This window comes from Cyanistes caeruleus, chromosome 14 (assembly GCF_971803275.1).
Source record: "Cyanistes caeruleus chromosome 14, bCyaCae1.hap1.1, whole genome shotgun sequence".
In the NCBI taxonomy this organism is placed as follows: Eukaryota; Metazoa; Chordata; class Aves; order Passeriformes; family Paridae; genus Cyanistes; species Cyanistes caeruleus.
Window position 1 is genome coordinate 6,666,741 of NC_141714.1, and position 72,089 is coordinate 6,738,829.

General features: G+C 36.8%; 2 long non-coding RNA genes across 5 annotated transcripts; one reads left to right on the plus strand and one right to left on the minus strand.

Annotated features, from left to right (window-relative positions):
* Positions 1-489: 489 nt before the first annotated feature.
* Positions 490-30,311, minus strand: LOC111928514 (uncharacterized). 3 transcript variants are annotated; one of them, XR_015276325.1, is made up of 10 exons: positions 30,213-30,291; positions 29,287-29,469; positions 28,260-28,287; positions 19,013-19,247; positions 17,482-17,580; positions 15,996-16,084; positions 11,086-11,184; positions 8,084-8,187; positions 6,618-6,769; positions 490-2,250 (listed from the first exon to the last, which is right to left on the minus strand). It is a non-coding gene; the product is annotated as an uncharacterized LOC111928514 (long non-coding RNA). The 3 variants fall into 3 exon arrangements; XR_015276326.1 differs by lacking the exons at positions 490-2,250; positions 6,618-6,769; positions 28,260-28,287 and having other exon boundaries at positions 7,958-8,187; XR_002864140.2 differs by lacking the exons at positions 490-2,250; positions 6,618-6,769; positions 8,084-8,187; positions 11,086-11,184; positions 28,260-28,287 and having other exon boundaries at positions 15,015-16,084; positions 30,213-30,311.
* A 93-nt stretch (positions 30,312-30,404) lies between these two features.
* LOC147650533 (uncharacterized) lies at positions 30,405-33,655 on the plus strand. 2 transcript variants are annotated; one of them, XR_015276328.1, is made up of 4 exons: positions 30,405-30,453; positions 30,817-30,897; positions 31,326-31,409; positions 31,794-33,655. It is a non-coding gene; the product is annotated as an uncharacterized LOC147650533 (long non-coding RNA). The 2 variants fall into 2 exon arrangements; XR_015276327.1 differs by lacking the exon at positions 30,405-30,453 and adding an exon at positions 30,672-30,744.
* The last annotated feature ends 38,434 nt before the right edge of the window (positions 33,656-72,089 follow it).

Here is a 72,089-nt window from a genome sequence, read left to right on the forward strand (position 1 = left end):
CACATAATTTAGTAAATTTTCATACAGTTTTATATCTCTGCCAGGTAATTAGCTTTGAAGTTAAACTGGGTTTTTTATTGCAAATCTTCCCACCTGGATAAGTGAACAGATGCAGAAAGCACTTGCTTTTCTGACCAGGTTCAGTCAGGGGGAGCATCTGGACCTCAACTTTTCTCTCTGAAAATGATTTATATCAATTTTTCTCCACAGTGCACAAGAATATCCTCTAAAACCCCACTGCAAACAATTGAATCTAATGATAGTCATTCTAGTCATAAAGAGACAATATTTTTCTTTCTGGAAAAACCTGGTAATAAAATCATTACAAGCCAAATAGTGCAGACTTCATTGTGGGAGCTTCACTTCATCACAGCAAAATCCACAGTCACAACAACACAACACAGCTGAAGCCCTACCAAATATAAACTCAGCTATCACAAATGGATATAAAGTTCAGTACAAAAATAACAGGGACAAAACTGCACAGAAAGGAACACTGACAACACAGGCTTTTTTTATTCCTTTTTACATGTCCAAAATATTGAGCAGAATAAAAAAGAGATGCTTCAAATTATACACTAAAAAACCTTCAATTAGAGAGTAGATTAATGGAAGTGTGTACCTCAGGGAAACAGTGAGAGAGACATAAAAACTGAAATAACACATTCATGACTTATGACATGTAAATACAATTAATCAATTTTGAAATGGAGAATAAGGCAAAGTATAGAACAAAACTTGTGATGCCTTGGCAACAGCAGTCAGGAAAGGATTATAGAAGAGTGTCTAAGAAAGGCCATGAAGGACATCCCTGATGCCTCACAGGGGAACACAGTAGGAATTAATACTTAGATTAAACTCCAGCTGCCTTGTGCTGACAGGCTGGAGTGCAGGGATGGGAGGGAGGGGAAGGGTGCAGACCATAAATCAATATGGGGTGAATGTTTTATTAAAGCTAAAATTTTTTAATTAATACCATGGAACTAGCATTCAAAATGCTGAGGGATGTGGATAATTTTTTTTTTTCATTAGATGACTGTTTTATTCTGAATCAAGCATTTCACTTTGTTAAAGTAGCCATAAAAGAATGATATTTTCTTTGTTTTATAGCCCCATAAAAAAAAAAAAAATACATATGCTGCTTAACAAGATAACATCTCTAATAATCTCTCACTGGGACTGACAAAAAGATGAGAACTTTACAATGGATACAAACTGAAGATGAAAAAAGGATTAAAAATAAAACGTAGAACAAGATTTATTTTTAATTAATTCACATGCCAGCTACATTCGGTTGATGTACGTGGGAGAGCTGCATTAAGCCTACAATGTTCTTACCCAGAAAAGAGTCAGATCTTAAAGTGTCTCTCTTAAGTAGGTAGGTAGGACAGTGTATCACTGAAAGTCGAGAGGACCTGCTCTATTTTACACATTCACACTAAGCTCCTCTTTTAGACAAAAATAAGAATGCACAAATATATCACTGCCTGCTAATTTTGTTAAAGCATAAAAAACAAACATGGGCAACAGTGGATGTGGAAAATTACATGGGCATACTCACCTAAAACAGGCTCAGACAAACTATTCAAAACAATTTGAAAAGTTTCACTGCAAACTTGCTCATAAGCTCCTAATGTTAGTCTTTCAAAGACTGAGTATGAACAAAAGACAAGATAATGCCTCAGAGACCCTGCATAAAAAAGTTACAATTTACTTAAAACTTCACTTTCTTAAATAAATGTTTTCAAGCAAAAAAAAACTAAAACAAAACATGCATTATAGCATAGGTTCTATTAATTTACAATATGGAAGGACATTGTCAAGGAGAGTGTCTTGTTCTGGATGTGTACAGATGAAAATTCAATTGCATTCTTTAATTTTGGGGACTTCTCATCTATGACCTCTTGCAGCCTACCTTCAATATATGCAATTTTTTTTACTCAGAGGCTGGATAATACATTAACAACTGTTTTTCCACATCTTTACAAGATCAGTCAGGACTATGCCAAATGACACAGACTACCCCAAATCCTCAGTGAAGCTGTTGCTTCTGTGGACCAGATGGACACACATGACTCGTGGAGATCAGATCACAGACATGGGGCCTAGAGCTCACAGGATCTGTCTTGCTTTCTTGAATCCATCTTGTAAGGATGGGCAAAGTCTTACTAAATTTAGTTGAAGAACTGACCCATCAGCTAAAATGGGACCTGTGTTAGAGGTCTGATGAGCAAGATCCACAGGGATAATCTGTAAAACATAGGGATGTGTTAGAAACTGAGGAAAATTAAGGAGATACATCTTGTGCTTTGAGATCCCATTGTTATTACAGCAGGTCAAGCACTGAGACAAATCCTAACAGCTCTACATCTGAGTCTGGCAGCATCACATCAAACAAATTGTGTGAGGAGAGCATGCTTTTGTAAAATTGCAGACCAAAATCAAAAACCCTTGCAAAAGGACAAGCAGAGGCAAATGCATGAGGAGTTGGAGGAGCCAGAGCAGAAACTGGGCCCAAGCCACAGTGAAGTTTTTTTTCCATTTCAAAGCAGAGGAAAGCAGTGGGATGATCGAAGCACGATCTGTGGCTGGCAGCAGCATCTGTGCAGGCTGTGGGTTACACTGGCCTGCCTGGCTACCACAGCTGAGCTCATGAATCACCAGCTCTCTCTCACGAGTAAAGAACTTCCAGTAACAAATTCTGTTTTCTAATTTTCAAACAGCGTGGCACCAGATCTTGGGCCAACAAACCATCAATCACAGTGTGGCCTTTGCTGTAGAAAGCAACAGAGGTGACACAAATGACACTGTGTGCAGCATTAGGAGCACAGGTTTATTTTGGGGAACTGGTCAGCTACTATCAACTCTTCTAGGATGTCAGTGGACTTGAGATCCACAGTGTAAATGGAAAGAAGTCACCCACAGGGGTGGAATTTGACTGTTTACCAGAGTGCACATTAATGGATAGTAACAATTAGGTGTTAACAAAAAAATTGTGAGAGAGTAAGAAGCCATCCACAGATTCCCTGTATCCACAAATATCTTTGTACAAATTCCTTAAAGTGTAATATTTTTGTTTAATTTTCTGTAATTTTATGGGAACATAGTATTTTCTCTCCCTCTGCTTTGTTTTTCCATTAGTATTGTAGGTGTCTTCTGTTATATTAGAGATCACTGAATGAGAAACCCAGTTGGATTTGGAGACTCCATGATTCCTCCTAGTCCTGCCATACATGAGTTGAATACTTCTTAATAATCCACACAGTCATTCTGATGACAAATTTGGGAGAATTTTGGGCCAGATTTTTCACTTAGTTTTGCATGCCAAACATTTTACAGACTTTTTTTTGGGGGGGTGAGGGGGTGTGTACAAATTGGCATTTTACATTGGAAAATGCCTCCCACAAATCCTAAAATAAGGGGAAAAAGATGGTTAGAAGCATTGCCTGCATTTGTCAGTTCCTTCAATCTCAGGAATTTGGTTTACAGTTAAAAAAAGGCTTATGTCTTATAAGTTCTAGTGTTTGATATTGATAGGTTTGCTGGTTGACTAGAGGATATCTTCTAGCAGATGTCATTTACAGTGCTTCATATTGCTGGATTCTTACCCTTTGGTAGCAAAGCAACATTTACTAAGAAATCAAAATCTTTTCATCAGTCACAGAAGCACTGCAGGGGCAGAATCCAGCAGATAATGGTTAGGAAAAATATGATCAGGTCTGTCAGTGCACAGACTGGGAGAGATGAGCTCCAAGTCACCCACCCACAAGCATAACTTCACCTCTTTCAAAGACATTTCAGCCTCAAGATATCAAAATGCAGAGCTTGCAACAGACTGAAACTGAAACTCCAGGCTTCCAGAGAACAATTCCCATTTTTACAAGTAAATTATATACATTTCCCCTCAAGTTTTGCTGCTCAGTAACTCAACTTGAAAAACAATATTATTGTTGCCACATGGTATCTAGGAGGAAAGGTAGACAATTTGCACGAGAACATGGTTATTTCCTTCTAAAAATAATAATTTAAATTTCTCATTTTTATTTGCAGATTTGTATTACACTGGAGAACATTTTGCAAAAAGAAAATTACATGACAAAGTCCTATGGTCTATTTTGGGATCAAAAGCATTTTCATAGAATGGTTTGGCTTTGATGTGACCTTGCAGATCATATGATTCCAACCCCCCTGCCATAATCAGAGACATAAAAGGACAAAGTTTCTCTGTATATATATTGGAAAGTGATAACTAATACTGCTGTTGGACTCCCTTGTTGTATATTAATGTGTTGATGTTAAACTACTTCAGCTAAACCCCTTCACTATGAGACATCAGGAATTCTGAGTTTCAAGGCAGAAATTTTTGCTCCATTTATATAAAAGGAAGCATTTGGCTTTGTCAGCCAAAATGAACCAGAACACTAAGCTGTGAAAAAATGCCAAGACTCTGCTATTAAAAGTTACCATGTAATACCAGCTTCTGTTACCACAGGGTTTGCTGACATTTACACACCACTCAGGATGTACAGAAGATGTGCAAAGTAAGCAGTGGAAGTGGGAGCCCTTTTCCTTGCTTTACCAGAACCTATAAAACAATTCCTTTTTCTCTCTGGAAAACTGGAGGTCATGACCCTACTATGGGGCAGTAAGTGCCAGAGAGAGTAATGAATTTCAGGTGTAGTGTGCAAGAGCACATTTCATCTAGCTCCGTTCTTAACTGGTCACAGTTTGTAGTTTCAGCCAGGTGATAAATTCACAATATGAAATATGGTTTTGCTCAAGAATATGTTCCTATTTTTGCCTCCCTTCTAAGCATTTTGAAGGGAAATCAAATGAGTCATAGGCTCAGATCCAGGTAGGTATCCATAGTATACATTTACCACTGTATGGCGAGAAGAAAACATCACAAGATAAAGACAGAATGTAATCTTTGTTGCTAACATAAACAAACAGAAAGCACTCTGAGACACTTCAGTTCTTTTGATAATAGCCACCACCAAGAGAACTGTGTGCTTCATTGGTTTATTCCAGAATAAAGCCCTGTCATTTCATACAGGTTTGATTAAGCAAGGTGACAGATCAGCTTTGGGCTATGTATTTAGCTATGAAGTTGGTGGATGTCTCTTCTACATGCATGACTGTAATAGACACATGAGAATAAAAATAGCTGTCTTACATGTATTCATATCTATTGTCTGGTCTTGAAACCCTGGAGGACAAATGGGAGTTGTCATCTCCTTTCTCTCCCCCAAGTCAAATGGCTTTGAAGCAGTAATGACTACCAGAATTAACAGCTCTGGATTAGCCCAAAGATATGAATAAACTCAGTGCAATGTTACAAGCCACAGCTTACAAAATAGATATAGAAGACACCAGGAAACTGTGCCTTAAAAACACAAAATTATTATGAGGGATTTTACTTAAGAATAGTTCCTACAGATTCTACAGAAAGGAAAAAAAAAAAGCAGGATGTCAAAAGGGCTGACTGTGTAACCTCCTAAAGAAATACAACTTCCTATCTCTGCCACATTGCTTACACACAAGAATGTAATTTTAACTTGATTTTAACTTGAGCTTATTGTATTTCAAGGAAATTTACCTGACAAGTAAGATTTTTTAAGGGGAACCTTTGAGTTCCTCAAGTAAATTTTCCACTAATGCCTAAATAGACAACATTTACCTCCTTCTATCTTTATTTATTTATTTAAGATAAAAATACATTAAGCCTCTTGTAGCCAGCATTATGTAAACTGCATGATACAGCTGACTGCAGCACAAACCTGGGTATTTTCTCCAAGAGTGACTGATAAAAAATTTGTCTTGTTTTAACAAATGCTGTCCTGTGGTTGATTCACTGTGCACAAAGTTGGGATATTTGCAAGTACACAGCTATTTAACATTCCTGTACAGTCATGTCACCATAGAAGCAGCAATAAATAATGTCATCCATCCAGCTCAACAGACCAGTGCTAGCAAGGTTATTTATTTCTGACCAGTCAATCCTGAGGCTTTTTAATGCATTGTGACTCTTAAACTCATCAGCAGATTACCCTCTAGGCAGAGCAAATTAGAGAATCTGTTTTCTCTCTGTCATTGAAAGACCTAACCATTTACAGCAAAACAAATTCATAACAAATTTAACAAACTGGGAATCTGCAGTAAAAGAAATTCTGGTTTCACAACAAGAAAGCATATTTATGCTTCACAAAGTAGTATATACTTAGTTAATTGTCAGTACAATTGTCAATACTTAATTCCAATAGTGTACTAAAGTTATTGGAGTTAAATTAGTATTACTTTTTTCTTTTGTAAATAAATAAGAATTTCTCCTCATCTATATTATTTAACAGCTCTTTAAAGAATTTATTTATCCAGTGGTAGATGGCAATTTGAGACAGAGTGTGCAAACATTATGTAAAAGTGTAAAGTGATAGTGTTAATATGAGGGGAAAAAAAAACCTGAACTCTTCTGCAGAAGACTTTTACTATGAATCTTTAGCATCCTAATTCACAGCTATCACTAAACACACTCTTAAACTGCTAATTAATTTTGAAAGATAGCATTCGATATTAATTAGACCCAGCACAACCAGGAAATTACTTCAGTGCATACTTACAGTGGCATAATTAAGGCAAACAAGTTTCACAAGCAGTAGAATTAGAGGAATCTGGTTTCTCATAGGCTCCTATTTCACAGATTCTTCTGGGTTTAACACAGACCAAGACTGAGCTCCCGCTTTCTTGAACTGGTTCTCTTTCTTTTGATGTTCTAGAATATGATATAATGTGAGCCCATGAGTCAAACACTCTTCTAGCCTACCAGAGCACTTAGATGCACTTAATTTGTAGGATAGATTTGAAACTCTTGTCAAATTTGGCTGAAAATTTTTTGACTTGTAAATAAAAGGTAAAGTTGAGACAGTGGAAAACCACCAACAAGACTTCTTGCTTCCTGATGGAGTTTGTGTCAAATCAGTCATTTGAGCCCAGGCTCTCCAAGGAATCCAGCTGTTCAGTGACAGCTCAGATTTCGGATTCCCAGGCCGCCAGCACATCAGATGTACTGTCTGTGTAATGATACCAGATACATGGGAGGAACAGCCAATTATTACAGCAGTGAATCTATCACTTCAGCACTCCAGAGGCTATTTACAGCAATTTAGTGACAGTGAGACCTCTCAGCTACTGGATCAGCTACACCAGTGGCACGAGATCTGGCCACCTGTTGAAGCAGGATTTCCCCTCCCTCGAGCCCCAGAAAGTTCAGTTCCATGGGCTTTAGGCAGGTGATTTTCAGATGTGGATGTGTGTCAGGGAGATGGGACAGATGAAATGAATTCTTTTCTTCAGACCCACACTGAAAAGCTTCCTTTCCTTAGGGACTAATATTAAAGAAAATTTTGATCCCTTGGTCTAAAGAGGCAGAAAAGACATTCTTGAACTTCAAAAACCTCTGGAAGTTTGCTGTAGATTTCTATAAATATTTTAACAAAGAAGTGTTTCTTGTTCTTTTCCTTTTTAACCTAAAGACTTGCTCAGATTAAACACCTTATAGAGGCCTATTTTGTTCATAGGTAGTCATTTTTGCATGGTGTTAAATAAAGCCTTTTTCATTTAACTCTGCTTGTTAAGATTGCAGTCTTGCATTTTCCTATACAACAGATAACAGAAGTGTCAGTCACCTCAACACAACCTCATTTACCATTAAATAAAGGCAAACCATGCACTTATATCAGTTAGTCTTAGTCTTGCTACTCTTCAGCCAAAACCCTATCACCTTCTCAAAATCAGGGAAATTATTTCATAGCTGTTTCTTGGTGTTTCAAGCTGATCTTCATGATCAAAATGATCCAAAGATTCACAGACATACATTCATTTTCAAAAATTAATCATCCCAGCACAAAAAAAATACACTCAGGTGGAGGAACAAGAATCTGAACAGGATTCTACATGAAAATAGATCTGGATACTTCATTTATTGACATGACTTCATATTTAAAAAATTCTCTTTGAATTCAAAGCCAAAAAATTCTAGTGCTTTCAGTGCTGTCTTTGCAAGAAAGGGAGAAGAAACTGGTCATGCCTTGTACAGATGCTTCCCTAGTAACTTTGCAGGAACTATTGCTTCTAAAGTGCAATCTCATGCTGAGGTGCCCAAAACAGTCCAATTTCATGTTTGCTACAGATCTGCAAAGAGAAGAAATTTCTCAATCAATTCTATTGATTTCTGAGCTCACAACACCTGTGTAAAGTTCTGCTAGTCTGGCATTCAGCCCTGTTATTTTATTGCTGTTTTAGATGAATTTTCACTGGTGCCAGTCATGTTTCATCAGGAAGTAGCTGTAGCAGGACTGTGACCCTGCCAATCAAGTGCTACCTACACAAGAAGTTGGCTGTGGACACTCCCCCTTTCCTATTTTACTCTTCCTTTTCTGTTAAATTTTACCACTACTTTGCCTATATTAAGCATAATCAAGCCCAAACGTTTGATAAGGAAGGAGAATAAAGGCTCTCCTTATTGGCAACATTTTCCAGCCCCATGGTTTATTATATATTTTACTTAATTCAGGTTCAAAAGGAAAGCTTCACTCACCACATCCCATACATGGTTTGAGGCAAGGACAATTTAAAAAAAAAAAAAAAACCTGAACATTTTATTCTAAACGTAGGTGGGTTCATATATTTTTCCCAAAATATGTCTTCTTAGTATTTTAAAATCTTTATGGAACACCTTTCTTTCATCTTTTTGGTTTCACGGTTGTTTTTTTTTTCTTAGAATAATAAAATGGAATTCTTTGAAAACCAGTTTTTATAATCTATTTTAGCACCTCAAAGAAATTAAAGAGGATGAAATTTCAAGAGTGTATATTCTTCCACCAAGAGATTTAAAAAAATATTTGGGAAAATGATAAATTAAGGTTTATTTTTCAAGCATTTCAAAAAGGAATAACAACAGAGAGCCCCATGGATACTTGTCTTACAAGATATTACTTACCAACTAAACCAAATTCCCATTAAAGCTTTTCATCCTGTACTTCTGAGAAGTCCAAGTCACAATCTGCTGTCACTGAACATGTCTGGCACACAGAGATTTAATCTGCTTGCTAATGCCAGTCCCATGGGGAACTGTGAGCATATGGCCAGAGATCTTAAACTGAATCTGTCTTCAACCAAAGCCACAGTGTGGAGGGGAGGGCACAGAGGGCTGAGATCATAAAGATCTGTGTTTGCTGAGCAGCTGAGCTGATGACTAACACTGGGCTGAGGCAGCTTTCAATTGTCAGACACAACTGCCAAAATCCCAACTTGATCAGAGGCAACTCTGATTCACTATTGACTGCAGCCACAGGACCTGGCTGCTCCCAGAGACTCCTTCCCTACCGTGCACTGCTTTGAAGCCCAGGGCAGGAGAGCTACATGTCAGCAGAACCACAGAGATCTGTGGGAGATACTAAGAACTATTATTTCAATTATTTTCTGATAGTATTTTAAGTCCAAATTCTATATTGTGACTGCTTCAAACATCAGGCCTACAACCATAAGCTTAATTTAAAAAAAGCAAACTATTTACAGTTTTCCCCCATTCAATTCCATGTACTGCTAAAAGTAGCAGAATTTCTGTCCTAGTTTGAACATATATTGGATGTCTAAGCCTTGAATAGACCACAATAATCCAGAAATAAGCATTAAAGAATATAGTAAGTGGCACAGGGAAAACAAAAAAACCCAAAAACAAAACAAAAACAAAAGCAAACAAACAAACAACCTATCAATTATAATCTTTGCTACTCCTTATTTACTTTGATACCCTTGGTTGTTTTTATTTCAGCTGCATGATTCCAGATAATAAAGCTAACACACCAAAATTCTATCCTGTCAGTACAAGCTTTAAGAGTGTCAGTGATTTGACTAGTTAAGAAAAACGTCTTTGCTACAGAGTGCCCACTGGCAGACTTATTGTATGCCAGAGCAGTTTAGGACTCCATTTGCTTGGTCAAATTATTAATCATCCTCTTCATACTTTAACTGAAAGATGTCCCCTCATACCTAATAGTCACACTGGCATACATTGTTATATGATATTTAATAGATTAAGTAGGTGGCATATATATACTTTATAAAAAACAGCTTATATTTTATATTTATATATTCCAAAATACACTTTAAATTAGTCATCAGAGAGAGTTCTAAAACTCACTTCAAACTCCAGTGAAGTCAACAGAAAGACTGTCCCCAGAAGAGATATTGACTGTACTTCTAAAAAGTACAGAAGCCTCTCTTCTAAAAAACCCAAGTTGTGTCCTTGGCTACCTACAAAAAAGTTCTCCATGTAGGTCCTGTTGCATTAAAGACAACTCTTAGACAAAGACCTTCACAACAATTGTCACTGTGAAGAAGATAACCACCGTGGCCTCAAGATTTGCATTCAGTGTTTGACAATTGATTTATAGAACTGGAAATAGATTACCCTGACATAGAACTGTTCCATGCAATGATCTATAAAACTAACACTGAAATATAACCTGGCAGCTGTCAATCAGATAAGGACTGGAAGAAATGTCCTTTGACATAATTTAGTTTCAGATATCCCTGGCTATTGTGGGGGTCAGTGAGGTCACTCTGTTTAAATAATAACTATCTTACAAAATTCTCATGAAAATGTGTTCTCATATGATTTTAACACTGAACTCTCTATCTTAATTTTAAAAAACATATAGAATCAAGGTGAAAATCCTTTATTCTTCTAGAATTGAAAAATTAAAAGAATTTTTTTTATTTATTCCACTTTTGTACAGATTATCATATTTAGTCATCTCTTTAGTCCTCCCTTAGCAAGCATGGAATTTCAATGTTACAAATCCTTATTAATGACAAAAGAAAAGTAAGATTTTTAAAATGTTTACCAAAATAAAATATGAGAGAGAGGACACATTTGATAGCCCCAGCCAGGGGAACTTCCAGGAGCATCCCACTGAACCTTTAATTGATTTCCATAGAGTCACCTCAGTTTGCTGCAGACACCAGCTGCCTGTAGAGACACAGGACCCAAGGTGAGAGCAAAGAGCCTCAGCTCTGGGGCCTTACATTTGTCATGTCTCTGGGAATGCCTCTGCAGCTCCCTCCAGCATAACCATCACTTCTGCAGCAGAAACACAAATCCAGATCTCAGACCATTTGTCGTGCCTGGGGAAAAGAAAGGAGAGTCAAAAATATTAGTAGGAAATAGATTATATACTTTCAAGTCAAAGCTGAGTATTTATGTTCCACCCAGCACTGGTGGAACATAACATGGAAGCCAAGTGCATTTCAAATTGGGAAAGTGAACCCTCACAAACATTTAGGGTTAAATCTGTATATTTCAAGTCAATGGTTTGCAATGGATTTCTCTGCTACTGCTAAATAAGATCTTAAGGTACTGTGGCAGTCTAGCAGAGAATTGGAGTATTAATCAAAATATTTTGCACTTTTCTTCTCATTAAAATTTCTGTGTGTTTTCATATGGTTGTATTGGATTTGCTATTCCAAGAAGGCAGCATGATGCCTTCTCAAAGATGTACAAATCATCATGCTTGTATGTCACTGGGAGGTAAAAGGAAGTGAAAATATTAAGAATATAATCTGAATTTTTCCTATAAAATAGGAGTATATAAAATTTATCATGTTCTAGTTACTAAGAATCAATAAAGATTTCTGCAAGAATAGTAATATATCCTTTCTACCAAGGTATTCTTTCTAAACCTAATAAAAGTATAAGTGTGCAGGTTTATTTCTGATTATTTTTTCCTTTTCCCCTGTAAGGAAACCTGCAGGATAAATGGTTTGAAAGACTGTAGTTAGTCTACAAAAGGGTATAGCTGATATTTTATAATATTTAGCACAAATAAGTTAGCACATATCACTGCAAGAGATGTTTCAGAGAGTATTTAATTAGGACAATTGTGGACTTCTCATTTTACCTTTGAAAATTTATAATTTATGCAAAAGGACATTTTTTTTTTATCCTTTGGGGTTCATGTTGCAATGTAAAAGGTTTAATTTTTGCTTAGCTTACATTTCCAGCATTATTAATACCTAGATGTACTAAAATTCTCTTCATTAGGAGCTTTGAAACTATTTAAAAGAGTGAAAATGTCTGGGGCCATTAAAGTTATATAAAAATAGACCAAACTACAGACACCAGCTAGCACAAATTTCTTTTAAAACAGCACTAAAGAGATATATTGCAAAAAATGTGAATTTCTCTAGATTCTTTCATGCACTCCCACAGTTACTATCATTTTCATAAAATTAACTTGCAGAAGACTCTCCTAGTAAAATTAGTGTTCTTTTTTTCCATGGCAGAAAAGTCTGTTAGGGATATATATAAAATGAAAGGCACTTCTGAGCTATTATTCAGCAGTGCTAATAGCTTTCCATGTCTCAAGATTAGCTACAATGAAGTATCCATGAGCATTTCAGATCCAGCTCTGGGCTCACCACTTCAGATCAGGCTGTTTAATTACATTCATGAATTAGATGAAGCACTGGTAGATGGGCATGAGTTACACTGTACACAACACATGAAATTATCACATTATTAGCAGGATGTAAATATCTAAAACAAAAATATGGATAACAGAGTGCTTATAACATCAGCAGCTTTCATAAAATTGAGGGTCTCATGCATAATCTAGACACAAGCAATATTGACCCCTGCTTTACTGAAGACAGGCCATTATTTTTCCCTCTTACCTCTCCAAAGGGATAAGCCTATTGGTGCAGCCTGGGTTCCAAGTACATCAGGCACACACCTAAAAAGTGTATAAATCTGAGTTCTTACCTACTTCAATATCCCTGTCAAAATCCACCAGTCCCACCTAATGCAGCACCTTTGCAAATAGTCACAGAACCAACTTTGTCTTTAGTGACAGTATCCCTAAGGTTTTAGTCCTAGGATTATTCTAGAATTACATATTTTTCTAAAGATTAAAATGAAGTTTCATTCTTTCAGGACTTCTCCTTTGTCCTCCAGAACCAGGGTTGAAAGTGCAGAGAGCCACGAGCACAGCTCTTGTGGAGTTCAGGGATCCTGCTGGTTCTGTGTTTGTCTTGCCACACACACAGATCACCTGGACAGAACTATTCTATAAGAGGAATATTTCCCATTCTTCAAATTATTTTACCTTTTACCTTCCTATTTAGGCAAGCCACAGTAATTCTCCTTTGTTTCTGCCTCAGAAACAAGACAAAACTGCATCTACCACTTCATGGCACTGCACATTGTCTCTCACACAGAGCCAGTTTCACTGCAGCTCTCTACCTATATGTGACAAGATACATGTGGAAGGCTTATTTTTCTTTTTTTGCTTGCTCAGTCAAGTTGTTTCCAAGCTTTTCTGGGCTTTGCAAGGCTGCATCTCCCTCTTTTAGCCACCATTTGACAGATTTCAGTACATTCAAACCACAGTGCAGAACAGTGCAGAAATTATTCTCCAGCTACAAAACTGCCATGCAGAGCCTGGCTGCCCAATAAGTTCTGGTCATGAAACATCTTGCAACATCTCCAGATTCCTTAATGTAAGTCCCTGCATGTAGTGTGCACACATCCTGCAGGATTCCTGGTGGTACCTAATCTGCCAGTCCCAAACACACAACAGTGCCCATGATTTTCCTCTTTCTCTTTCCTGTTTAGGATGAGGATGGGAATCTGTGTGGACAAGGAGGCAAAAGAACCTGTTCCCACCTCCTTTGCAGTCTCAGGAAGTGACCACAAAAAACTGTTTCTACTTCAAACTTTCATTGTGCTGTAGTAAAATAAAAGCTCATTCTAAAGGACAAAACTGAAGTTATTTGAAAACATTTGTAATTCCAACATTGAGCTTTTTAACACTTCTGCTGCATTTCAAAAGCCAGCACTTGGCTCATTCACTGCAAACTGTTGAAACACCTAAAAATTTTTGGGCCCACTTTATTTGCTGTATATCCTGACAGTGTGGTGATCCCTAGATTTTTATGTAATCAGATGAAATGGATGCAGTTGATGTAGACTATTTCCAAACCATTTGAAATAATGTTTCCATTTCTGAGACCACAGGGAAGATGCACAACTGAAAGACCATTTAGAGAAATGTGAGCTAAAATGGATGCAGAAAGCCTCAGTGGGAAAAGGTAGAAATAACAATGCAGTATCTTAGCCAACAGCCACATGCTGCTTAGAGAATTCTTTTTCTAAAGAAAAAAATATTTTTGAATTGATAGGATGTCTTAATTCTTGAGATGAAAGAGCATTTCAATGAGACAGAACCAATTTCAGTAATTATTAGCTTTTTACAATTAGGGATAATATGTGTGTCAGATTTTTTATTTTTTTCTTTAATGTAGGCAATGCAAATATTTAAAGGTAGAAACAAACAGAATATTAGATTCTTTCAAAATGCCATAGGAAAGCAATCTCCAGAAAAAGGTAGATCCACTAACCAATGTGTTTATAACAGTTCAGGCTCTTTCAGCCTCAACTAACAAGGTCACTAAATTTGCTTTTGGTCATACATAATTATTCAATGACTTTTTCATGCCATTTCTTTAAAACTGATGATGAAACTAAAGGTTTCTGCTCATCCCCACTTCCACAAACAGAACAAATAAGGAAATAGAAGTGTGACTTTAAATTTTAGTGTTCTCAGGCAAGTAGAGCATTTATCTTTCCCCCCTCAGGGTAGAAAAGGAATCACATGTGTACTGGAGTAAGTGACTCATGATAGCAAAGGAGTAGAATAATCACCCATTTCTATTCCAGTGGCTGCTCCAGTTCTTTTCTTTATGAACAGGGCAAATGAGGGAAGACATGGAAATCTCTGAAACTGCCACTACCTTTCTGCAAGGATTCCTTTCCAAGAGAGACAAACTGAAGGAAAACAAGGGTAGTATCAGAGATCTCTTCCTCTCTCCTTCCATCACACACAACTGACTGGATTCTCCACAATTTTTTCAAAGCCAGCAACTTCACTTTCAGTAATAAACTGAAAAGACACAGATTAACACTCCTGTTTTTTAGTTTATTGAAAATAAGGCATGAAATTAAAATATTTTATAGCTTTTGCATTGCAAGGCTTTTGCTAGAGTTCAACATGAGGAAACATGAGCCATAACTGATTCGTGCACACTGGTGAGTTTCTGAGCGCAGTAGCAGAAACAGCAGAAACTGGAACTTAAGACATTCAGCTAAGCATGGAGCCTTACCTGGGAAAAGGAGAGGGGAAAAAACCCAACAAACCAAAGCAAACCAAAGAAAAACACAAAAAACAAAAAGCAAAACAAAACACAGAACAAAGCAAAGCAAGAGAACTTACTGTATCAACACAAGGGTAGTTGGGTTGGGTAGTTTGCTTTTGTCAGTGAACAAGCTATGAGAGAGTCACACTCAACGAGAGAGCTTTTAGTTCTTAGGATATTAAATTACTTTAATAACAGCAGATATTAAGTTTGTTTTAAATCCCTCTGTTAAGGTCCTGAGGAAAAAAAATCAATAAGAGAAAACGATACTGATTTTCTCCCCCCATCTTTACGGTTAATGGCTCTAAATATAACCCTTAAATATTTGTTGGGTATTTTTTTATTTGGTGATATGTCTTTATTTTCCAATAGGAACTAAAAGGCTTTAGCCTCAGCATATAGGTGTTTAAAGTGTCTAAATAATATAGTATGCATGAATCTCATTTTCAGGTCTGTACCCTAAGGATTCCTGAAGACCAGAAGATTTAGTTATTGAGACACTGCCAGATAATATGGTAACCACTCAGCTTTGGTACTGACACACAGGTAAGACTGCACTGCAAAGTAAAAGCTAAATCTTAGTCTTTTTTTAATGCAGCATGACTTTTTAGGGGAAAGAAAAGTTTTTGTTGTCATGTTTGGTTTGGAGTTTTTATTACAATAGGATTTTAATTCTGTGAACATAACCCCTCCCATTTTCTTAACTGCCCTTAAACAAAAAATAGTACAGCGTTAACTTGGACCTTTCAAGTAAAGGGTCAGTTTTCAGGATATTCAATAAGCTTATTTCCCCAGCATCAAACAATCTTCTTCAAAACTGGCTGAGAAGGCCCTGTAAGAAAAATACAGGAGTTTTGGTTTTTTTGCAGAAGAAAGCATTTCTTTCTTTCCTACTATTTTAAATATCAGGTAAAACTAACAAAGCAAAGATTGAAAGAAAGGATCCTCACAGAAAGGGCAATAATTTCTGCCAGGAATAACATCTGGCCTGGATATCTCTAAATAGTATCTCTGCCTGGGTCCTGCACACAGGAGCTGCCACTGTCCTTGTCCTGAGCTGTTGCAGGGCACAGGGAGGGAGCAGCTCAGCACAGCAGCCCTTCCCAGACAAGTGATGCTGCCACAGCACAGGCTCCTCTGGTTTACCTGAGCACATTCCTCATACAGAGCTTCACTCGTGGGCATCTGTGTCTCAACCTTGCCCACTCATGTTTTAAATAGCAGGGGCCTCTGAATTTTGAATATTGTGGGAATGACAAAGCTTTCCAGTTCCCCTTTTTACAACATTCATTGCTGTAAAAACACCAGCTTTTGATGGAAGAGAGGTGTCATATCCTTTTGGGAAGTAACACACCAGTTCTCAGTTCTCAGAAGATATGCAGGTGAACTCAGGTGGGGGAGGAACATTATGGGACATTACTGAATCAGCAGTGCTATCCTGAATCCCAGATATTGTATAAGTATTACAAAGCAACCTAAGTTAGGGCACCAAATAAAAAGGCTATTACAAATTATTCTTGGGCACACAACTGGTTGTTTACTTTTCTGTATCAGCCTTTCAGTATTAACACTTAAATCAAAAATCATTAAATAATCTGATAATCTTCATATGCAAATTGTTACATGCATTAGTCATGCCCTAACATCCCACTATCCCTGTCTTAAAACAGTAATTAACTTCTCAATTACATATTGCAAAATTGCTAAGGCTGAAAAAACAGTTTGTAAGTAAGCAGCAGAAGCAGCAATAGCATTGGTTATATGAGTCTATTACACACAGGCTGATTTGCAGAACTACAAACAGTACCAGGAAGAATTTCTTGACTCTTCATGAAGGTTCAACTTTATTGAAGATGGAATGTCAACATGCCCCTGAAAATGGAGCATGGTAAAAGAGTGACATCCATGGCCTGACAGAGCAAAATGAGCTGAGCCACAGCAGTGGAAGCAAGGGAGACAAGACAGGAAAAATGAATTGCTTCTCTCAGATCCCTGTGATCCATCCTGCTGCTCTGCCTTCTAAGCCCAATTTTCAATTGTGAAGCCTCAGATCTGTACCCTGTGACCATGTGAGCTGCATTTTTTATGCTATATAAATTCCACAGCTGTTCATAGGATACTCACTACATCCAGCCTTGAGTGAAAAACAGTGGTACAAGGACGATAGAACATTCCCAAAAGGTCACTCTCAAAACAAACACAGAGCTAAGGAAAAAAGACAAAGCAGACCTTCTGTGATCCCAGGTGGCACCTCATTTACAAGACTTTCTTGTGACTGCAACAAGCTTCTTTTGAAGGATTATACTTTTTGGCACATCTGCAAGATTTCTGCAGTGAAATTAAATGGCAATAATCAGAGATATTTGTATGAAATTACTCAACTGTTTTAAACACCTGTCACAATCTTGCTGGAAGTATCAAAGGCACATTTAATATAAAGATTTGTAATAAACAAGAAATTAATTTTCATTACAATGACTTAGTATGTCTGTCAAAACAAATCTTTTACATTTACAGAAAGCATCTACAACACTGAAACATCTCTAACACAGTGGCTTTTTTGACCTGCTGTGCCTCTGGGAGCAAGTCCACAACTCAGCTCCCTGACTCTGCTCACTCCAGAGACAAGACACAGTAACCAAAAAACCAAAAACCTGAATTTTATTATACAACACTGATACAGATGATAAAATGGGGATTTGACATATTTGTTGTGTCAGCCCTATTTGGCAGCAGATAGCTAAAAATAACCCTTAAGACTGCAGAGTAAGGCTGAGACTCAAAAGTTTGCTTTTAATTTCGGATTTCACCTCTGAAAATGGAAAAATTTAATGCCTTGGAAGGGTCAAGCCACTTGGTGGACATGACAGAGTTCAAATCTACCATAAACCATGAATCCCATCAGGGAGCTGTGGCTGTGCTCCCTCACTGAGGACCTTCCCACCCTGCAGCAAAGGATTCCCATCTCTCAGGTCTGACTCTTTGTACTGTGAATTTTAGTGCATTATCCAAACTGGTTAATGGAGTGGTCCTTTTGTTTCTCTAGCCACCCACAAAGAAAAGAATACAAATTTAAGCGATGCATCTTACTCACTATACCATCCAATTTACCTCTTGATTTTGTAATAGACAATTATCATGCCCTTGGTGCAGCTAAAGGCTTTTAACATTGTAGGTTTAGAACAGCTGTCAAGGAGAAAACTGTTGTGCAACATGAGTTTATGAGTTTTTCTCACAACTCCCTAAGTCTCCCCTTCCTTCTTCACTCTAGGATTATTCTTCTTCACATTATTTTTCATATTCTTATTTTTAAGCATATACCAGTTTTCCTCTACTCTTCACCACTGCAAAACTAGGTGCTCAGGGAGCCAAATGTAATGTATTTTAATTACATGATGTTCTGCTCTGGTGAAATGTTACACCAGAAAAGGAAAAATGAGGAATCTTACTGTAAGAAGAATATATTTAGACTAGGCATGCTTCTGTGCTTCATAACCTGTTTAAAATGTAGGCTGTGTAAAATTCTGTACAGGAACCTCTTTGTATGACATGACTCATAAACATGAATAATGTTCAGCAATAATCCTGATGTTATTTTTGCTCCCCTCCACAGACTAAGTAGTTTATTGTTAATACTCCTGTGCCCTCAAGAAAAATAATTGTTTTGTCATTTTCTTCCTACATTTTTGTGTTTGTTAAGTCAGATTCCTTGTGTTATGTCATAACATTGAGACAACTTTAAAAATTGTCACATACAAACCTGAGGGAGCTGGGGGTGTTTATCCTGGAGAAAAAGATGATCACTCTCTCCAGCTGCCTGCAAGGAGGCTGTAGCCAGGTGGGGGTCAGTCTCTTTTCACAAGCAATAAGCAAGAGGACATGGCCTCAGATTGTGCCAGGGAACATTCAGACTGGATATTAGGGAAAATTTCTTCACAGACAGGGTTGTCAAACACTGGAACAGGATGCCCAGGGAAGTGGCTCAGTCACCAGCCCTGGAGGGATTTAAAAGACATTCAGACATAACCCTTGAGGTCTTGGTTTAGTGGTAGGCTTGGTAGTTTTACATTAATGGTTGGACTCAATGACCTTAGAGGTCTTTTCCAACAGAAATAATTTTATATATATATTTATATATATATATATTTATATATACATATATATATATATACACTTGGAATGTTTTCAAAAAAAGACTTTAAGAATACCAAAAGCTGTTTAGCACAGATACTACCAGTTACATTCTTTTCTAAAGTAAGATTATATTGAACTTTCTGAAAGAGATTAGATAAGCGTATCTAGATTTCAGGATTGTCATCTGTCAGACCCTGAAGTGCAGCCAGCACAGAACTATGCACAGAACAGAAATAAAATTTGTTTTATTATTTAATTCTATTTCCTTCAGTCCTGAAAATCATCAGCTTAGACAAGTAGAGAGAATGGATATCACGACAAAGATTTTAAGATATAGATGTACATTGACATCAAATAAAAAGTTTTCCAAACTTTTAATGAGTTGCAATATTTTTTTTCAATGGTTGAGCAAATAGACCTTAACTTTGATAGAGATAAAGCATTTGATATGTCATGAAATTCATCTCTGTTTCAGCAGTACATGCAAAGCAGCAGAATGATCTCGAACTTTGCTATGATTCACAATCACTTCCTTTTACAGACATGGGATGGGTGCTGCTATGATAACCTCCCTCTCCCCGCTCCTGCCCAGCAATATGCCTTTAGCACTAAGGTGTGTTCCCACACTGAAAGGGCATTTCTGATGCCAGCAAGCCAAAAAATCCCACAGAAAAGCAAAAGGGAACAAGATTCTGAAGAACAGGATGAGCCCACTTGATGCATACAGAGGATCTCAGTATAAGTAAAACAAGATTATTCCCTAGAAGCAGAGTGTACTAAACTCTTTAGACACAGGATCATGCTCCTTTGTGGTAAATTGTAAGTTTAAGGTTTATATATCCTGTTTAAGACAAAGCAGAGTGAAGTTAGAAACCAATCATCACCTCTAAAAACACATTAAAGAATAATTATTTATAATAAATATATTAAATCTATTTGAGGTCAAGAGTTTATTACTAAGATGCCAATCCGACAATACTGTTGGGAAAGGTATTTTTGTGCCTGGTCACACTTAAGAAGAACTAATTAAGTTTTCCAGCATGAAGGCTATATTTATTTAGCTCTGTTATATCCCTAATCTTGCACTGCCCTGTGCTCTAGGTATTGCATTGATATGAACAGCCAGTTATTTAGCCTAATTTTTCCAGCTTCTGTATTGAAATACATATGACAGCAAAACAGAAGCAGAAGGCATAAGCAGAGCCTACTCTACATTAAATTAATATTAGTCTTTCAGTCTACCTATGTGACAAAAGCTACATCACTGCAGGCTGCTGGCCTCGGGGTTGATTGCTCTGAGTGTCTCAGACTTTCATGTCCTGGATGGGAACTTCTCAGTGGTACCAAAAACACACAATCTGCTGATGGCAGCAGTTGAATAAAAGAGCAGATTCTTAGTTCTTTGGGCATCAAAGGAAACAGAAGCACTGAACTTTGTGAGCTGCATTTATCAGAACTGTTACATGCCAGGTAGGGTAAATGTTCTCTCTGTCTCTTCTGCTACCTCCATTCTTTGTTGGAAATAGAGTACTGAATAATTTTTTATAGAAGACATTTATCCAGGAAGGGAACTGCTGGCTCCTGATGCTAACAGTGAATGTGATTTGTTCATGAATTATTAAAAAAAAAAAAAAAAAAGAAAGAAAAAAGAGAAAACCCACCACTGAATCACAGTCCCTTTTACATTTGTTTCTGATCAAGTTCATAGTGTCTTTTGATTGTAGTCCCCTATGGGTACTTTCTTCTATAGAGCATGGCACTCTTTTCCTTCTACCAAAATTGTATTGTGTCATGTTTAGAGAGAGCCTTTGCCCTTAGTATCAGGAGGAAAAGAGAAGGTTTCATTTCATCTTTGTAGGATTGCCATGAAAAAAAAAAAAAAAAAGGAAGAAAAACATGACTGTAAAAAACCTGAAAAAGACAGAAGTAAAGAAGTGAGAACTACCTCAGAAGAGATATTTCATTGACATTAATGTACTGTTTACTACAATTTTACTGGTTGCTACAATTCCAGACAATACATCAATATTTTCCTTGGCAACTTTTTTATGCTTATTCAATAAAGTTTAAAAACTTTGACTTGCTAATGAATAAATAACTGTTAAAGGGAATACAGGATCTCTTTTCTGTAAATTCTTTTTATTAGGCATAGAATCATTCATTTATACTTCAGATTTGCTGCTTGAGTGTACTGCTGCTTGTAAACCAGGTAGGCATGACTCTTTCAATTGTGAAGTCAGAAATTACTCCAAATTATTTTAAACTAAATAGAATCTTAATGGAAATGTCTATATTGGCACTTACAGGCTTAAGTATCCTTAAACATTGTGTGGTTTGGTCTTTTAAGTAGAAATATACACACTAAATTTACAAAGCAACAATTGTGGGTTTTTAACTTCCAATTTGTATTATGTTTTATATAATAAGTCACTGTATTGGAATATATTCAAACAACCTATATACAAATGTGCTGGGACATCTTTTCAAATCATATATTTGAAGTAATAAAGAGCATTACTATATTATCATATATATAAAGTAAGTATTTTTTAAAAAATGTGGTTCTTAAAGGTAAGACTATATAAACAAAATGCTGACATAACACAGGATTCAGTGGGGTTTTCTCCATTTACAAAGGGATTTCCAAGATGATGACAAAGAATTCTTACCTAGTGAGAACAGCTGTATAAGGAGATGAAAAAAAGATGTAATTTTCTCAGTATTGATTGAAAAATGTGGATAGATAAGTCATTCCAGACTTTTCAGGTCCTTTCCAGAAATTTATGCATTTTTTGGAAAAACCTGCCTCCTCTTCAGACAGCCAGAAAAATCAGCATCCATTCAGGATGTTTTCTCAGCTTGCCCCTACAGTTCTCTCCTTCTCTGTCACCTTAGATTAATGACATTCTTCTAAAGCCATCTCCCTTCAAATCTATTCTGTACTTCCCCTGTCTCCTACATCAAAGTCTCCTTGGTAAGGCTCCAAAAACATTATCCTTCTCTGCTGTGATTCCAACTGCCAGCTCCTTCCCCACGGCCTTGCAGCCAAGTGTCCAGCAGAGCTCCTCAGCTGGAACGGCAATTCTGGGTCAGGAGGCACCTGCTCTGCCACCTCCACCACAGCCAAGCATCTTCCTCTTTCCAGAGACCAAAGAAGCCAATCCAAAGTTTTAGTGTGCCAGTTGAGAAGACAGACTTTTAATTTTGTTCAGGGTAAAATTCAGGTGTTAGGGATTAGGCTTGTTTTGGCAGTTATTTAGAAAAGCACCTTCCAAATCAGGCTTTACCATTTCATGGAATGAGCAGTAATGATTATGTACCTCACAAACTGAAGAATAGAATCTTTTTTTTTTTTTCCTTTCTCCTCAAGGATTTGATTTTCCATGTTTTGAATTCTATATATTACAACTGGAAAAAGTTTGACTAACACAAGATATAGTTCTAAATGCTGATGATTGAATTCAGCTATAAGGCCACTTCCACCACAGTTTTGAATTCTTTGTGTTTTTCATAAATATGGAAATATGTCATTGAATGAGCCATAAAGAAAAGACAATTTTAGATAATCATACATCTTGAGTCTCTGAAGAGTTTTTGTGAAAGGGAGAAGTGTTGACAAGGATCAAGTACGTCCTTTTTATTCTGCCTCTCTCAAACATGCAGCATATAATTTTTATCAGCCATTCAATATATTAAAAAAATGTAGAGAAATGGTGGACTGTTGAAAATATCATTTGTACTAAAATAATTCTTCTCCTATTGTAATATAACCATATGCAGCTTTGAATGCATTGTAAGTTAGGCAGAAAAAATGGAAAAAAGTAATATTTTCTTACATTGTGTATGCAATGGCATGCAGGAGTACACTGTCAGACACAAAAACATTTATTAAAAAAAAATTCAATGGCATAGTAGCACAGAAAAACTTGTCATATGCAAAATGATTCTTTGACAGGGAAATCTATCACAGATTATCCAGCACAGTGTAAGTTTTGAATCATCCTGTTGAAATGCTTATCAACAGGACATTCAAAATAGGCAGCTTACATTTTTTCCTCATTATTAAAAATGGGATTACAAACATCCCAGTGGGCAGAAAATGTTTGCATGTTCCAATTATAAAACTAAAAATCAGATAAGAAATTCAGAAGGGTACAGATTCCTAAATCCTCAAAGTTCTGGCTTTGCACAGATAGAATTTACATTCAGACCCTTGCAAGCCAAATGCTTTAAAATATGTTTCAGTTTGCCAGCACTTTAAACCATTGATAAAAGCTGTAATATTACTGAAGAATTTTTCCATTTGTTGAAATGCTTTTGCATCTAGAAAAGGACTTATACACAGGCTTATTTTAGTTCACAGATTAATTTGCTTTGCAGAGTCTGGGCTACAATGGTGTGATGAACAGAAAATACTTTGAAAGCTTCCAGTGTCTTATCCAATAGGTTTTATTTAAGAGAACACAGCTAGAGTAAAGACTGTTACAAAAATTAATTCCTGACATTTCAGTTCTATAAATTGAAATAATAGTCTTTTGAGTATTCTTTACAATTCTTCAGAAACCTTGAGGGTAGTTGCCTGGACAGGCAAAACATCTGCCATTGTAATATAGGAAACTTTCCTTAGAAACCATATCTTCTGTATTTTTAAATACATTATGTGGCTTCTATTTACTATCAAGCCCACAGCCTGGTATAGAAAGAGCAGCAGTCACAGTATTTAACACTCTTTAAAAGAGGGGAGTTAATTTTATGAAGAAAAAAAGATAGTTCTATTGAATTTCATCTGCAGCATATCCCACACAAATTCCAAGGGTAAATCATCAGAAAATAATTGAAATGGATTTGCATACAAATGGCCTAAAGCATTAATTCACATTATTTTAAAATGTGAATTAGAAATGCATCACAATAGAAAAAGGAGCCAATACTCCTAAAACACAGATTTACCATTTGCCTTAGCATTATACTTGCCTGCATGTCCACATTAATTAGATCTTTATCTCAAGCAGATTTAAGGGATGTTAAGTATGTAAATTAATTTTCTGAAAGATGCCAATATTACTAAAGGCCTCAGCTGCACATTGTGTCAAATCAGAAAAGAGGGAAAAGACAACAGAAACAAAATCAAGGCCCAATTAGTTACTTATGCTAGGAACAGAAAGCTGATACCTAAGCTCAAAGCAGGTTTTTGAAAGGGCTGTAGCTGCTGTTATGTGTTCGTGCTCCTGTGCTGGTGAAAGCTCACAGAGCGCATTCCTGAGAGGGGCAGGTGCTCTGTATTACCCAATTCTACTGGCAAATTCCCAAATCCTAAACATTGTTGTTTGAGAGGAAGGTCAACAAAACTGAGGAAATTAAGTCTGACTCTTTTATACAGAAAATGTGTCTTTTGAGCTTCAGTCACATCCCCAAACTTACTCTTTTGACCTCTGCTGCTTGTAGGAATGGATTGCTCCTGGTTCCCTGCAGCTCCTCCTCACCTGAGCAGCCTCAGCCCCTCCCAAAGGCACACACGTGTACACCCACAGCTGAGTTTGGAAAGGCAGGAATGGGCATTTGGGAGCTGCAAAATGCTCCCTTTGAGCAAGGAGAGGATGCACAAACTTCTGCTGTGCCCTTCAGCCATCGCTGGGAACACCCTGTTGGGAGAATGCATTTGTCCACTCCAAAAGTACCAGCAGCAAACAAAGTCCTGGCACCCACTGGCACTGCACAGACTGCACGAGTAACCCCACATGTCCAGCAATTACAAGTGTATTCAGGAACATCACCATATATCCAACTAGAATTTTCTAACCAATGGGTTTTTTTTAAATCAGATAATTACTAAAAATCAAAATTTCCAATTAATTGGAAAGTATTTTCAATTTACCTGGAAGAATTTTCCTTCCTAAAGAGAACAGATTTGGTGAAATTTCATGAATTCCTCATGTTCCCAACCTAAATTTACCAACACTAAAATGATACAACAAAGAGGTTAGCTCTGCAGCCAGTTAAAAACATTACATTGTTAATAATCTTATTATTAAATATGCCAGGGCTCAAACTTTTAGCACTGTGCTGTAACTTTACTTAGACAAATCCAACCCAGTCCACAGTCACAATTTTCCCCCATATGCAGGAGTCCATGTTCTCTCCTCTTCTGATGATACAAGTGAATTCCTGCAATAAGGAAATATTCCACTATAAATAATGCCTGCGCCTGCACTTGGAGGGGGCACATCATTAAATTCTGCAAAACAAAACATCTCTAGAAGACGAGAAGGAAAAAACCTGCTCACAGAACACAGAAGGTGTATCCTTTCCTCAGCTGTTCAGTATAACAGGAGCAGCACCCACAGCAGGCTGAATGCCCAGTCAACATGCCCATACATAAGCACATTTTATGTTGCACGAACACAGTTCAGGAGCACTGACTTGGTCAGGTAACTTCTTGGCCTTTTGACTAAGGTCAAGCAAAGTTTAGTTGCAGCACCTCAGCTCAGTAAAGAGCACCAGAGGGATGGTAACTTTATAATCTATATATTCATGGGGGAACAAAAGACATTTCTGTTGGTGACCTCCCTCACTGATTATCACCTTGAACACAAGAATTCTACCTAGCTATCAATCTATTCAGATTCCCCTAGGAATAAGCAATGGGTGGAAGGAAACACAGTCCTTTACATAGCATGTGTTTGTTTTCAGCTAAGTTGAAGCACCAAATATTTATAAAATGTGCTAGACAAGGACCTTGTGCTATATGAGGAAAATCAAGCACATCTCACTGTTGTTCCATCCCCTAATAAATCCTTTTAAAGTTATAAACAGCTTTCACATATTTAATTTACCATATAAGGAATTGTCACCTCAACAACAAAATGTAACTTCTTCAGGGGAGGAAAAAGCATTGAGCATACTGCAGTGCAGTAGTTTGAAACATGTTCTGTGGAGACATGAAATAACTGTACAAGAAAGCAGGACCAAGTGTCAGAATGCTTTAGTTTCAAGACCTCATTCAGTGCAGGAATAATGACGGAACCCACTGGGGCTGAACAACAAAGGTTCAAGATATAGATCTAGTAAATCTCTTCTGTAAAAAAACCAGGGACAAAAAGATTTCTAGATACAACATCTGAAGTTACAATTTAGCAGATAAACCCCATACCACCTGTCTGCCAGGGGAGAGAGAAAATGTCTTGCAGCTGACCAACAGCTCTGGTGAAATCCTTCTCCTCAGAGGAAATTGGTTTACTAAAGTATAATTGTAATATTAACACATACACAACCTCCCAAAGTACACACCCCCAAGGTACAACCACCCAGTACTGGGCTCTAGATTTTATTAAGTGTGTCTTTAAAAACAAACTGAGAGAATTTTTCACCAATCAGCAACAAAGACATGTATGACTAGAGTCACCCAAGCTCCACCTAAACAGAAACAGTATAAAAGTAAGTCAAGAATGGGAGCAAAGTTATGGAAGACACCATTGTAAATAGTGGGATCAGTCGACAGGCTGAACCTGCCCTCTGTTCACACTTTTATTGGGGATTAGGGCCTCTCTGTGTACTGTTTTTAATACATTTTTGGAGTCAGATACTTTTACCAGCAATCCTTGAGCTTTAATCTGGAACAATTTGATGTTAATAAAGACTGTCCATCCACAAATGTAAGTGTGAGTCCTTCACAGGAACTGGCAGGTGCTGGCAGCAGGGAACATCCTGAATTAAAACTTGCTGAGGGGCCTCAAAGTGGGAAGATTCACTGAGGGGTCTCCCTTGTGCTGTTGGTGTGTCCCTGAAAAAGTCATTTGAACCACCCTGTGATTCAGTAGAACTGGTCAGTGAAGGGTCCCTCTGGTGAGACACTGGCCAGCTGGTCAGGCACAAAGGTCTTGACCATCCTGGAGCACTGGCAGACAAATAAAACACTAAGGGCCAAGGAAATGTTCCCTTTTCACATGGCAGAATCACAGCTTCAGTACAAATCTTAGGTTGATTAACTGGCTCTTATTTCTAATAGTTACACACAATATATAAATTCTTAACGAGTGATAAAATTATATTTAACTTGTAGAAAAATGGACTGGTTATTTGCAAATAAAAATAAATCAGTCTTACAGAAGAAATGAGATAATTACAAGCTAGTTGCACCTAGACTGTAAATGCTGGATTTTGTGAAATGTGAAAACTGCTTCAAAAGATCTACTTTTTTATTCAAAAGATATTGAATCCTCTTCTGTATTCTGAACAATGTAAAAGGAATGGGGAAGAGAAAGCCTGGGGGTTTGAATGTTTGCCTTAGAGATGAATGTCTAAATCATCTTGACTGAGACAGGAATTTACAAGCAAAGTCTTGAAAATGAGTAGAACTTTATTTTCCATTGCCTTCCATGTTTTGGCATCATAAAAGTCCATTTCATCAGAATGCAGCATTTTCTACTCTGCTCATGCAAACATAAGTTGTCCCATGCTCAGAAGAGCTCCCTAAAGTCTGTTTTTCAGCCTATCTACAATTATATTTTATTGAAGCTTTTAATAACAAGAGGAAAGAAGAAAATTAATTGCATTCAATTTATTTTTAGTTTATTTTAAGGCAGGACGATTACTGATTTTTATGCAGTAATATTTACTAAATATAGTCAATACCATTTTCATTACTCTATCAACAAGATAAATTCCAGGGAATATTCAATGGTGGGCAAAAGCAATGCTATATGTTCTATTATAGCAAACAATATCAATCTCTATAAATTGTCTTTTATTGCAGCTATTGCTGGATTATGGAAATCTTATTACTAATTGATTATTAACTCAGAATAATGTAATATGTTTCCAGAGAATGCCAAGCAGCCCACAAACACAACATTAAATCAATACTTATTTCTTACCTGTTTCATTCATCATATTCAATTCCCACTGCAACAAAAGCAAAAGGCTAAAATAGATTCTTTCTGGTAGTGGAAGAGACTAAATAAATCCATATAACAATAAATAAAAAGAACTGGAGAACAGAAAACTAGTCATAATTTTATAGTAGAACAGATGGGAGAATCCAGTCATTTAAAGACATTTTTTTCAGCTAAGCTCCATTCCTTTTTAATAGCAGGGGTTTGTTTTATCTAAGTCTGATTTTATTTCTTCAAGAGTTTGAGATTGTTAAAATATATGTTAATATGCAGCACATTACCCTGGAGTTTTCTTGATCAATCCCTACATATCTAGGGGAAACTTTGGGGGAAATTTAATTTCCCTATCCTTAGTTTGAACATATGTTATCCTAAAGCTGGTGTGAAACTAAAAACCACCAGCATAAGAATATGAACACTGGAACTCATTTTACAGTCAACACAGATTCTCTTTGACCACCTTTTGAATCTGGGCAGCACAGTTTTTAGTTCAGGATGGTTTTGCCTCTGCATCCTCCTTGATATTGGTGAAATCATGTGTAATTATCTAGGGTACACTCAGCACAACAAAAAAAAAGGCAAGAAATTAATAGATTACAGCAGCCAGCTGAGGTCAATGCATCTATATTGATCCTCTGATGTTTGCCCTAGATACTTGCTCTTTTGCCAAGCACACAGTCTCAGTTAAGGAATAGCACTTTACTGCAGAATAATTTCCAGTATTCATAAATTCAACTCTTTCCCTCCCCAACAATTGTCAAAACTCACTTTTATAACACTTCCTTATAAAAAAACCAAAAAACCTGCAAACTTTGAAGATTAAGTTCAAAACTGAATAATTCAATGTTTTCTAACCAGCTTTACACATACCAGCATGAATAAAACAGGAGGATATGGTAGAACCAATATTGCTCCCAAATATATAAACACAATAAAAATGTTTAGAAATATATTTTATACAGACATTCAAATTCAAGTGTTTATAAATTGAAGTTCTGAGCTGTCCTACCTTCAAAAGACCAAGGGTAGGAAGGTTTCTACCCTCAGCATAGTGCTGCCATCAGAAGAAGTCACTGCCCCCAGACTCTGCCCTTGTGTATAGGTAATTGCTCTCCAATATGGTTCAGAAAGTGCTTTCATTTGGGGGATAGAATGATGACCATTTGAGTAATATGAAGCACTTTATAAGAACCTGCTTCAGGAGAGATTGTAAGGAATTTAGCATAGCAAATCTGAGAGAAAGGCTCAGTATTGAGCAGCTGAGGATATCTTCTTCATGTAAATGAGCCACAAAGTGACTTTAATCCTTCCAGCACTAAGTTACCACAAGGAGGTAGAAGTGGACAGTCTATAAAGATATATATGTCCTAAGTAACTCCACCTCAACTCTCCAATGATACATGACAAGTGCTTAAAAAATTCCTTTTCCTGCTCAGGGATAAAAGGGAATGGTCCTTATTTGAAAAGTTCCTAGTGAAAAAAAGGACAGAAAAATGAGAGAGATTTTTCTGCCTTGAACAATGTGGTAAAAAATTACTAGAAGGTAATAAACTGTGTGCTACTTGAAATGAAGGACATCTGAATTCTTGGGAAGACTGAGTCTCTTAAGCTGAAATAAATTCCTTGTAAGTACAGCCTCATGTATGAACATTAAATAAGTCAACTATTCCTGTAGAAGTGCAGTTTAAATTGATACTATGTTTCACCAAATTTTATGCACTGAAGGTAGGTTCATAAAGGTCAGCTACAGCCAAGGGAAATCTAACTCTCTAGGCTCCCCTAAGGATAATTTGGAACATTGAAAGTTTGCCTCCAGCTTTGAATTGCTCTCACACTAACGAGCTGGAGAGATAGCGACTGAATGAGTGAGAGGCTTGAAAAATTCATGTTGTGTGCAGCAGCAGATCAGTCCACAAAGAGCTGCAGGACACTGACCTAACTTAGGGCAACACTTTGCAAATGGATCTGTCTGCAGCGTGTGCTGACTGAATTTCCTCTGGATGACTTGAATGCCATTAACAAACTTGCAGGAACACAGGCTTTAGCAGGAGAAGAGAGGTACACCTGCAAAGCTTAACAACTAATCAAGGAGCCTAATTAGATGAAGTGGTTAATCCCCACATCTGTCTACAGATGACTGAGAAGAAAGGCTAAGATTTGTGAGAACACAGAGCAGGTTCCTAAACTAGGGTCTCTGCATTCTTAGCAAATCTGTAGCAGTAGTCCCATAACCATACAGAGCTGTAAAACTGTGCATGCCTCAGAACTGTGTCCTCTGCACAGAAAATGAAGTTGCAACAGTCTTTCTGCCATAGGGACACATCAAAACGACTCAGCTGTTTCTCTAACCCTCACCAGCTGATTAATTCTCTTAGATAAGCTCTCAAGTCTGTTGAAAGTACTAAATTAGGTTAAATACAAATGATGATGTGGGTGCCTCTAGCCACACTGAAATGCTGTCAGGAAGGTCTTTATCCTTACTGAGTATGACTTGATATTTATACATAAGAACATGGAATTGATATTCCATTTTCTGAAGGATGCAAAGGAGAGAAGAGTAAGAAATTTTAAGCTGTTGGGAAGACTTTGGTTTCCCGTGATGTTCCAAAAAGACAAAGAGGTATATTTTGGGTCAGTGGGTGCTCTGCACTACACACGGGAGTGGAGCTTGGAGGATGCACTCACACAGAGCCAGCTTAAGCTTCTTTAGCTGATGAGAGTGGAGGGGATCAAGCACAAATCAAAAGTGCTAAAGGCATATTCTCACAGGATTCAGTCTTACACCACTAATGCTTTACTTTGTAAGTCACGCTCTCAGTGTAACTGTCAAATACCAAGTACAGGAAACACACTGATGATCTTGTCTGGTAATTTTTGGTGAAATCCAGAAGCATGGGGACACCACAGTAAATTTTTTTTCCCATTCGTGTGTGGTGACTTCTACACCTTAGAAGGCTACATATTCATGGAAATTCTTGGAGACAGTGCATGATTTCTGAAAGCTAGACAAGACATGGAATGATACTCAGTGCATATTTTTAATTTCAGATTTCATCTTTGTGAACTTTTAACCTAGAGAGTTATGGGATACTGCAAAGGCCTACATTGATACTAAGTTTGCAAATTATTTTGGTAAGTAGTTCATGTTTTCATGGTCAAATAAATAATAATAAATAGAAGCTATTTAATAAAATATTTGTGGTTTACACCACAAATTATGAATGCCTTTTTCTGAGTTCATGCCTATTTAGAAGATTAAAAGTAAAAGTGCTTTACAGCTATCTTTCAGCAGACTTGACACTTTTACTGTATGGTATTTTACAGGCACTCACAGCAAGCAGGAAAAAAATTCATATTTTAGCACTACTTGAAAATAGAATTATTCCATTCTATCTTTATGCAAATTTCAATTCTGCAAAATATATTATACACTAGAACTTTGTTTAGCAGAATGGTATTTCACAATCTCAAGTCCAATAATAACTGTATACTTACTATGAAAAGTCTTTCTTTCAGATTTTGAGGATCACTGGAATATAAGGATAGCTTCTTTGCTTGTTAATCTTTAGCAGGTTTGTCCTGAACTGAGAATTGAATTGAAGGAGTATGAAGTCCCATGAGCAAATAATCTGAAAATATTTAACATTTTTTTCCTAAAGCACATACTGATACCATATTTTATTATCATGGAACTTGTCAAAACATTGGAATCATGCTAAGAGTAAAGCAAAAGATAAACATTCAAAATAACATTCAATATTACAGACAAACTTTGGCACAGCCCGTGGCAGAGCACCCACTTTACCTGTCTGAAGGTGCACTCAGAGGATCACCCAGCTCCTCTTCCAATGTCCATGGAGGCAAATGGCTATTTCTAAAGACAATGCACTTCACATTCCTTAAAAGCGGATTGATCACTTCCTCACAGTTTTTTGCTGACTGAAAGGAAGCCTTTGCAATTTTTCTTAGACAAGTCTAAGGCAAAAATCTTAGATTAGACACTTTGACAGTCACAATAGATAAATCACCCCAGCGGTTTTCTGTACAATGGGGAAAACCATAAATGGTTAGAAAACCCTAAAAAATATCCTTCCAAGGACTACACAGCTTCACACAGTGGCTAGATCAATTGGCCAAGTCAATCCTAACTTCACACTTGGGTAAACATTCAAAACTGCTCTTCATTTAAACATGTTTGCTGTGACTGGTTCTTCGGCCTTAGCCACTGTGACTGGATATGTTGATACTTTGAGTGTGAGAAATTCCCTTACTTCCAATTTCAATTCTATATTGTCAAGAGGGCACAATAGCATAGACTCTTAAATTAGCAGGAATTCACACCTTCCCCCCCAAAAAGTACAATATGAGACAATAATAAAAGTTGAGAAAAATCCCAATCTGGTACTTCATCTAATCTGTCAAAGTCCATATAAAGAACTACAGGTACAAAACTGGTGTTAACTTTTTAAGTGGAAGAATATGGGCAGCATAACTCAGTGTGCAAAGTGAAGGGAGATGTCCAGATCTCACTGGCATTTCCCATATTTTATTGACAAATACACTGGATTGTGAAGATATTTTTCTTCACAAAAGAAACAGCACAAGCCAAATGGAATCAAATCCACAGGACTCTGGAATGGCGTTAATGGACTTAAAAACACAAGAAAGTTGCCTAACAAATCCAAAAACCTACAGGCTCAAAGATTGCAAAACTAAAGCTGAATGAAGGCCAGTACAGCTAAAATATCCCCCTGGTGGCTAAAGAACCTTAATCATGGAATTCAGCATAAGCAAACACTGAAGCAATCATTGAACTTCTACTCAGATAATACACAGCATCAAAACTGGACAAGTTCCGACCTTCTTCCTGATAGAATTTGTTCATCCCTAATTGAACCATTTAATTCTTTTTTTTTTTTCCTTCCTATCAGCAAAGAACCATTTGTCATTGAGATGAAATTCCTTTCCAAAAAACACCAGAAGACAACCCCCCCCCCCCCCAAAAAACACTTCTTTTCCTGACCTTTACAAAGATAGCTTGAATGAAGGAGATGAAGTAATTGCAACCCTTACAGAAAGTAATAATGTAAACCTTAACAGCAATCAAGTTTATTCATACAAGTCCTTCCTCTAATTGTTCCCCACCATGGCCTTGGATTATATCCAACTGGAAGCTGAATTAAATACATATATTATTGGCATCATTACATAACAAATAGTGTGGAAAAGATGTGCAGTTTCTGCTTTATATCCAAAACTAATGCAGACCAATTAGAATATTTTAATTATGGTTGAACAAACCTGAACACACATGAGTAAGCATTATTATTCAATTTGGTCCCCTCTCACCCCACTGATGCTAATTTAAATTTCAAAAATATCTATTCTTCCTCAAAGTCTATTTTGCATGCCCATGTAAAGTTAAAAAAAAAACAACAAACCAAACCACACAACAACTTGGAAACCCCCCAGAGCCACAGAAATCCCTGATTATTCACAAGTCAAAGTAATCATTCACACACCCAATGGTCTTTCTGTCCACCTTCTGTGGAGCTTTGGGGCCAAGAATAGATTCCATGAGGCAACTGTCCAAGAGCAAGATCTAAACATGGATACACTGCAGGAAAAGTCACACTTACCCCATAAACCATGATTTGGGAGGGAATCTTGATGTTCTCTGAGAGAACAATATGGTTTTATGCTATTTCCCAGTTGATATTCCAGTTAGGATCTTAGATCACTGCAAATCAGAACACAAGATCCTGTTCTTTCCATACCCATGCACAGTGCTCAGAAGCCCATTGGATTTTCTGGTTCCAACTCTCTGCACTGGCAGGGACACTATCTACTAGAAGATCTTTAAAGTTCTTTGCAACCCAAACCATTCTATCATTCTATGATGAAGAGTGGTTTACTTCTCTTCAGAGCAACGCAGGATCCAGGAGAGCTTTTAATGAAGCAGCAACAGAATAAGATTTTTGCTATGCAGAGCAATATCCTGAAACCCCTGAGAATGCAGCCTTTAGGGACAGACTCTAAAAAAAGATAACTTTCCAACCAAGGAAAAATAAAAAGCACATAACATCATCTTTAAATAATGCTATGGGGATATGCTCAATAATAAACATCACAAATTTCTATGCATAGTCCCAGATGTCATAGACATTCAAAATATTATTTTATTATGCCTAATTTTCAAAATTAAAAATGTAACAGGGAGAGCTATAACTACTTCACAATACAGGGAAGTATGCACTAATATTTGAGAATTAACAGAATAGTACAGGTGTCATCCCTCTAAAATAAGACATCTAGAAATCCTTAAATTTGCTATGTTTTTTTGCTAAAAGATAAATTGAAATATGCAGTTAGTAGTTACATAATGATAATAAGCAAAAAAAGGAGCAGACTTAATTTTTACACATTACACAAAATCAGGGACTTCACCTAACTGCAGTGCTGCACAAAAGTAACTATGTTGTCAAGGGCATTACATAAAAAGGATTAAAAAAATTATGTTTTGGCAAAATTGCTATACATTCTTGTAAAATTTTGTTCTTCTTTAAATCATTAGAGAAATTAAAATAGTCTTTTTAGTTAGTCCAGCTTGTGGGTCACTGAGTGCCTCTCTTGATAAGCCAGAGACAGAATGAGATTTATGATCCTATGTACGGATCCAAAGAGATTTGTTTTAAGAATCTGATCCACTGTGAAGCAATCAAAAGTATCTCATCTCTAACATTTAGTGATGTAAGCTACATACCTTGTATGCAGAGGCCATAAACCATCCCTAAACTCAACAGGGAACAGTGACAAGAACACTGTGTCAAGACACCCTCGTACTTCTGTCAGTCATAACTGTCTGCTGCACAAAAAAAGCATTTACACCCACATTTCCTTACTAAACTGTCAAAGATTGCCCTAAAAATACTTTATTTAAAATATTTTATTAGAAAGCCATCACTTAATGAGGTTAAACTTTATGCTCAGGGTCAGGAAGAAAAGCTTTTTTAATATTATCGATCTGGAAACCAGCAGTTATTGTCACAGGAAATCATTCAATCACTATATTTTCTTCCTGTTGGGAGGAATTAAGGACCATTGTACTATCGTGAGTCAGTTTATCTCCTGCTACATGGCCTGCATTATTCCAACTACCAGCTACTGATCTGATGCCTGACTGAATCCAACACATCCTGCACTACCATCAGCAGAAATTAAGGTTTCATTTTCCAAGGTACTTGAACTTATAGCTGTTGCTGTTGTCAGAAACTGGAAGCACTTCTTTATGGTAGCCAAGTGCTCAGAAGTGCTGCAGAACACAGATTTTATTGGAAAGCAATATATTAAAAAATATGACCAGTGAGGAAAGTTTTGCAGTCTATGATTGCAGTGCATCTCACATGGTCTCAAATAAACCTCAGCAGAATGTCAGTTACACTCCATCAACTAAAAATGAACGGGATTCTTGCAGTGACCCATTCATACAAACATGGCTGATGCAAAAGGTAAGCTCACATTAGCACTGCCAATTAACTGCTAATTACAGTTCAAATGAGCATTAATTTGTTCAAATATTTTACCAATTTGAAGTTAAACAGTTGCAGTGGTCAGGGAAGACTTCTCACATATAGTAGAAACAAAGGAAGGGATGGTTCTGACTTCTCCAGTGACAAAAACATGCTTAATCACTTCTCCTGTATTTCCCCATCTTATCCTACCACTCCACTTGACATCCACTTCTCTTTGGATGTGTTGTGATTCAGTGTTTCGTGTTGAGAAAAGCTTGCATGTTTTTTGCTTAAAACAATCAAGATGAAATAAGACTCAAGTTATGTAGCTATGCATCAGTAGCATAACTGTATACTCCCTTTATACCTGTTTAGAGATTATCTACCTAAGGTAATAAAAATACAAGTTAATCCTAAAAAAAATATTTTTCCTATGTGCTATATGTGAATTATATATTAACTCTATGTTCCTATATATTTTTCCATTTGTTACCTAAATATCTGCCAGTTTAACTGTAAAATGTGATAAAAATGCAATGAAAAAGATTATATAGCTCTATTAAAAGGCCTTGTATTTTAATCCAAGTAAAAGCAATTATCCAGCAGAGCATAACCTGTGCATTTACATCCAATCTGTTTGTAGCTATAGAATGTCTGTTTCTTAGAGGTGACAAATAGAAAACAATGAACCTCATCTGTGATAAGAATCATTTATGGAAAAGGCAAAACCAAAGGAAATGGCAGAATCTACAAGGTATTAGTCAAAAACTAAATGCAAAGGCATTAACACAAGATTTCTAAAAGAATATACCTCAGTACATGTAAAAGGGAATATAAATGCTATATTTTTTATGACTTGTTAACTTAGGCCATAAACTCCACTAGATATACGTTTTGTATTTCAAAAATAAACAAGAATAACTAGTTTTTCACTAATAGTAATACTCATTAGAAATAACTAATGGTCAGAAAACTAAAAAAGTGTAAGGAAATCACAGTGAAAATGCAGCTGACACAGTAAACTATGTGCTTATTTTTAAGTATGACAATATGGTAATAAAATATAGTATGTGATCATACAACAACACTATGACCCTCTAACTCATGATTAAAACAAAATGCAAGGCTTATGTATTTTTTCAAATCTTAAATAAACTCTTATATCACTTATTTTCTTCTTTTTTCTACATACACATATACACAAAAACAAACTATCATAGTTTTATTTGCTGAGGAAGAATGCACAATGCAATGAGCCACATCTGACCATTTCAGAATTATTATTATTATTATTATTATTATTGTTGTTGTTGTTAGTATTAGTATTAGTATTAGTATTAGTATTAGTATTAGTATTAGTATGTGACTCCAATCTAAAAGAAAGACCAGAAGGAGAATTTAGGGAACTTCCCATCTGCCCTCAGTGTTGGGAACAGCACTCTCACAGCTTCCTCCTGGAGAAATTGGCTGTTCTCAGCTACCAGGGAACTTTAGATTGAATATTAGGAAAATTTTCTTCACTGAAAGAGTTATCAAGCACTTAAACAGGCTGCTCAGGAAAACAGTTGGGTTAGCATCCCTGGATATATATTATTAGATGTGCTTAGGGACATGGTTTAGTGATTTCAGAGTAGCGAAGTCGAAACAAAAGGTGAGAAAAAATGGAAGTTAAAACAACAATATTCTGATATTAGGAAAAAACTTTCAATGGTAAAACAGGTCTCCCAGAGACGTCATGCAATCTCCATCCCTGGAAATAATAAAAACACATCTCTGCATGACCCTAAGCAACCTAATCAAAATTTTAAGTTTAAATGTTCAATGTTGGCTCTGCTTTAAGCAAGAGGTGAGACCAACTACATCCCAAATGTCCTTCAGTCCAATTATTCTTTAATTTTATTCTATCTAAATTACTTGATTTGTTGCAAATATTAGTCATTTATTGGATTTATTTTTTATGCACACATAGAGCTTACGTCTGGAACTTTATGAAAACCACATTCATACAGAAAAAAGAAAAAAAATCTCAGAGAGGCAATCCCTGAACCTTACCTTTGGCATTGGATTTTAGGGGGAGTTTGCTTTTCCTTCTTTCACTGTGGCTTTTAAGTAATATAAAAGCCAAGAAGATAACTGTGACTATTACATGGTTGAATAGTCCAGTGAAGTAACAACTGCAAATGCTTGTTTATATCTTTTTCATTTTTTCTTTGTTTTAAAGCATCACACTTTATTTCAGGTATTTCTGACAGGAAGCCCAGTAGTTAACTACTTGATCCTGTTTCTTGACAGGCTTAAGGAATTTCTCTGCAAACCCCCTCATGCAAACCCATTATTGACAGGCATTGAGTTACATGGTTTACAGTTGTCAGGATTTTATCCCTGCCTCAAAATACTCTTCTTCTCATCAAAAGTTCTGTGTTAAAAATTAAAACTCCCTGGTCTCAGTCAGATAAGATCGCTGACATCTAACAAAAATCACCCTATTTTCTCACCAAGTTCCTGATAAATTCTCCTGATGCCAGAAAAGTAATTTTCAGCTATGTCACAGACACAGCACTTTCATCCTAGAGCTCTGGCTAGAATGCCAACCAAAGTTTTCCTCTACTAGCATTCAATGATCCCCTCTGCTTTTGAAAATGGAAGAGAGTTCAGAACAAAGTGATTTGTATCTGTCACAAGTTTGAGGAGTGCCCCATCACACTAGTAGTGTAAATGTGTAGTGGTAAACACAGTTTCTCACTAACACTGCACCATCAATGTGAGCTACAAAAGTTACCTTTCTAGTTAAAGACAGTACAAGAAAGAATATTAAGGCAGTTAACAGAACTTCCAGAACAACCAAACAATACAGTGGCAAGACACAGAGTTTGAAACATCTCATCATGTATTGCAGACATAAAATCCCCTGTCTAGGAAAGTCAGAGCCATCAACAGAAGCTATTTAGATCAAAAAGAAGGAATAAATCATTCTGATTAGGAATTATATACAAATGGGAATGATCCAAAGGAAGATGACTTATGTATAATTGGATCAGGATGGTTCAATCAAAGACAGAAAATAGATACTTCAGCGAATGAAAGGGAAATCAAGAGATTTTTACACATTGTAAAGAAAAAATACCTAGTCTTGAAAGTTTTGCTTCAGTCATTTAAAATGGAGGACCAGAAAAATAAAATTTACTCATGCAAATAATTCTGACATCAAAAATGATGTCATTTTGTTCCAAAATGAGAACTGATTGAAAAAAGAAACATCAACATTGTCTATTTTAAGTTCCAAATATCTCACCAAATATATGCTATATTAATTAAAGTTTAAAAAAAAATAAAAATAAAATTCAAAAGATACTACAATCATATTTTGGTGATGTTCAAAAAAAAAAATTCTGTATTTTCATTGACTACCAGGAATCCACATGGGAAGTACAGCACTGCTCCTGCACAGAGTATGTCTTGTCCTTTGTAGATTTATATTTTAATCACTAAAACAGATAACTACAGATTCCTCCACCTTTAGTACTTCAGCTGAAAATTGCAGCACTGCTCATTTGAACGTCTAGTCAAAAGTGAATTACCTTTTCCACAACATGTGCCACAATCACTTTCCTGTTGCAAAGATCTATGGCTTGAGTGAAAGTGTACCCTTTGCATCATCATTTCCAAGACTTACAAACAATCTGTTCAGGCTACATCACTGCCAGGTAATCTCAGAAAAAAATAGATTAGACTTGAAATCCTAAGACTGTAAAAAAAGCCTTTAAAACATCTTGGCATCATGGTATCACATGCCAGGGTTCATTAGCAACTCTACATTACCATCCCAGGAACATCTGAACACTGTTTCTAAAAATAAAATAAGAAAAATTTTAAAAGGAATAGGAAACAACAAGATCAGGGAAAATTATTATGCTTCCAAAAAATCATGTTTATTCCTGAGGATTTTTTGATTATTGTATTTGGTTTTGTTACCCACACAGAAAATCTTCATTTCATCTCCCAACAAAATGTTCATGCTGAGAGTGCTACTCTCATTTCTACTATTAATGTTTAATTAATTATTTCTACATTCCTGCATATCCAAAAAAAATGGCCAGATGTCAATAAACAACATGTTCCATTCAATCATTAGAAACTGATGAACTGTAAATGAAAATTTGTGTTAAAGCATAAAACAGAGTGAGGGTTAAATGATTTTTAGATTAACTGCTGTCATTAATGTGGCTTCTAACAGGAAGATGTCAACAAGGTTACAGCACATTGTGTCTTTTATTTCTCTTAACCCAAAAAGGTAGGTTATAGGCCTAAACATACTATAAATTAGGAAACAAAGGTATTTGTCTTTTGCATTTTGTCTAGCATAAAAACATCTCACAGGGCAGTTCTTTGTTGGGGATTTCTACACCATACTGGAGCACTGTTACCTATTCACTTTAGGCTTTTCTGTGAGGAACAGGCTATAGAGCAGGCCAAAATCATATAAACACACACATGGAATCCTAAGCACAACATGAGAAAACCCCTTGAGAAAAATATTTCCCAAAAGTTACGCACAACTATAAAATTTCTTAATATTAAAAGTTCTCTGTAGAGTTCTCATAATTGTGTTTCCTGTTCCCCAAACTCCCTTGATTATAATCAATTAATATAACAAATCCAGAAAATAAATCAACATTGAAGTGTAGAGGACATAATCCCAAAATGATTTGCAAGCTGGCAATAGACAGACTCTGTGTAACAGAAATTGTCTAACAAAAATATATTCAAACAAACAAAATCTGGGGACAGCTTTATTTAGTTCACTACATAGCTCATTCTTCCTTTCTACCACACATGGTATCTACAGTGCAAGTGCAAATTAATACATTTTTACACTGTTCTGTTAGAAATCCTACCTAAGGTCACCTTCCCAGTTTTCCACACTATGCATTAAGTGTTGGGTTGAGGCTTCTTATTTGGTTGTGTTTGAGGTCCTTTTGCAGTCTTGTTTATAATGTGAAGAGCTTCTTCCATGAGATTGCCAGCTGGCAGAAGAGGTGGCACTATTCAGTCCCTGGCTGAGACTGTACAGTTCAAATTATGAACTCTTGTAATTCATCACATGTTCATTTACATTACAGATTTTTGTCATGCATATGTCAAACCTTGTACATGAACCAAAGGAATAGCAAAGGCTTTAAGAAGAGACAAAAATTCATGTGAACAAATGCAAGTAGATAATCTCTGATTACAAGTAAGAATAAAGTATTCATCTTATTATAGGTAAGATGTAAAAAAAAATAAAAATTTTCCTGCCATTTCTCAATAAGCTTTATTTATATCCTATCTAATTAAGAGACAGATCAGCATGAAAGCCAAAGGACTGAGTTCCTTGTTTGTGGAAGTTCCCTATCCATCAAAGCTTAGGCTGCTTGTCCTTTTCCCTGTTTTGATAGGATGGACACTCAGTTTGTCTTGCACCCCCCTTAGAGGGTAAGAAAGTAGGGGTAACATTCAGGTAATTTCCTCTAATTAAATCATATCATGAGAGTTAAATGGTGTGACTGCTCACCAGGAACTCTCATTCTGAAACACCAGCTACCAGCAAATTATGAGTTGCCAAACATAATCAAGAGAATGAATTACAAGAGCTATCAGCAGTGTCAAGCTGGATAAGGAAATGTATGATTATTGCTCAGCCACAGCTGAGAGATTCACACTAAAGTGCAGAAGGCTCTAATTAATAAAAACTGTGGAAATATCAAACAAATTTTTACCCCAACATGAATTTCAAGTAAAAACAAGTATTTCAACCATTCATCCTTGATTGCATTTTCCAGTTTTTTTAAGTACTCATATGTTTGTTTCATACACCATTCACTACTCCAGTATCTGGAGTACTGAAGATATAAATCCAGGTTTTATAACAGGTCTACTATTAGTACCTTCCTACTAGAAGAGCAATACTTTTAGGTTTTGGTGGCAAGCACTTTCATCAAGCACATTGGAAAGTACCTCAAGAAAAGGGCTACTTAAGATATCTGTAGGATGTTAAGGCCTTTCACCATCCTGTCAAACATTTTCTATTGAGAGGATTTTCACTTCAGTTTTGTCTCATAGAAACAGCATCAGCAGATAATTAGCTACAAGTTTGTTCTCTTTAAATGCCCAGTGCAGAACAACCGAAAGAGAATTAAATTCAAGCTTAGGCAATGAATTCTCTTCACTCAGAAAGAAGATTTTAGGCACCCTGCCACAAAATAGCACTAAAATGGGGTGCAAATATTCAATTTGTGTAGGTATTTGTATTCACAAAGATTAGCTTATTGATGAAATAATCATCCCTATCAGACAGCTGGGAATACTCAGTAGTAATATGTTGATCCCTCTTTTTGGAAGTGATTCTCTGTGGGACACATACTAGTTATTCTACCAGTGAGAATTACTGAATGCCCTGGTGGTTAGTCCTTACTAGAAAGACATCAGTTCCAGGCTCTAGACATATATTTGTAGAAACACTTAAATATTTTGAAAGAAACTGAGGTCTTCCCTCTCTCCAGAAGAATCTCTAACCAATAAACTAAAGGCACACTCTCTCACTTGATATCACCAATTGCTTGCTTACCCCAAAAAAGATAAAGGTTTCAAAAGGAAGGAATTGAATCTCCCACTGAAGAATATTTCCACCTAAGTGGTTAGGCTATCTTCCTCTACACTCATCTCTACCTTTACCCACGATTCTATAGTCAAAGAGGTTTTAATCCAAATAGAAGGAATGGTAGCTCTTCTCTCACACTTTGTTGAATGTCAGGTATGGTCAGTGGCTCAGCACCAAGGGATCTGTGGGTTATCTAACACACAGACTGCACCTATGCCAGCAAAGAGCTGCACTTAGCTAGCAAACCCTCCTGGAATTTATGAGATTAGCTGGGCATTCAGCTGATAAACACCATCAAAAGCTTGGTACTTCTATGAATACCCAGTACTTTCGTCATGCTGGCTTGGATTAATAGATGGCTGCTAAGCATAGACTTCTGGAAATTCACATTTTGAATTTAAAATGCTGGAGTAGTCACTCCCTCCTCCTGAGTCAGACCCCAAGCCAAGGAGAGCACCAAAAGACAGGTGACAAGCTTTGAGGAACAGAACCAGGCAGGTGACAGAAAAACTAGAGAGACCTGGTTTTACACAGGTGCCTCTAATTCATCAGCTCACTAGTCATCACTCCCTGGATATGAGACAAGTCCAGGAAGAGTAACAAGGTGTACAAGTCCATGAGTAACAAGGTGTACAACAAGACAAGAGGCACTGATACCAACAGGGGTCAGGCAGGGATCTGCACTGAAACACAGCCCCAAATGCAAGGGAGGGAGGTTCCAAGCTTCCCCCAGCCCTTTGAAAAGTGCCCAAGCTGTGCAGACCATGACAAGATTAAGATATTTCTATCCCTCTGCAGGTACTACTACACCCTTTGTTATTCCTGGTCTAATAACTCATCAGACTTGGTAGGCAATCAGTCAGAATAACTAAAATAATAATAAAATAATAAAAAAAAAGCTGAAAACATTTACCAATCCACTGATTTTCCATTGTTCTCATTTTAATTCATAATTATTTGATCATTATGAACTGTGAAATACTCCAGGGAGCCAGAAGATTCCTTATTATTACTTGTGATACCTTTAACACCCACCTATTCACATGATATATTTGTAGCATTCTGTAATTCTTATGTTCCCATACACCATTTCTTGGTAGTGTTTTAATACACAGGCTTTGTGCAACTCACAATAGAAATAAAATTACTGCCACAGTTCAGTGACACTCATGGCTCCTCTCCTAAGGAAATTTTGAAAATAAATAGTATGAAAAGTGGAAGCATTAGGAAGGAAAATAATTTGTATACATATCACCTGGACTTCCATAAAAAAGAGCTAAAAGAAAAGTTATGAGAAATTAAATGTTTTAGTAAAAGAGAAAATCACCCAAGGCAGAAGATCTAAAAAACTCTAAAAAAATTCTGTGATTTTTATTTTTTTTTCGTTAGATTCCATCCCTCACTGAAAACTCAAAACACTGCAAACCATTTACATTTTATATGTTTGCAAAACACCTTCTGAGCTACCAGCATAGACATCTTCATAGTAAAATGACAGAAAATTTTAATTATGGCTCAAAGTAGTATGAAATGCAACAGGTTAAAGGAATTCAAAGTCAAAATGTGCCTTCGTTGAAAATGAAGTTGAGAGAACTATCTGAGATTTATCTGCAATTACAGCTACATGCACTTCAAGTCAGTCATGGTGAATCCCATGAGTGTTGTCCCTGTCTTACATTCAGCTGGGAGAAAGAATCACAGTTAAATGACAGTTCAAATATATATACTTAATGAAATTCGGATGACTGTTTTCATTCCCATTAGTCTACATTTTTTAGTGAGAAAGTTTAGTTACAAAAGTATGCTGAATGAAGAAATGGAATAACTACTTCAAAGGCGGTTGAATCTGGATTTAAATCAAATTATGTTAGCATCTTTACAATTCCACAAGAGTAAATAATGTTCATTATTGCAATCACACCCTTGAATTTCACTTCTTTGATGAGTATAAATAATGAGTGTTGGCATTTTACCACTACAAATTTTGTCATAATAAAAAGTACCATAAAAGATCAGTGTTTTAATTTACAGGTAAGAAACTAATCCAAATTGTATAGTTTCTTTCATCTGAGAAGTTCAACTGCAGATGAACATTCTCTGAAAATTATTCATTCAAAATAGGGTCTTGTTTTTTAAACTGAGTTAATGCTTTCCATCTTCAAACCAAAGATTTGGCCAAAAACAAAAACCAAAGGCCTAAAGCAATTTCCTCACCCCCCTCTAATTCTTTATTTTTCTAGCACAGAGATGTAATCTCTTCTTTAGTAAAGAAGAGCAATGTCTGAATCTCCTGTGTATAAACCTCATGGTTACAGATTCACCACACTAGGGACTGCTGATATCCTATTTACTGTGGTCTTTTGAACAGAGAAAAAGATAATAATTTCAGGAAACCATCTGTTTGCCTATGATAAACCTTGTTTTCTCCATAAAGCTGGAATTGGAGACTTAACTCTGATAAATTATTTTATAAATACTGCTGTAATAAGGGACGTGAGGGTTGAAATACCTTTTGGCTTCTTTATATATCACTACTGCTTCACATTTTAGCTGCTTTGCAGTCAAGCAAAAGGAAGTTGAAAATTAAGTATATTTCCTAGTGTGAATATCAGCCAGAATTTCCAGAAGTAGAATTGTTAGCACATCTGTGTATCACTGAGCACCATAAACAGAATGCAAACCAGTTACTTTTCTGAAGTTGTGGGTGCAGGTTTTTCTGCCCTTCAAAGGACTGTGATTTAAAGGAAATTATTCACTCAGAGGAGAAATTCACTCAATTAAAACCTTCATAACTGCTCCCCCACCAACCACAACAGCAATTGTGACATTATTCTAAGCCAATATAATCATTTGTGACTTGCTGTGGAGATACTGTTTCTAAATGAACTTGCAATTCCATACATTTATCTCTTATTCACATTTTTTGAAGAAAAACCTGAAACATTTAATTTACTAGGAAAATGAAGCTCCTGGAAAAGAGGTAATCACACAAGAATATCTTGGAGTAATAACTGAACACCAAGGGCACCTAAGTTAGAAAAGGCAGAATGGAATTACCTAAACTGAAAAATTAATGTAAGACTGAGATTTTCTGCTTTAGTTGAAGATAAACATATTGAATTATCTCAGAGTATCTTAGTTATCTCTGGTTTACTGTTCAACCTGAAGTAAAATATTATTCCTCATAACTCTTTCGTTATTATCCATCCCCAGACAGATGATGGGAGAAGAAATGTTAGTTTTATTTACATATTTAACAGCTTTTGTCCATGCCATGGTCTCCCTTCTATTTCATTATTATCACCAAGTAATATTTTTTTCCAGTGAAAGCAGAATCAGGGTGAATACAGTCAGCAAATAAAAGTATTAATCTATCATTGCATGAAGGTATTTGAAAAAGTGCAAGTATTTTAGGTAAAAGATACCAAAAAAAAGTCATAAAGATTGGGAAACTGATGATGAAACACCTTAGAAAGAAATTTATTCTATGCCACTTAAACACATGTGAATGGCAACATTTGCACTTTTTGTACTTGGGATTTGTCCATGAATCTCCATTTTTAGCTGCACCTGCTTTGGTGATACTTTTGAACAAGAAGAACACATTGCCCTAACTCCTTGAACTGGACACCTGCTGAATTTGAACCTACAGGGGTCCAAGCAGCTGCAGTTTGGGGCCCAGAAAGTGTGCTGTGTCAAAACTGTTCCCAGCCGTGCTGAGGAAACAGAGGTGTCACACAAAACAGTTTGGATCTCCCTGTCGTTACATCACCACCTTCCTGGCCAGCACCCTCCAGACTGCAGTAATCAAAAGTAACACCAGTTACCAATATGCCAGCTAACCAAACTGGGCTCCCAGCAATGGGTAAGTGAGAGCCCAGGAGGGATCCTGAAATAAATATGAGAGGAGTTCCTGTCACTTGCCAGCTTTTCAGAACAGAAGAAGGAAGTCTCACTCGGTGAGGGCTGGCAAACCCCCAGAGTTAACACCTGTCAACAAAACACAAAGCTGCAACTCATAATCCCCAACTGCCTGCATCTGTGTCATGGCCAAGAGCATCCTGAAGAAAAATACACAATTGAAATGTATGCTTCTGTGTCCTTGGTTGAACTTGATGACCTCAGAAGTTTATTTTCCAACCTAAACAATTCTATGATTCTTGTCTAAAAGTAAAGTGAGAAACTCTTATGAGTCCTTAGTCTGTGCAGTACAGGCCAAGTGTTCAGGCAAATGACTGCAAACCTTAAATAAATATTTTTGAGAGGATTTATCCAGGAAAAGAAAAAGTCTTTTCCCCATTTTTAAACTACTCTTAATTTTACATCTCTGATCTTGAGCTACAAGGGGTTTGGTTTGGAGGTTTTTCATTGGGTCGGTTTGGTTTGGTTTATCTTGTTTTAAAAAGACCTTCAAACGCCATACAACAGAGCTTCCTATTTTCTAAATTCCTCTCCCTGGAAAACCACAACTTTCACAGAAACTCCTGGATGCAGCAATGCACTGCTGCTGAAGCAGCAGTTCAACTAATCAGCAAAAGGGCAGCACAACCTTAACCAGCAGATTGTGCTGGGAAACTTCAGATAATTGTAACAGAAAAGCTGCTGCAAAGTTCAATCTGTAAATTAGCCCGCTCTGAGGCAAGGGGCTGCTCTTTGCTGCCCTTGCAGTGCTGAATGAGACTCCTTCAGTGAGAAAAGCTGGAATCTGCAGGAAGGAGAAGCATTTCGGAGAGACCAGGACAGAACAGTGAATGCCCAAATGCCTTCCCACTCCTTGAGCTTCCGGGAACAAGAAGCTGTACAAGGTAATTGCTGAAGTAGTTTCATGACACTTGGGAAAACACAAAACCTTTACAAATCATATCTTGTCAAAAATCCTGCAATCTGGCCAAGTAAGAAGTACCAAAAGAAACCAACATTGCCAGAACACGGGCTGATGCCCGCAGGGCTTTGCAGATCCTGTCATATTTTGGAACCAGCAAGGTTCTACTCCACACAGCATGATCACGGTGCTTTGCACATCTCCTGCCTAATCTTATTTCACAGAAGTAGGCAGCATCCCCTGCCTTGAAAAGAGTCATCCCATGAGGACTGAACATTGATACTGAAAGCTTAAATTAATGCACAAACGAGAAAGGTGTTGGGAAGAGAACAAAGTGGAACTATGAACTGAGTTTTTCCGACAAGCCCCAAACACTGACACTACGTCATCCCACTCCCCAGGCTACACGAGTGAGAGTTTATTAGCATTTCTCACCAATCTTGGGAAAAATAAGACAGAATCAGGTAAGTTTTTCTAAAGGAATCAAAGTCTACATTCTTACCAAAGGGACTCATGCTAAAGAGTCATCCATGCTATATTTAGGTTATGCAATCTCTTTTTACACAGCATAAATATTCAAAAAATTGCACAGTGGTTACCACAGCAACAAAGTGAGCTGTGCTGCATGAACAAGCTCCATGGCTGCAGGCAGGATCTGCACTACAATGGGTCTCATTACTTGCTATTTTTCACCCCATTCACCTAATCGAGCCAACTCACACAGCTCTGTGTCTTCCAGACTTGTACATATCCTCCTTCTCAGCCTCCACACCAGCACCAACAGCTCACACTCAGCTCAGAGCACAGGCTCTGCATGATGCTAGAACAGCCAGTGCTGCACCCACCTTCTTGCCACAGAAAACCGTTTCTCCACCATTTGGATTATCTGAAAAGCTTAGCCCTTTGAGAAGAAGTAGACACATGGCAGGACCTACAGACACATCTTTAATCAGGTCAGCACCTTTAATTGGTCAATAAACAAATCAGCAGTACCAATACCAGACAAATGTCAAAGCAGATGACAGAGGCTCTGGAGCAAGCCCAGTATTCTGTTCAAGAACAGGGCATCTCTTAATGCGGCACCACAGTTACAGCCCCAAATGGGCCTGACAGCACCAAAAGCAGGAGTTCCTCTGCTTATCAGAAGGGAAGAAATGTGAGATGGGACCTCAGAGCAAGCTCCTGGAGCTGCAGGGGACAGACTGGACAGCTTACTGCAAATAAATGAGGGCCAATGGCTCCGCCTCAAAGAACAGAGCGTCACCAGATGCCTTTCACATACAGACTCGCTTTGGCAAATTGCCCTTTAAATACCTTCCACCCCAAGATATTCCTGAGAGTCTTGCTGCTGTTTCACTCAAAGCTGGCTCCCTGCATAAATCAAACTGTCAGATTTCAGCAGATTATTTTGTCTAAGCTAGATCTGCACAGCTGAGTTCAATGGCAATTGCAGAGTTTTGGAGTAGGCTAATAGCACATCTTTTATCACATGGCTTTAGCTCTCCTTTTACAGATCTATTTTTTTGTGGTTTAAGATATTAAGAATACAAATTATCTATATAACAAGCCTGAAACCCCAGTATCTGGGCAGCCTGTTAACAGGTTTCAAGCCTTACTCTGAGCAGGTGCTGCTTGTTCAGCAGACTCTCAAAAAACTTGATTATCTAAATGGATCCAGTTAAAAATGCTGCTTACAGTTGCACAGCTGGGTGAAGTGGTCGCAAAATCGAAGTCCTGCAAAGTTCACTTCCAGCATTAGATATACAATTTCAGCTTCCTATAAGATAAGGACATTTTCTGTGCAGTGGATTTGGGATTGTATAAACAAGCTTGGCCTCCACTCTGTCCAAGCAGTGCACTGGAGACTTGACATTCAGGGTTCTCAGCAAGGGACAGTTTGCTGATATAGCAAAAGAGATACAGGCAAAAGATATTGCAAACACCAGAAGAAAATATATGGCCTGGGTGTCATTCAATCAGAAAATAATTTTCAGAATTATCTGGAATATATGAATTAAAAAGTGTTTGATCTGCAGTTCTTCTTTAAGAACACAAATCAAGCTATGACCAAGATCAAAACTCTGCACCAGACATTCAGTGAAGAGTTTGTGAGGAAGTTCCCTAAATGGTCAAAAGCATATTTTTGTGTAATTGTGTTCTGAAAGAAGACCAGCTCTTGAGTTCCTACCAGAATGCACTTCCTCCCACACTCAGGTCCTGTTTCTAAGCAACATACAGTTAAACCATCCATAGGAATAAAAGAGTTGGTTAAATATTACCATCCAGACTCACCTGCTGTGCCCTGAGGAGCAGCATCTGTATGTCAAAGAGAAGACACTGATTTAGTCCAGCAGAGCACAGGTTAGCAAGGATACTGCAGTTAGGAAGCTGCAGCTGAAGGCTGACTCAAGGGTACCACAAGGCCAACAGGCTCTCCAATGTAAAAGGACAGAGTCTCCAGTAATAGATTTCTATCACCAAGACCTCCACTCCAAAATGCAGGCTCTCACTCTGTCCTCCAGCCTCAACCCTGTAAAGGTGTTTTATCCTCTCCCTCAAACCAAAGCAATCAGTTTTCTCTCTTGTCTGTTGGATATATTTTTTGTTGGTTTCCCAGTAGAGTGAGACAACACGCCCTGTCTTCCATGACCTAAAGCCACTGTTACTCTGCAATGTCTCATCCTTTTGCTTAATAATTCAGAAACTGCAGTTTAAGATCTCATAAATTAGAGATCTTCAATGAGTGACCTGTGGTCCACATATACCTACAAAGCACCATCATGAGCCTCACTAATTGTCTCAATTCCTCCTTCTTTACCTGGTCCAAGTACAATTCTTCCCTCCTGTCCAGCCCACTATGCACAGACCAGGGATGCTGTACACACAAAAGATTTTGTGCTGACAGACCATGTTATCCCACCTGAATCACAGTGTCCTTCTCAGACTGCACAAGGGTGAAAGCCAAATGCAGGGCAAACTCTTCTCCTGTTGCCACAGAAGGAACAAATGGCAGAAAGGGGCCTTGAGAGACAACCTACTTTATTCTCATGATTATCTGTCAAACAGAGCCTCGTCCTGGGTCATGGACAGCCAGCACCATCTTCCCTGCTGGGAGGACATGAGGGTTCACAAACAGCAGGACACCTGAAGTGACAGTGCTGGGGAGGCACAGCTTAAGGTGTGTTTTCAGAAGATCACTGTTCCATTTTTTAAGAGGTCTCAAGTTAGAAGCTTATGAAAAACAGACCCAAACACAGAAGCAGCAGGCTGTTCCCTCTCGAAGGAGACAATTCATTTTCTTGAGTTCCCATAGTTATTTTTGTGACACATCTGGAGAATACCTCTTTGTTTTTCCTCAATGTTCTGTATACCTGGACACAAGATGATACTTACCCTGTACATCTTAAAGGATCAGGGCACTGTTGCCATTTCTCCCAACAGGCTTTTGTCTATCTTGCTTGCTCAGAAAAAACACCTGCTTCCAATTAAGACACATGGACCTAAATATACCTCACTGGAAAAAGTGCCTATAAAGGTATGCATGTATTTATAGCCACAAGAAGGATGCACTCAGAAAACTGTTTGCTCTGCACATAGTGTGAGAAATCTCAGTTGTCTGCTCACTTTCCATAAGCAAGCAAATGAGCTGCTTGCAGATGTTCGGCTGCAGACCTGTTTCAAGAACCAGATACAACAAAGGAAATGCAGGCAAACCCCAAGACTTTGCAAGCTGAGCCATGGCACAGCACAGGGCTGCAGAAAAGGGAAAAAGATTCAAGAAAAAAAGCAATTCCCAGCTTCAAAAGCAGCTAGACAGAACAAGAACGTGAGCTTACTGGTTTTCCTTAGGCCAGATGTTACAAGCATGTCACTAGCAGTGGTAACCACTCCACCTCACAGAAGACAAAATGTGAATTTTAGGCTGACTGATTCTGGCTCTGTGTTATTTTGGTTCAGGTGTTTTGCTTGTTTGTTTGTTTGTTTTGTGGGTTTTTTTGGTGTTTTTATTTTTGTGGGGCTTGTTTCCCTAATATAAGATTATAAATACATTACCAAATAGAAATAACTGCAATGAACCTAGCTAAATATTGCACTGGCATTATTAAAATGAGCCTTCTGTACACATATTCTGAAAATGAAACAGTCATGCAGAGAACTGTTTTACATAACACAGAAGCCTCATGTACATAAAATGATAACACACACTTTCAAAAATTAGTAGATACATGAATTTCATACAACTGAAATGAAATATTCTGTACAGTTCTAAACTTGTGCTGTATCAGTGTTGATATGCCCAGATTTCTTATAGACTCTTTGACAAAAACATAAGATTAAGTTACTTTCAAAGAAGCAATCTTGATTGTTGCAGTAATTTTATCTATTTTAGCTAGAAAAACTGGAGAGTTTGGAAAAGTCAGACACTTTCCAAGTCATAATTTTCCCCCTACATTTTAGTTCAAGAACATGGCCTTCACTGACTAGTAATTAAGAAAAGAAAAATTAGGCAATGTCAGATCTTAAAGTACTGATACTCATTAGCAGTAAGCACTGCTAAACTCTGTCAACCTTGCAGTATTTTTTTTTTTTTAAGAGACTTTTAACACCTTTTATTTCATGGAAAACTACAGCTATTCCATTTTTCTAGAGAGATAGATCAGGCACAATATTTAGGGAGATGAAAATCCTCAGAATGAATTTTAAAATCTCCTATAAACTTTACCTTAAGTGCTTCTCAGACACAATGATGCCACTGAAGTCAGTAATGAAATCATTATCATACAACTCAATAAATCCTTAATAAGCTTACTACCTAAAGAGTGTGGGTGGTTCTATCCCTCTTCCTTCCTTTAGTGAAGGGAAATGTTAGAACAAAAGAAAAAAACACCAAAAATCCAAAACACCAAAACACAGGAAAGAATGATCAAAGTTATGGGAGAGCTCCCTCACAAAAAGAAACTAAATATGTCAGACCCAAGTCAGGACAATGGTATAGCCATGATTATTTCAGTTTCTAGATTATTATCTAATATAATGAAAAAAATATACTGACATATGCTGGGCAGTGAGGTGCAGCTACTGACAGAGAAGTCCTCTGAAACTTTCAAATCATATTGGAGTCTAGTTATATTTGGTAACAGAAAATGAGACAAGCCTTGGGTCAAATCTAAATTTGAGATTAGCAGATTTATAAATAGCTAATTTCTATAATTATGCAGATTTAAGAAGTAAATACCTCTGTGTTGGTAAGAATTATACAACAAGAATAAACTAAATAAAAAGGAAGCTGTATTTTGCTATGTTTAATATATTTTTTAATGTATTCAGAACCTTTTCCTGCTAGAAAGCAGAGTATCCATCAAAGTACAGTAGCAGCTGGCCACTGTATACACCAATATCTAATTTCTCTAAGGAAAAAACTGTTGCATCTAACAAAAGTAGTCTTTCTATGTTACCTTTCAAATTATTCCAAATTTTTTCAACAGAATAAATAGGAGAAATAATGCAGGAAATAACAGTGATGAAAAAACAGATGTTATCAGTCAGATCCTTGGTTTCAATAAATCAACACATTGGATAATGTCAATAAATAATTTGTACCATTTAATAATCACGTCTCCATATCAAAGATGTTTCTCCATGGAGGTCCTGGAGGACAAAACTGGTAGAGAGAGCTGAGCAAAGGGACATCCAAGCAAGTACCAAGCAAGGACTTGCAGTCAGCTCAGTCTCTGCCTGTTCCAGGGCAGGAAGCAGCCTGGGCTCATCAGCCCTGCCCTCGCTGCTGCTGCTGAGCTCCAGCTCCCCTGGGACAGGCTGTGCTTCCCCAGCACCAGCACAGCTCTCCCTGCTCCTGGAGACACCGCCAGGGCTCGAACAGTGCTGGATCTTCATGAAAACCTCGAGTGTCATGTTGGCTTGATCCATACAAGACACTTGTCAGGACTTTTAAAGTCCTGAAAATTTTGATTTTAAATTAACTAGTTTAATTAATGAATTAATTTTAATTTTAAGACTAACTTTTTTTAAGGTTTGAGTGCTTTTAGGCCTCTTGTGAATCACTCCTTACTTTGCCAGCAACTGAAGGAACAAAAAAGAAAGGACGAAACAAATTTGTTCTTGGACAAACAGAAGATCTTCCTGCAATTCTCTCTGTTTAGTCATTTGTGATAACCTTCATGATTCATCTGTGAGTAATATTCAAATTGGTAAGTTCCCACTGTGCAGTGCTGCAGTATTGTTTGGAAATAAATTCCAAAAAATGCAATGCTGTAATGTGAGATACAATGCCATTGGTTCTCACTGAAAGAGTCCACAGATGTTCCAGATTACCAACATCATAAAAGCTTCTGTGTTATTTGAGCAGAGAAACTGTAGGAAAAGTACTCAGCACATAGTTTTCATCAACCACCCCATTTTTGTTTGACTGCATATTTATTTTAACTGTCAAATTACAATATCAAAACATATCGCCTTCTTTCTATCACCATATGCCAAGATAAATCTTCACATTCTCACTTGAATGTCATGACTGCTTCAGCATTTTGCACTGAATATTTCTCAAGTGCAGAACAATCTGAAGTAATACATTCCTGCACTAATAAAGTAACAAGAAACTAAGTATGTCTCATTATCATTAATTTCCACATCAACTGTTCTGTGATATTATGACTATGGCAGGAAATGGTCTCTTTACCTATAATTAAATGCCATAAACTTGTCTGTACCTGTCATAAATATAAAGGACAAGATTTAAAGAGTGTAAGGGGGCAAAGTGCCATCTAATTAAATGGGCAGTTTAAGTCCTACTTTCGAAATTTAGCAGAACATGGAAGCCTCTGTCTCATTTCTTCTAATAAGTATTTTAAAAAAGTGATTTAAGTGAGAATTGTTTGTCTTTTTTTCATTGGCTATAAATATAAAGTGGGCGTCCAACCACACTCTTCAACACTAAAAACAAATCTGTCCTGTTAGTAGGACTGCCACAGCTCTTGGAGGACTACAAACAAGAATTTCATAGTGAAAAGGACCCAAAAATACAGTTTATCACCAAAATAGTTAACGTGGAAAAAATATCTAAATTTAAATATTTTAAAAACCCGCAAACTTCCTCAGGTTTGGAGACAGATAGGAGCTCTGTGAAAAGATACAGCTTGCTGGAGGGTTTGGGGATTTTTAGTTAGCCAAACCCAAAGTAATTGCACAAAAATTAAAACCTGGTCAACAGTTTACTGATAAACTATTAGCTTGGTCTGTGCTCTGAGTCCAATACTGTGGTGTCATTCATTCCAGGTTAGGAAACCCCATATACAAATTGCCAACAGAGCAGGCAGCTGCCCTGCCTGACTTGGAAATGCAGGAGATAAGGAGCACTCAGTCTGGTATCATGTCTCCATGAGAAGGCAATTCAGGTGATTAAGAAATGAAAAATAAAAAACTGTTAAAATTCCAATTTTTATTTCTCTCTCTTTTTATTTCTTCTTTACCAAAAGAAAAATCACCCATATGTAGCATGGTCTTAAAATTGTGTATCTATAGTATATAAAAATGATTATGATAAAATTGTGAGTTTTAAAAAATAAAATGGCACGGTTGCAGCCTTTCACTTGACTCTTCATTGTGAAGGCAAACACTACTTTAGAATAAAATACAGTAACAATGGAATTCCCTCTGCCTTCAGCTTTTTTGACTCTCAAATGATGCCAGAAGTCTTGAAAAGTCACAGGCTTGCATGCAATCCTACATTCCCAACCCTATTCAGAGACCATGCCTGCTGTTTCTCATTCATAACACCTTTATATAGAAAATTTTGCTTTTAAGACAACTCTAAAAATTGTAAACCAGGCGTGACCACAATCCATAAAAATTCTCAAAGTAAGGAAGCTAATGGATTGAGGTGTCAAGAAGAAAACCACCTAATTACTTTAAAAGACAGCTGGAGCAAAGCAAAAGTCAATAGATAAAGTTGATGTGAGCTGGCAAAAGAGCTCAGCAAAAAAGAAATGTGAAGTAAACCCACAGAAGCTAAATCATCTTTATATCAAATCCATAGTCACACAGAATGTTTGTAACCAGCAGGACTAAAACTTCTTTGTGACAGCTGGAAGCTGAGTAATAAGTTCATGCAACATTTTATCATATCTGCTTTACACTTGTTTCAGGTTTGTTCCATTCAATATTCACAATAAAACCTCTCCTCTCAATTCATTACCTGCAGTCTTAATTAGGTAATACTTCTAAAAGCTAAGATTCTGTATTTTATCTACTTCTGGGCTTGGTTTTGAAGACAGTATAAAAGAGAAATTTGGGGGGAAAAAAAAGTATTATTTTTAGATTAGGATTTTTTCACTTTTTTTTCTTAATTTACAATTTTATATGCCATATTTTTAATAACAAGAAGAAAACATCAATTCACAACAGCTCATGTGTATATTCACCCTGTAGCTCCAGATTTAAAGAATCAGAAAAAGAAGACAAGTTCAGTACAACACCATAAGAAGACATAGCAACTTTTCTAAATCTTCTAATTTGGTCTTAAAATACTATCTAGCTATTTAAAATTCTAAAAATTGTCATCTCATATGTCTGAATCACATGAATAACTAAATAAGCACAAGACTGATTTTTCCTTTACAGATTGTGGCTACACACCCTCCCACTAGTCACTGGTCAAATGCTTTATTTCACATATCCAGGAAATTTAACGCAAAATCACCCGCTCCAGGAGTTAAGTGTCACTTTCTGGACATAGACCAGCAGCTCAAAGAACCTTCAATGTCCCTTCACACCAAATCTTTGACCCTGCAAGACAAACTTGGAAGTAAAACCTGAAATCATGTCTCATCACAGATAGTTTCTGAATTCTCCACAGCCCTGAGCCGTCCACTTAGTCTGTAAATGGAGAATTAATGACCCCTTTCACCCAGAAATATTAGATATTTGAAAATGTCCAATCACAGCTCAGGGTATTTTAGAAATTTACTCTGTCCGTTCTCTCAAAGCCTTATTAATAATTAACTGCCATTATAATACAAAGCCTCTCCATCTAAGAGCACAATGACCCACCACTGAAGGGTAATTTTCAGCCCAATGACCCTGTGATAGGTAAGGTACCAGTGATTATCTCACCTTCCTTCACTTTTAAGATCCATTACAAAACAAGACAAATGACTAGAAAACATGCAGTAATTTGGAGAATGAGGCTGCAGTGGCAAAAGCCTGGATGAGATGGTTGTTGTTGTTCTCTTCACAATGCTACTACTACACTGAAACTCTAAACACTCTGAGGTAATCCCAAAACTGCTTCCTTAAAATCATCATGAGCTGTTACAAGAGTTTCTACCAGGTTTTACAATCCAAATGTAGGGAATAAGTTAATACAGAAGTAGGAAACTTTGGGAAGGAACAAAAGGCAAAAGCCACCAAGTCATGATTCAGATCTGCTTTTCAGTACTCTGCCTCCCATAATTAAAAAGAATGAAAGTTGTGCTTTATCATGGTCTTTTAAAAGACCTGTTAATAAACTTAATATTACATTAATGCATGTGTGATTTGCTGAATGGACATGGCAGCTCACTCATTTAAGCAGGCACAGGGTAAATTCCCATTCATGAATAGCTGAGGATCTTGTTTAGCCAGGAACGACATCCAAAAATAAGAATAAACCCATTCTACTCTTAATTTTCTTCTAGAAATTATTTTAATGGTTCTAAGTGAATTAATTTGGCAATACTTGAAGACTGAAAATTTAGTTTCCAAAGTTATACAGTAAAACACAAAATGGCTCATATCACTTTTTTTATACAACTGTATAAGGGATTACATCGAAGAGAATGCATTACAATTACTGTGATAGTCAGAAATAAACAAGTATGAAAACAATTATTTCCCTCCAGAGTGGATAACACTTCCAGTTTAACAGTCATGAGCAAAGTAATTTGTGAAGTTTATTAAGACCATGGTTTTACAGGCTTTAATTTATTGAGACAAAGCCTCATTTGTGCAGAAAAATTAGGACATACTACTGACTCATTGATATCAAATATTTTTTCTGGAATGAAATTTTCACATAATTACTTCAAATAAATGAGGTGTTTATAGTCAATGAACTGATTCTCTTTAATCTGTTTCTGAAATAATATGTACTTATGGAAAAATAGAGTAAGTTTTCTCAAACTAATAATTAAAGTAAAATAGATGAAGTGCCTTCCTAAAGAAATCCTTTTACTAAATGTATCCCTATATAATGTAAACAATTCATGTTCTAAATACACACTGACTAGGTGTCAAATTGCTAACTCCTTTCTCAGATCCTTGTACAGAGAACAGGTATTATCAGATCAAATTGCCAAACTGTTGAGAAGCTGTTTTTTTTAAAAACATTTTCAGTGTCTTGGACCAGACCTACTGTGAATAACAGCGGAGTGTTCAAATCCAAATCTCAAAGATACTCCTCTGAATCCAGGGAATGTTGTTGCAAGCTGCAACATCTATGTATCCCTGTTATTTAAATTAGGGAAATTTTATACAAACCTTGCAGTGTAGATACATGAACAAAGCTATCTCCACAGTCTCCTCATCCCTGCCAAGAGATCTGTTTGTCAGTGGCAGATGAAGCTGCAGACCCCCTGTGATTAACTGACTACATGGTTCCTGACTCAGGCTGGATAATCTCATCATGTCTGTGCACTGAATACTTCACAGCATCAAAACAGAATTCCCTGAATAATAGGAACACAGAAGTATCCAAAAGGTTGCTAGTGGACCACTTCCCCAATGCTTTAACAATAAGCTGCTTTACCCTCACCATGGTATTTTAAACATATTTCCCAGTCTTCAGCATTCAGTCACCTCCAGTAAAAAAAATAATAAAAAAAAAATTCTTTACATTTTTTATATTCCTGTGTTTCAGTCTGTGCCTCTTGCCCTGTCACTAGACACCACTGAAAAGGGTCTGCTCCATTTTCTATACAGCCTCCCTTCAGATATTTTCATATATTCATGAAATCCTGCTGAGTGGTTTCTGCACCAGCATAAACATCTCTCTCAGCCTTTCCTCACATGTAAGGCACTCCCCTCCCTTAATCACCTTAGCAGCCCTTTGCCAGTATCCCAAAAAAGAATTCTTCCTCCTAACTGGGAACAGATTGAGCCCCTTCCCTGAGCTGAAATTTGGCAATTGTGTTCTCCCTTACCAGGCAGCCCAGTATAGAACAGGCTGGTCTCATGGCTGTGAGAAATTCCTATCATCTGAAGATTTCTAAAGGCAAAAGGAATGAAAAATATGCCATTGAGTTCATCTGGTAGGACTCTGCTAAACTTCAGTTACTCCATAAGCCAATCCCCTTTCTGTGCCTACTGTCTGTCTCACTTTACCCTGGAGGACTTTGTGCATTTTTATGTTAATCCAGGAATGGTAACCTGATTTGCATAAAGTCTACCAATGCAATTCTAAAGCTCTGTGAAACCATTCCCAAGGGTTTGGTTGTTTTGGGTTCCATTTACTGTTCCCAAGGGGTATTTTTTCTTTAGGAACACTCAAATAAATGCATTTTATTAGGGATGAGAACATGGGAAAGAAAAAAGGGAAAGAGAAGTGTCTCAAACTCTCTGGGAATACAGTAAATTCAGTGCTTGGAAGATTAATGCAAATAATTGTAATTAAAATACTATCACAATTGCAATTAAAATACAAGCTGGCTGCTGCTCTACTACTACTGACTCACATTGTAACTTTTTAACAGAATATTGACTTACTCTTCTCAAGCTAACAAATACTGTACATATACATGTTAATCTCTTTGGAAGTCAGTATTCAGGAATGTATTTTATGCTTTCTTTTCCTCAACAGGACAAATCTCTTCTTGTGGTAAAAACTCATTAGAAGAACATTCTGTAGAATTTGATTAGAGAAGCCTTAGAACTTATGCCATAGTGACAAAACTACTTATTTTTCCTTGATAAGTAATGACATAAAGTAGTAAAATCTTCAGATCATTAGGATGACTTTGTATTTTTCCTCTTATTTCTTACTTGGAAATCCATATAAGTTTCTTCCCACTCCCAGACATTATTGGATACAATAAACTGAACCAATACAATACTTCATTATGAAGAAATAAAAGTACCAATATCATAGATATTCAAAATTTGTATATTCAGACACAATCTTCAGCAAGCTCAGAACATATAAAAACTTTCATAATCTCTTTTTAAACCTAGAAAACAATAACATTTCAAACTTTTATGCAATTTAAGTACAGTGCAGGGAAACTGGCAGCACAGGCAGTATGTCACATAATTTATTGCAATATTTAAAACATAGAAATTTTTGATCTAAAAATGTAGCCTTGATCTCTTTCCTCTTGTGTGAGACTTTATTTTCCTGAGTAAATGATCAGTTATTATTTATGTCCTTTCTTATTGAACCCAAATAACAATCATGTAAAGATAATAAGGGATTTTTAATGTATTTTTGTTGGTATACTGGTTAATTAAAAACAAATCTCAGCCAGGGTGAACAGAGCTGTGCTGGTCCAGCAGGTGGTAAAGATTGAAAATGAAATAAATCAAAGAGGATGTGCAATAGTTTCAGGGGCTATTATAGAAACACACTTATGTGATAGCTGAAGGTTTAACTACCAGATTCATTAGAAGTTACTATTCCTTGGTGCAGACAGCTTTGAAGTGAAAACTCCCTTGATGTACAGTCTTGGAAATAGGAATTCTCAGCTAAAAGAAAACACCTCCTCCCCTATGACAATCCTGTGCTTTTGGTTATATTTCTTCCTTTAAAATATGTAGTTCCAAAAAAAGAAATTGTCATAGTTTATCATTAGTGTGCTTGCTTCTAACAAGTTGGAAAAAATTCTTCATTTCTTCCCCTGTTCAGCATAATGACAAGAAGGCTCTTCACAGGCCACTGTTTTTGGTAGGGAGCATCCTTTATTACACACAAAAAATAGAGCTTTTTTTCACCAATCTTGCTGAGCCTTTCTATTCCCTGCACTCCTTTTACATAAGTTGCACACTTAAAATTCACTATCAATTAAACCACTGCCAAGGACATGATAGGACTGTACCTCTCTGAGCAAGCAATTATATTTAGTGATTCCCGCATTCTGTTCCTAGGGAGGAAATATGCAATTTTTCGTTTTTACCATGCAAGTTTAAGGAACTGAATCCCTGGTGTCCAGTCCCTCCTGCAGGCACCTGGAAGACAGCACAAATTAAGATTCTGTTCTGAATCATCCCCTACAGAAGCTCCTTGGTACACAGCAATGGTAGAGTGTACTTTGATTAAGCAGGTAATACAGTAATTATTTGTTCTCAAAGGTATGAAAATAACTTCCACATTCTGAAATGTGGAATAGGAGGTGTTTACAGTGCTCACCATGGCCTTGTCTTTGGGCACAAACCATACATCCCCCATGGTACATCAGGAATTCATCAGTGCCCCAAGAAGACATCCCAGAGCATGTCAAGCTCTCTTCTGGCTCAGCACAGAAATGTTCACCCCTGGGGTGCCCACTGCAGGAAGGAAAATAAGTCCTACTGCTCTGTGCCTTGTCACTAAGAACAGGCAGGAGGGGAGAGAGGCAGCAGAGCTCTGCCAGGAGCCAGCTCAAGTGCATGGCTGGGATTTGGCTGCTCAAAGACAGGAAACAACTTATTCCTCACTGATATGAAATGTTAAAGCAGAAGAGTACTAGGCTTTCTTTGTTCTTACCAGGATAATAGAATTACCCAGGAAACTCAGAGCACTTTCTAAAATTACATTTCAGTCCTGTGTAATCTTAAGATTAATTAACTTCTGTGTTCCTTCATTCTCCCTTTGTGTATAATACTGGTTTATTGACATGTAAATTTGGGGATGGGGGGGGAAGAAATCCTCAGAAGTTCAATATCTTTTGCAGCAGAGCAGGAAAAGTAAAGGCGAGGTCATACAGTAATTCAAAGCAAGGGAGTCACAAACTAATATATTTTCCATACACGTTCCCAGAACTCTGCTTAACTGACTGTTGCACAAGAAAAGCAAACCCAAATGAATGTCAACCAGATATTGCCTTTTCCTTCACCTCATCTTCATAAACACAAGGAGATAATTTCTAATGAAACTTGCCCTTTCTCAATTGAAAAATTAATCTGCAAGCAAAATTAAGACATCCTTTCCCATATCCCTCCCATTCGGAAAATGTTAGTAATTTTGGTTCACATACAAATGGCTCAGTTTAAGCTCAAATCAAATTTTTCCTTTCCCAGTGTGTACATTTACAGTTCTCCATCAGTGCCACTACTGAAATTTCTGATGTGTTGCTATAGTTAATTAAAAAGTGTAGAAATTTTTTGAACTGTTCATTCTTCTACGCTAGTTTCCATTGCTCAACAGAGATTTATTTTTCTTTAAAGTTATCAGAGTATTTCTACCTTACTGTTTTCCACTAGCCAATTTCTATCACCTGTGAGGAAGAAATCAAGAAGCTATGAATGTACGCTAAAAATACCACCAACACCATTGGAAACTATAAATCATGTTTTTGTTTGATTTCTCTGGTCACCTTATTTTGTGACTACATGGAATCAAGCACCATACCTGTATATGGAGGTTTTATTTAAGCACAAAATTTGTGTGGCTAAGATGGGTAACTACTTGTAATGTTTAAACAATTTTTATCTGACCTAGGCTAGAAAAGGCTAGTGGCCTTTTTGTTTCCCATTTCCCATATCAGTTTTATTAATTTAGGATATTTGCACCAGCAACCACAGAGGTTTTGCTGAAAATACTGAAAAACAACAAAAAACACCAAAAATCCCAAAAATGACAAAAAAAAAGAAGCCATAAAAATAGTTACCATGTGGTGAAGAATACACAGAATGGATTTAAATATATTTAAGCATTTCTGCACTTCACATTTTGAACATGAATATAAATCAAGTCTTATATTAGATATACTATTATTTATAATACATACTGGTCCATATATATACACCAAGGTGCTGCAAATCTGCAGCCAATGAAGTGTTGTGACCTTCGCTGGCAAATGTCCAACCCCACTGCCCTTGCAAACTTCATTTGCCATCAGTGTCACACCACAACTTCACACCAAACAGTGCTCAGACACAAATTATGATCCACACTCCAAGCAGATGCTAAGGTGGCACCATGCCCTGCAAGTCTCATTGAAAGGGGAGGCCTGTACGTTCCTGTAGAGTTAAAAATATCAAAGTACACTCTCTAAACACACAAAACGTAGAAGAGACAAGTTATTTAACTACAAGGGATAAATTCATAATGAAATACTTCCTTCTGGGCATATCAAACTTAAATAATTTAAAATTTTAAAAATTAAAAAAAAATAAAACCAGAAATGTGGTTTTACACAAAGTTGTATTAGACAATTGTTTGTTAGCAAAGATGCTCACAGACTTCAACATGTTATCACCTTTGTCAACTGCAGTCCTTACAGTGTCTTTCAGCCACAACCTCCTTTATTTAAATGCAAGTGCTGCTGACCTTCAGGATTGTGTAAATATTCTTTACCCTTCTCTGCATGCCAGGATATGCCCAGTGTTAGAGGGTATTTTTTTTTCACTGCTTAATCAGTGAACTAAGTTCACTCCAAAACAGTACAGAGCTCCATTTGCTTAACAATTATGTAGCTGGGGAAATGGGATGTGGGAACACATCCTTTGAGAACTACAGAGGGTTAAAAATAGGGAAGTATTAAAGAAAAAACGTATGTGTCACAGAAAATTAACACCCTCCATTAATCCAAGGCTCTAGCTATATCCTAGATGTGCTTCTCCCTTATTCCTAGCAGATAATTTCCAACTGATCATACTTGTCATCTTGTACACTTGTATTGGCAGCAATCCCCTTAATGCACAGTTAACCACAGATGGCAGGACTCCAGTTTCAGATGCAAGATTTTGAGATATAACATATAAATAAACCTTCAAGTACCCTAAAGCAGAGCTGTGAAAACTTGTTAGTGCTGTTTTATGTATTTAGCTTGAAAGGCAGTGCCATCCTAAATAAGGATGTAGGGAAGGACAACATGATTGTACATTGAAGCAACAAGTCTTTCTGCACATGATTTACCTCTGTATTTAATCACAGTGACACCAACCTCAACTTTCTCATCATCCATCAGTAAAAAGATTATGATTAATATATATAAAAATAAAGTTTTCAGTAAAAAATACTTGTAGTTTTTCTTTTTAAGAACATTTCTTATAAAAAACAATCACTTAGTGAGTCCAAAACCAATAGAAAAAAAAAAAAATCAGAGTACACTATCTAAATATAAAAAACCCTAGATAAGATGAGCTATTTAACAGCAAAGAAAAAAACAATACTGAAAAGTTTTCATCTGGGTATACCAAACCCTTCCATTGAAATAAAAGGACAAAAACATTGTCCTTTTACATTAAATTCAATTAGGCACCTACATAGGGCTCCCTTTAGAGTTCTGAAGATTTCCATCTTCTCTTACTGTTATGTTACCTAAAAATCTGCATTACATTTTTCATTAGAAAACAACATCACAAATTAGAATAAAATGTTCTTATGTTAAGGATTTTATATTTATGATTAACAGTAAGGAAAAGAATCAACCAGCTCACTGGTTATGAGGTACAAGCAAAGAAATGCAATGGACAACGAACACAGTTTGGAAACCATTACAGGAAATATTTACACTGATTCAAACTAAAGTGAAAGAAGCAATTCCACAGGCAGGGAAACACAGACCAGCCAAGTTATAGCAGCACAGTGAAGTCTCAGGAGAGTGGACAAGGGGAAACATTGCTCTCATTTTTAAAAAGGGAAAAAGGAGGATCCTGGGAACCACAGACCTGTCAGCCTCCCCTGTGAGGGTGCTGAGGCCCTGGCACAGGGTGTCCAGAGAAGCTGTGGCTGCTCCATCCCTGGAAGTGTTCAAGCCCAGACTTGATGGGGCTCAGAGCAACCTGGGACAGTGGAAGGTGTCCCTGCCCATGGCAGGGGGGTGGAACAGGGTCGTCTTTGAAGTCACTTCCAACTCAAGCCTGTGATTCCATGATTATGTATTAGAACCCTTTATCAATTTAAAAAAAAAAAAAAATGTATCAGAACAACAAAAAAAAATTAAACTACAAACAACAAAAACAAGCTGTGTGAGTATATAGAAGTGAAAGATCTACAAAACAAAAATTCACCAAATCACTTGAAGCATTCTCAGTCTCCCTTTTACTGTCTCTCACCAGTACCACCTTGGTGTCAAGCAGAGGTTTAGTTCCTGGGAGATTTCCTTACAATTAAGAGGGAAGAAATTAAAGATTTGTTTGGTTTGGTTTTTTGGGTTTTTTTAAGAGGGTTGAGCATTAACATTAGCAAATCTACGAGCTGCTAGAGAGAAATTGATACTCCAGTATAGAGGCTTACTGAAAAACCACCAGGAGTTGTCAAGCACATATTCAGTTTAAAAGAATACTGCTTCAGCTGCAGAAAAACCTGTGAGATTTGTACTTCAACAATTTTCCAAGTGGGATATATGTGATCTTGCATGTTCAACAATAAATCGCAGTAATGTGTAAAAATTCAGCATAAATAGGGAATTTGGTCAGAAGACCTTGCTCTCTGAATTGGAAAACTCAAGGTGTGCACTTAGTAGCATGAATAAAAATACAGAATTTATAACTTTTTAAAATATTTTCTTAAAATATGAGAGCAAATTAGTTCAGTCTCATTGTCACGGAGCCTTTCCACATTCTTATTCAGTAAAGAGTATCTTAAACATGGTCTACCCTGCAGGCAATCATTATCTTACGACTGTCTCTTTTGCACTTGTGGTTAATTCTCATGGATTGAGAATGTTCGTTACACTGATGTTAATTTATTCTTCCTGTTTGGTTGGATCACAGATCAGCATCACTGGTGCCCTGGCAGGCAGCAGAGGAGCAACAATATCTGGCAACTAAAGAGATTTAAAATAATTGTTGGCAATATACCAGCTCCAAAATGACTGAAGGTCTGGCTCCTGTTCAGTTGTCAAATGAAATGTTATCTTAATTATAGGGTCTAGGCTTTTCTCTGAACATAGTAGGATTTTTTTCCTCCTTTTTCTGTACAGCTACTGAATCCCAACTGTTACAGGATTACCTTTTCATATCTTAATACTCCAGTCAACACAGTCATGGAGAAGCTGCCGCTTGAGAAAAAGAAATACAGAAAGGATAATTTCCAGAGGTAAACAACATAATGAGCTCCAGCTCTTCAAGTAATACAGATAATGCTCCCATGAACTTAGAATATTGGTGTTCTCTCCTTTCTATGAATCATTTCAGTTTATATAATTGCCAAATTTGTTAGTTAAAGTCAGCCCTTTAAAAAAAAAAAAATAAAAAAATATACATTGTAGTGTTTCATGAATAAAATATGACACTGTACTGGTCCAGGAATTTCATTCCAATTTCCCTCATCGCCAGTCTTGCATCACAGCCACTGTGTCTACAGACACACTCAAGATTTCCACCATGTGGAACCATTTCCAGAATCAGAATAGATGGAAGGGAGGAATTTTCAGAGTGGTAATACATTCATGGGAGGATTTCAATCACAGACATTCTGTGCTGACTTTCACATATTTTTCTACAGCTTAAACTGTAAGGAATACATAAAGGAAATGTATGCCATTCACTCAGCTTTGTTTCCTCTATCAAAAATCCAGCTTCCCATAACCAGGACTAGCAGAGCTGTGTGGTTTCAGATAGTTCCAGTGCTTCTCTTTAGTCAGTCTGAATATTTGACATATCCCTCAGGCTTGAATACCTCCTACAGCAATAACACAAAACCATTATTACCATTTCACATTACCATGTAAAAACATTGCTATATGCAAATTATTTCAGTCTAACGTGTTAACATCATAAAAACACATAATTAAGCTCTTCTATGTTTCATAATGCAATATTGTTTGGGATAGAATGAGAGAATGTGGGCAAGATGGACTAAAATGAACAAATCAGACTTCTCAACACAGAAGGGTTAAAGGAAGTTCCAGTTACAACAGGTTAGTCAAAATCATTAATGAAAGTAGTAATAAAAAATACGTTCTGTCATTTTATTCTATAAATCATGGACATGCACCAGAACTCTGAATCCCAAAGTGTTGCCAAACCAACTTTGTGTAGATTAAGACCCAAACAAACTTAGTTTTTGCTCACAAATAAAGTACAAAAAAAGTACAAGGAACAAAGGACTCTCTGAGACCAAATAGATCCTCTGTAATTGTATTATTGAATCAATAGCATAATACAACAGAAGAGATTTTTAGATGAACTGTAAAGTCTACTTTAGAAATGTCACCTTGACCTAAAGGTGATGCAGAATTTGGTAAATTGTTCATACAGTTGCCGTTAAAATTTGGGCCTTTTTTCCTGCTTGAATTTGTCCAGACATTGATTCTTTTATTACTTTTATCTGCTGGATTACATCACATGAAAACAATAAAAGATTCTTGATTTGAGAAAATTAGGAATAGCTGGAAAATGATGATGATAATACCTCAACTCAGCTTTCTTTTTGAGCAGAACACATAGTGTGGAACTGCAAAAAATATTTATCCTTCCTTTGGAATGACAATTTGATCAGCACAAGAGACAAATCATCAGTGATTTCCTATATGCTGTACAGCAGCACTAATGTTTAAGTGATAATGAATCACCTATTCAGCCTAAACCTGTGTCCCACAAAAAATCTGAGGAATAACATCTCCACCAATGCCCACATTACACCATTTCCTCAATCCACATCTTCTCTCCATAAGCCACTTCTTTCTAGCAGACTGAAATGATTATTTCTTGGCTCTGTACCCATGGAAGGCATAATACTCATGTTATTCAGGGTTACAGCAAATACATCTGTGATAAACATCAAGTTCAGTCTGGGGCAGTTCACAAAAACTGGAGCACAAGCAACAGAAAAGGAAAATTAAGAATGAGGAAAAGCAGAAGTAGTAATAAAATCAGTTCCTTGTACACTGGTGGTTCTCTCACACACTGCATCTAAATGCCATTTCTCTTGTCCTTCCCACATCTCAGAAAAGCACACCTAAGGCTTGACTTTTATAAAAATAATAATATTTTGATTAAAATAGCTACAACTTCAATGGAGGATGACTTCTCCATTGAGAAGCTTAAAGCCACTGACATACTATTGTGCATATATATATATATGTATAATGATGATACTCCATTAAGCTCTGTAAAGTTATGTCATATAACACCAAGTGATTTCTATGGCATTTTCTCATCACAAAATGATCATCTATTATGTGTTGCACTGCCTTCTTGCAAAATGCTACATTTTTAGTATGTCTATAGGCCATAAGAAAGCAAATTATATTACCTGAGGGGCAGTAGGCTCTGTGCTCCACTGTCAAAATTGTAAGCAGTCATGCACACTTATGAAATACATTTTTTCCTATTTCTCCCTTCTTGAGGGTAAAAAGAATAAATTAACAAAAAATGCCAACTTCTGCAGCCTGCAAAAATTGCTTTTTCAAACTTCAATTCATGTTATCTTTTCAGTTCTTGGAATAAGGACCCCCTCTCACTCAGGGTAAGTACTGTCCAAGTACATCACATTGCACAGCAGCACATAACCCCAAGAAATGAAAAGTAAATGTCATGTCACACCCCTACAAAAGATGTAGGGTTTTTTTCTGGTGGTAAATCCAGATAAGGAATGTAACAGCCTAATTCATAAACACAGAGGGATGTTTAATACCCTTAGCACCTGAAAATCCTATAAGAATACAATTCTTCTAAGAAAACAGTTCTCACTATAATACACAACAAGCCCTATGCAGTGACATTTACTTGCAGGCCTCCTCCTGTCTCCACACATGTGCCACAGCTCTTGTGAAAGCACTGGACCTGGTAAATAGGTCAAGCCTTGCCTTGGATCCTCAGGGACACAGAGCATCCTCAGGGCCCAGCCTGCCAGCCCAGGTGTGTGCAGCTGAGCGGGGAATCCATCCTCACCCACAAGCATTCCTTGTTGCAAAGCAGAACACTTCAGCTACCTCCACAGAGCAGGTTAGTGTCTGACCCTTTAATCTTTATTAGTACAAATCTCACATTGAACACATAGAAATGGAAGGAAAAACCCCACATACATGCTAGAAGTAGCTGTTATTTAACTGCTACAAAACTCCCTCTCAGAAGCACCCACTGTACTGTGGTTCCCTCCTCTTGTTATACAATATTCTCCATGATCTAATACATGAGAAAAGGAATCCTAAACTTCAAAACTGAAGTGTTTCAATCTGTATCTTACTCTCACATCTGATTAGCCATTAAAAAAGGATACTAGATTATGCTCACCACAGAATTTTACCACGTGGAAATACCATGGGTTCTGTACTTTATTTGGACTGAAACCTGAAATAACTTTGAGATAACTGCACTACAGCCCATGAAGCTCACCTTTTGCCAAAGAATTAGGCTTCATTCCTAGACTCCAGACTCAAATTAGAATTTTTATTTTCTATGCTTAATGCAAAAATCAATAAAATAATCTGTTTCCAGAATGAGATTTATTAAAATGGAAAATAAGAGGCTTTCTATAGAAAATCATTTACATGATAACTCTAATAAAAATAAACAGATATCCAATCTAAATTACTCCAGAAGGACTTGGGTAGACCATGGTTAAACTAAAGCAAAATAAAATCTAGAAGCCTGAAAATTAAAGGCCTGAAGAAATACTGTTAAATAATTGACTGTAGTAAAATGTGGCCAGGTTAATTCATAGGTTATGCACCTATTTTGGACTCCATGGAGGAAAATCTGGTATACATGAGGTCAGTAAAGGACTTCAGTCAAGTAAAACTTAATTTTGAAGATCAGGAACAGCAAGGGGAAAGAATGACTTGCTGGAGAAAAAATTATACATTCTTTTAGTTGAAAAGTGAACTAGTAATTTGGAATATTTTGTTTTAAAAAAAAACCCCGTACTTTTTATCTTTAAGTTGAAATGCATTGTGTGTCCTCCCTTCATACTTGGAAGGAACCCAAATTGCTTTGAAGTTCATCAGCCTAATGAGGAAGTCTATATAGCTCAGCAACTGTGGCATACTTAGCAGCTGTTAAAAAGGAGAACCATTTATAAACTTAAAGGGATGGTTATTCAGATACAAATAAAAAATCACTTACTAGCTCTGCTGCTGACACAACTCATTGGACTCTGAGTGCTAGATTTTGATACAACATGGAAAGACATTACTTAAGTTTTTTGTTTTAATTCACTGCAGCAGAGAACATGATCTATCAACAGCAAAAACAAAACCACAGCTTTCATCAAAGGTTTGCAGTCTTGGCCTCAGATGTGTGCAATTACTGCACCCTCTGAATGCTTTACGGATTTCAATACCACTCTAGCAGCCTGAAAAAATGACTGCAATTTTTAAATTATCTACCAATGGTTTAATAACAAATAAGAAATATTAACTGTATTTTATTTCTAACCTTATACAGGATTTAATCTTGTTTTGAATGTCATAAGCTTGGACAAAGCCTCATGACTGAAAAAACAGTAAAAATTATATTTTGTATTGGTACTGGATCACACTGTATTTAATATGTACATCTGGGAAGATGTAGATATTAAATACAGTTTAAAATAAACCTGTAAACCTGGTTTACACTCTAAGCCCTTATACTCTAAATTCCAGTTTCTAATCACAAATTACAAGAAACACTTACTTATACCACTAATAAGGTCATGAATTTGGATCACATGAGGGGAAGGAGAAATATAATGTCTGGATGCTGCACACTTCTTGAAGAATTTTTCCTGCCTACATATTCATACGTTTTCATTGCTTAGTTTCTCTGTGTTCCTAATTACACTGTAGATAAATTTCTTAAGAGAAAATGAATTTGGAAGGAACAGACCTCTCAGAGACAAGGGCAACAATTAAGCTGGAAATGCCTGCATTTTTTTCAGCATAAACTGAAGCATAATTATGCAAGTGATGTTGCTGCCATACCATTTCATTATCTGTGTGCCAACACAGAGGGTTTCTGTTCCTTTTGGATGGAGGTACCCAAGTCAATCTAGGCTGTGCCAGCATGGAAAAATCTGAAGTTGCCAGTAATTGTGAATGCAAATATAAATAACAGAAAATCAGAAATGGAGTATTTATAGATGTGCATGCTTCCTGAATGCTCACAATTATCTGGAGATAAAGACTAACAGAGTTATCCCAAAATGCATTTACAGGTTGCAATTTCTTTCTGGTAGCTTCAGAGGCTGTTGTCTTTCTGCTTCCTGCAGTGCACATAAAACTTAACTCTGAAGATTGCAGACCATGAAAATGAAGCTAAAATAAGGTACTCCAGAGTAAGTTAAATCCAGGGTACAAAAGGGCAAAGAAGGGCAAGTGATAATGTCACTCCAACTGAAAAATAAGATTATCAATAAAAATTAAAAATAAGAATTAAATATTTTCAAAATAACTTCAGCTTCATTCCTTTGATCTGGAATGACTACTCTTAATTATAAAGCTTCTAACTTAGAATTATATACTTCAAAAATGAATGAGGGAGTGAATACTAACTGCCCTGTATTTTTCTATGCATTCAAACTCTTTTATTTTTATGTGTAAGCATAGGCGCTTGCAACACTACTAAAAACATTAATGGATGCTGTCAAGCTCCAAAGTAAACTGTAAGAACTTTTAACAAATCTGTAGAACATTTGTCTTGTCCTCAATTTGCATGTTAAACATGTAATTAAGTTATAGCATTCCACAGATGCCACCATGTAAAACAACTAGAGGAAATAAAAGGGGAGGAGAAAACAAGGAAATTTAATTTTGCATACACAGATAAATAGATGACAAACATGGCCATGAAAGAACATTAGCAGAGAGCAAAAGCACAGGGAATTAAAAGTAAAGAACACCATCTGGGTGGATGGTGTGATGGTTCCGTCCCCTTCGTCCAGCTGGCAAGGGGCTGGGACATGGTGCAGCTAACACTTCTAATGTATCTGAGAAGCTCAGCCAGCTCTGAGCTGCCCAGAAATCTTCATGTCTGGCTGCAGCAGGAATGAGGGCACTGGCACTTGATGTGGCAAAATTGCAGTTCCTGTGATTCCGGATCAGTTTCCTATCACTTCAATCAGCATCAGATCAAGCCCTGAAGTTAACTGGCTCAACAACACCCATCATTTTGAATTAACTTCTCTTTGGATTGGTCACTTCTTTTAAGGACAAAATGCATAAAAGAATAGACTGAATGAAATCAAGAATGATTTTTCATATTTGCTACTGCAAAGAAAAAGTTTCTTAACTGTTCTCTGTGTCCATTACAGAGTAGTCAAAAGGAAATTAAAGTACTGCAAGGAGAATTTATATTGGATTTTGCCACATTTTCTAGTTAGGGCAGCGAACATTGACAGAAGTCACTAAGGATACTGCGATACCCATTACTGTATGTTTTCAATAACATATTGGAGAACTTTAGAGAGAAAGTTTTAGATCCAGTCCATTCTGATTCAGGAAAAGATGATGGAATGCTTCGGATAGTGTAAGCTCTCAGAACAAATCCTGACTCAAATTCTCATGACTGTGACCCCCTGGGGTAAAAAAAATAAAGGTGGATATTTGGTGAGATGACTACATTTTCCACATCTAACATGCAAAAATACCACCCCTTTATGGGTGTGAGATTCAGCAATTTTTCTTTACATTATAGTGCAGCTGTCTTCATTCTTCAGTAATATTTCTCTGTTCTGCTTCCTAATTATCCCTTAGAATAATTAGCACATCATGGCTTGGAGTCTTTCCTCA